We start from the raw sequence: 72089 nt of genomic DNA, 5'->3' as shown, positions 1-72089 counted from the left end.
ACATTTTAGCACGTCGTTTAGCCGTCTGGAGTTCAATGGATTCGGACCACATCGGTTTCTCTGTCCCAATTTTGACTCTTCTTGTAGGAACCGCTTTCGATTCGGCAGCTTTCAGAGCGTGGTTAACTTGATGATAGTAAGTGTTGAGTTCAATAGAGGCTGCCATGTTGGAAGGACCAGTACAGAGTAGATGAAACGGAACTTTTATGCAAACAAGGACCGAAGCAACAGTGGCAATATATAGGGCAATATTATACTTCCGCCAGTTTTGCTTGTAGACCCACCTTCTGGAACAGGCGTTATTAGTGCTCTGTGCTGAATACAGGTGGAACGAAATTCCGGCATGGTCACTAATCGGATCGTCAGTACACACTGTAACTGGGAGGCCAGGGATGGATGTGGACGAAAGTACATGGTCAATATTTGACGTATGACCACTAGTATGGGGGTACGTAAAATCCAGGGACTTCGGCCAGATATTGTAAGAGGCTGGGAGGCAGTTTAGAAAGATATTAGACAGGATATGGTCCTTGGTAGGGTCTCAGTTGAGGTCCCCAGCTATTAGCCACTTACTCCCACTACGCTCAAGAGACTCCAAATGTCGTCCAAGGGCATCTGCTGCTTTTGAGGATTTCGTTAGAGAGACAGCATTGTTGTAGTTAGTGGGCATGTATACATTGATGAACTTGATTCCCTCAGCAGAGATACATAATAGATTACTGCTTCTAATCGACGGCTTAGCCGATAGTTCCCTCCTTGCGTATATTGCCAGGCCTCTGGAGGGACGCCCTGCTGTAGATGTATGAAGACATCTACGGACTTGTGGGTTGTATGAAGACATCGTGAGACTGGGATCTGTTTAGGAAGTTTGTATTCAGTCCAGAAAGCATATGCTCCTGGATGAACATTACGTCATAAATCTGGAGAAGATCGTCTATGGCCTTTTCTTTATTGCAACAACCATTGGTACTCAGACTAATAGCTTTAAGAGACCTGTTCATTGTTTATTCTTCTTTTTCAGAATTTCTCTTACTTAAGGGCATGCTAGGCTGAAGCAGACATGAGATTCTTCGTAAGAAACGCATTTGGTGTCTTCGTTCCATGGCGCGTCTTTGTTACTAGTGTGAGATCCAGCACATCTAGAGCATCTGGGACTGCTCTTGCAGTTTTCAATGGGATGGTCGTAGCTTTGACATCTGAAACATCTTCTTGGGGCTCCTTGTACTTCTTTACCCTAAAAAAGTCGTATCCAAGCTCGATTCCGTTAGACATGGCAAAGTTCATGGTCAGTTTATTTTTGAAAGTCAGTCTGACCGTTTCCCTTTGTCCGAAACGGAGAGCTTCCTCTACAAGGCCTGGATTATACTTTACCAGTTCATTAGCATCCACATCAATGGAAAGTCCTCTTATTATGCCAGACGATTTTTCTTCCCTCAGTTTGCACTTTATGCTGTTTTGGCTGCCACTTGGCAATTTTGTGGAAAGGACACTAGGGGCATCACTACAAAAAGCTTTGGCTTTTACAACGTCACTGAATTTGACTTGAAGCTTATTATTTCTCAGTTGCCTGACCCCTTGTATGCCATCTTCAGACTACAGTTGACCAAATGTTTGTAGTCTAGTCAGGGGTCCATACATGGAGCGTCTTCGGCGATAACAGTACAAATCGGTTGCTCGTTGTTTGCTGCTGCTGTAGCGCCAGTGTCTGGGGAGGCAGTCAATTTAACACCAGTCGTATACTGCTTGACTACGGACATAGTGTTCTTCAGATCCCGTATTTCTCCTAGCAGGATAGAGAAATTGTTCTCGGGGACCTGTGGGACTTGGGAAGGATGAGTGATGACTAACGTTGTAAGTTAGATGTTGTTCCGGTGCCATTAAGCTAGGAAATCCAGGATTTCTGATGTCGCTGAATCTTTTGTTCGGCTTTTCGTAGCTTGAGAGGCTCTTGCAGGGAATGTTATCTGAATGAGCTCCAATTTAGCGTCACGTAATGCTGTTAACTCGAAGAAACCACAAGTCATTTTCGACAGCAATGCTAGATCCAGCCTTCTGTTTGACTGGAGAAAGTTCAGGATTGGGTTGAGATGTAAATTCGTCTGTGTCATATTCAGCGCCGATAAGGAAGGGAAGCGTAGGTTTTTGCTACCTATTCCCCGCAGTTTAAGGGAGACCCCACTCCCGGCAGGTACGACGGCACTTGCAACAAGAACCCCCCCCCCCTCTTCTGCTTGCTTATTCGGGAAATCGGCACTGTCGTCTTTTTTTTTGGGCTTTGGACTTTTGTACATTCACTACAGCACTTGGCAACACCGCATTGTAAAATTTGGGCACACCTTCAAAAGTTCAAGAATCACTCTCTGACAACACTGCTCAGCGGAGTAGCCATTTTGTTTGAAATGAAAAATCCAGGAATGAGACGAGATGGAGGTTTGCAGTCGGGATTTTTATCACAGTCGATTCACTGAATTTTAGGGAGTCGATTGATATATGATTAACCCGAAATCGGAAGCTTTTGCCGTTGAAACAAAATTATTTCACAACGAATAGCTCTTAGACGTGATCGCACTAGCGTTGCCAAAATATATATTTGTTTATTGTTGAGTGTATAAATCCACACATGAGTTATTCTCACTATGGATCATTAATTTGATAGTTTTGAGAAAATATTTTTTTATCGCACTATATTAACTTATGCTGTTTTTTTCTGAAGCACGGTCGAATAATGTTGAGCTAAAACATTTCTTACACTAATTATAAAAAAAAATAAAAAGAGTGAATTCAACGGAAAATTTCTGTAAAAAATTCAAACTTACTGCGGGGGAGGCTGAGTGAGCCTGGAGGTCTTCCATCGTCCTCTGTGAATGCCAATCCTAGGGCTGCCAAACTCTACCTTTTAAACCTGACGATGCCTGATTATTGCGTGACTTCTTTTTTCGAAGCCTTAAAGAGATTTTGTAAAACAAGTAGTATTAACATAAAGTATGGCTTGTAACCAAGATATGGGAATTTATGATTTTATTCTGAGTTAAACTTTATTCATGGATGTTTTGCAGCCATTTCTTAATCGGACCATGTCATTTGTAGAAATTGTGTCAGAAAAGTTCAATCAGAAATTATGTCGCTTGTGTCAGAAAAGTTTTTTCGTTTGGAATGTATGCATTCTGTGAAATTTTGGTATATAGTTTGGTATTAGGTCAAGTTTGTTTTCTCACATCTTATTTGATTCTCAAGAAGCCTACAAGTTTCAATTTTTTTCCAAACGATGCTATAGACTCTTCTTTTACTCGCAGGAGTAGTTAAGAAATGATGCTTTAGATCAGTTTTTTTTTGCCGTATCTTGAGTGCCTTGAAAAACTCTTGTACAAAGAGCATTCCTTGATCAAACAGTTCGTGGTAACGAACTGTAAGCATTGAGCAACCCGGCTCAATTGTAACCGAAACTCTAAAAAACAGAATTTTGATGCAACAGATACATAAAAAGAATCAGATTTTTATGCTGTTTTCAAATATATAAGTTTCATCAAGTTTAGTATTATCCATCAACACTTACGCGCCTGAGACAATTTGCCTTATTTTCAGAAAAAGGGGAAAATACCCCCTAAAATTCATAGAACCTAAATGAAAACTACACCATCAGATTCAGCGTATCAGAGAACCCTACTGTAGAGGTTTCAAGCTTCTATCTGCAAAAATGTGGAATTCAGTATTTTTTGCCAGAAGAAACATCACGGATGCGTGTTTTTTTTCAGAAATGATTGTATCGAACCAGTGGTCCTAGAATATCACGGGAGGGCTCATTCGAACGGAAATTAAAAGTTCTAGTGCCCTTTTTAAGTGACCAAAAATGAAGGGCAACTAGGCCCCCTCCCACGCTCACTATTTTCCCAAAGTCACACGACCAAAATTTTGAGATACCCATTTTGTTCAGCATGGTCGAAAAATATAATAACTATGTCTTTGAGGATGGGTTAATTCCCCACAGTCCCCGGGGGAAGGGCTGCAAGTTATGAGCTTTGTCCAATGTTTACATATAGTATTGGTTATTAGGAAGTATACAGACGTTTTCAGGGGGGATTTTTTCTGGTAGTGGGAGGACGGGTCGGGGTTACGTGGGATGATCTATCCATGGAGGAACTTTTCATGGGGGAAGGGACATTGCTATGAAGGGGGCACCCGATTTCCCAGCATTATTTAAAAAAACGATCAGAAATTAAATAAAAAAAATCAAGTTTTCAACTGAAAAACTTTTCAGCTGAAAACTTTTCGACATCAAAACTTAAAACGAACAGAAACTATTACGTATATGATTGGGTTCGCTCCCTAGTCAATACCTCGCTCTTTACGCGAAAGTTATCATAGTAATTTCATAAGAGCTATTTATTGTAATTAACGGCCTTTGTGATTAAGGTATCATTCTTAAAGAATTGGAAAAAACTCGAACTTTAGCGTAAAGAGCGAGGCATGGACTAGGGGGCGAACCTCTTAATATACGTAATAAAAACATATGAATATAGAAATTCGTTACGCAAGTTAATTCGTAAGGTACGTATATTTATTACTAATAAAAACGTTCGTAAATAAAATTAAACAACTTTCGAGAAAGCTATTTAACCAAAAAAAGCAAAATTAATATGCAAATTTCCTTTTAATTGTTCATGTATGGTTAGCAAAAATCAAAACCTGCATTAGTTTAAAAACGTTCAGAAATTAAATAAAAAAACAATTTTTTTAGTGAAAGTAAGGAGCAACATTCAAACTTAAAACGAACAGAAATTATTCCGTATATAAAAGGGGCTGTCCCCTTCTCAACGCCTTGCTCTTTGCGCTAAAATTCGACCCTATCTCACTACTCCGTTTTTTAAAACAATAAAAACTTTTGCGTATAGAGCGAGACGTTGAGAAGGGGGCAGGGGGCAACCCCTTCCATACACGGAATAATTTCCGCTCGTTTTAAGGTTTAATGTCGCTCTTTACTTTCAGTTAAAAAAAAACTTGTTTTTCTATTTAATAAGAGAAAAAAACAGCTTTTTCAACTTTTTACTCTTGTAAAATTTATGCTGTGTAACATAGCGCCTTTCGAAGCATTAGATGTGACCAGAGCCTTCAAATGGGTGATATATCCTGTTACTTTCAAAATTTGGTATTTTTGCTGGTTTTTTTTTTTTTTTTTTTTTGCTATTTAGATTTTAGTTTTGCTCTTTCAAGGACTTTCATATTTATTATTTAGTACAATTTTTACAGTTGTACAAATTCACAGGAATGTATGGGGGACTATATTTTTCTCAATCGAGGGGGGAGGTCAATTTTATTGCTTTTTAAATTTTTTCAACGAAAATATAACAAAAACATTTTTCACAAAATTTCATTTTTTAATGAAAATGCCAAGAAAAATATTTTTAAGAAACTGTCAGGACAGGGGATTTGGAGGGGGATCTCGGGGCAAATGGCTCTGTATCCCCCTGATGTTCTTTTTCATTTAACTTTTTCATGCTTTTCCTCTCATAGAAATCCTCTTATGAATATAAAAAAAAATGTTTCAGACGGTTTGTGAATGTTGGACGGACATACATAATAAATTATTATTTATTAACCTTGCCCTTTTTTTTCTAATTTCACTTATTTGTTTGTTCAAGTCCTACATTATTCTTTCTAGCCTTGAGCCATTTAACCTTGTTTTTGTTTATTGGGGGGGGGTATCTTGGCCTGTTGATATTACACCGATGCTCTGTTTGTACCATCCCTCATGTACCTTCCCTTTCTTAAGCTTCCAGAGTAGTCGCTAATCTAGAGTTAATTTCCGTATGAACTTTTTTTTTTTGCTTGGAAAATTCGTATAGTGTTTCAAGTAAAAAATGCGCAAAATTAAACTGCCTTAAACTAAGGTGGACTTGGCTGCTTCTGGCAGTTGACAAACCCGTGTAAACGCTAATAGAAACTGGACAAGAACAAGCTACACTTGAGCCAGGGGTTCGTTCGATAAACACCTAGTCCTCCACGATCCACTATTGTTCTGTATAGTAGTCCTCTGCAGCTTAAATACTCGCCAAATAGGAAATAACACCTTTCAATGTAAGAGTTTCAGTTTACAAAATTAAAGCAATTTTCATGGTCGAAAGAAGGCATTTAAAATGACTAACAACAGGCTTTTTTTGTTGAAGCATGAAATATATTCTCAGGATTTCTCAAAAGTTTTTCTCATTGTGTATTTAAGGTTTTCTATGACTTTTTGTGGTTGCAAGAGAAAACTGAATTTGTTTGTAAATAAAAAAAAAAAAAAAAAAAAAAAAAAAAAAAAAAAAAAAAGTTTAGGCTAATTAGCAAACCAAAATTTAATATTTAATTTGCTGACCTTGTCCATTTGATTGATTACCACCATTGCCGGTGATTTTGATCACCTAGTGCTAGAATGGAAACCGGAAACTGAGGTAGTAACTATTGCCTAGGCACTGAAGGTCTATGGGTGAAATTTATTGTACCAGTATCCTATAAAGGAGCGTAATTTGTTGTGCATCAGTGTCATTTCTAGTCATTTGGGTGACTAAAGATACTGAAAAGCAGATGCAAAATCACGGCTACGTAGCTTTCAAAAAGGCACAGTGGCTCTATGAGTGCGATTTATTACTCCAAGCATCAGATAACGTAGTGCAATTTGCTGCAGCAGGAAAATTACAATCGTATCCAACTCTGTCTTTGCCCCCATCGTCTACCTAAGACTTATCAAATTCAACTTCAACCAGAATCCGCAAAGTGGAGACTAGAACATGGTATATCCGATATTTTTGCTTATCTATTTTTCTGGAAGTTGGAGAGAAAACGAGATTTTATACCGTAATTATATTTTTCTAAAATTTAGTTTATAGTACTCAGTAAGGTATTCAATTAAATTAAAATTATTCCTCGCATTTTAAGGATTTAAAAATTGATGCCTTATTTAACAAGAGAAATATAACAACATGCCGCACTAGGCACCGCAAGGGATTTGTATACTTCGTGGATACATATCCTTCACGATCTACACCACTATACAAACTATGTCCTTGTGCGAGAACCTGAAATTTTTGTGTATGTAATTAAATAAAAAAACAAGTTTTTGAAACTGAAAGTAAGGAGTGACATTAAAACTTAAAACGAACAGAAATTATTCCGTATATGAAAGGGGATGTCCGCTCCTCAACGCCTCGCTCTTTACGCTAAAGTTTGACTCTGTCTCACAACTTTATTTTTTGAAACAATAAAAAACTGTAGCGTAAAGAGCGAAGCGTTGAGGAGGGGACATCCCCTTTCATATACGGAATAATTTCTGTTCGTTTTAAGTTTTAATGTCACTCCTTACTTTCAGTTTAAAAAACTTGTTTTTTTTATTTAATTTCTGATCGTTTTTTAATTAATGCAGTTTTTATTTTGGCTCACCGTCATTAAAGGATTAAAACAAAATTTGTATATTAATTTTGCATTTCTTTTGCTAAATGGCTTTTCTAAATTTGGTTCTGGAAAAATTTACAAATTAAATTACGTAATGAATTTATATATTCGAATATCTTTATTACGTAAATTATGCGGTTCGCCCCCTAGTCAATACTTCGCTCTTTAGGTTAAATTCAAATCGTGTTCCAATTCTTTAAGAACGACTCCTTAATCACAAAGGCCGTTAATTATAATAAATATCTCTGATGAAAGAACAAAAAAATTTGTTCCCTTGTGAATCAGACGAAATTGGGAAAAAGGGGGCGTGGGAGGGGGCCAAGTTACCCTCCAGCATTTTTGGTCTCTGAAAGGGGCACTATAACTTTTAATTTTCGTTTGAATGAGCTCTCTTTTGATGTTGTAGGACCACGGGGTCGGTACGATTACCCCTTAAAAAAAAAAAAAATTATAAACACGCATCCGTGATCTCTTCTGGTAAAAAATACAAAGTTCCACATTTTTGAGATATGAGCTTGAAACCAATGTAAAAGGGTTTTCTGATACGCTGAATCTGACGGTGTGATTTTCATTAAAATTCTTTCATTGTAGGGGAGCCCTTGATGAGTAATACTAAACTTAATAAAATTTATATATTTAGAATCAGCAATATAAGCCCATTCTTTTGGTACATTTATTGACATGAAAATTCCGTTTTTTAAAGATTCGATTACTATTGAGCCGTATAGCTTTTTTTATGTTTTTTGATTACGTATATGTTTTTACGTATACGTATATGAGAGGGCTCTCCCCTTAGTCAATACCACGCTCTTTACGCTAAAGTTAAAATTTTGTTTAAATAACAAACCCCTGAATCACAAAGGCCGTTTAGCTAGAATAGATAGCTCTTTTCAAATCACTAAAAAAAACTGTAGCGTAAAGAGACTTGGGGGCGTATTGACTTGGGAGCGAACCCCCTCATATACGCAATAACTTCTGTTCGTTTCAAGTTCTAATGTTGCTTCTTACTTTCAGTTGAAAAAACTTGTTTTTTTTTAATTTAATTTCTGATTGTTTTTTAAATAATGCTGGGAAATCCGGTGCCCCCTTCATAGAAATGTCCTTTACCCCAAGGAAACATCCTCCACGGAAAGTTCATAAATTTCAGCCCTCCCCCCGGGGGCTTCTAGGGATTAAGTCATCCTAAAAGACATAGTTAAAATACTTTCGACCATGTGGAACAAAATGGCTATCTCAAAATTTTGATCCGGTGATTTTGAGAAAAATGAGCGTGGGAGGGGGCCTAGTTGCCCTCCATTTTTTTGGTCACTTAAAAATGACACTAGAACTTTTAATTTCCGTTCCAATGAGCCCTCCCACGATATTCTAGTACCACTGGGTCGATACGATCACCCCTGGTAAAAAAAAACAAAAAAACAAATAAACACGCATCCGTGATCTATCTTCTGGCAAAAAATGCAAAATTCCACATTTTTGTAGATAGGTGCTTGAAACATCTAAAGTAGGGTTCTCTTATTCTTTGAATATGATGGTGTGATTTTCATTAAGGTTCTATATTTTTTAGGGGGTCTTTCCTCTTTTTTTTCAAATCAGCCAAATTTTCTCAGGCGCGTAACATTCGATGGGTAAGATTAGATTTAATGAAACTTATATTTTTGAAATCAGAATTAAAACCTGATTCTTTTGATGTATCTATTGGTATCAAAATTCCGTATTTTAGAGTTTCGGTTACCATTGAGCCGGGTCGCTCCTTACTTACAGTTCGTTACCACGAACTGTTTGATTAAAATACATACAGTTAATCTAATATGGACTTTGAATGAATCAGTATTGTCCAATAAGTGTAATTTTCCAGAGTAATTGTGTAAAGTGTAATTGATCCAGAGCATGAGGGAGAGGTTCAATGCTCTGTAATATATTATATGAAAATTGGGGTCTTTTCCCATTCCAATCAAAAGGGTTAGATATGATCCTGGATTTCGTCAGGAAAATTTTAAAGAAAAAATACAATTATTTCAAAATCCGACTACCTTCCAAAAAATCTTCTAATGCTTCTGATCCTTAGGGCTCAACCCATGCTAGCAAATAGGAGCAGTTGAAAAATAGGGACCTAAAAATGTGTTTGGCTATGGAACTACTTGTCTTTCTAAGGCAGGGGCGAATCCAGGATTTTTTTAGGGGGGGGGGGGCGAAAAATAGGTTGATCCAATAAACTTGCTTTAGGAGTAAGTTCAACTAACGCAAGCTTGCGTTAATTAAGTAAATTACACTACTTTAGACTACGTTAGGGGGGGCGCCCCCCTCTGGATCCGCCACTGTTTAGAGGGCGGGTAAACCTGTTCACTCATTCCATTCCCCGTTCCGCCCTTCTTCATGAATATAGCCTTTTGAAACTAGAATTATGCAATCTAATACATTTTTTCTTTTCTTTGCCTATCGGAGTTTAATTTTTTTGTCTCACCCTGTTGAAAACACAGTATAAAGATATAGCAGTAAGTTTACCGCAGATAATTTCTGGCTCTTCATTCTCGGTGCGAACAAACAGCTCCTCCCACTTATTCTTGCATTAGCGCGTACAAACAGCTCCTCTCATTTGATATACCATCAGCGGTCTAATTACCCTGGAACACGTAATTTGGCAGAAACTTTCTCAAAATGCCTGTAAAACCAACTTGAGACTTCGAAACCTACTTTTAATTCCTAAAAACATCTAATAATAACATCGCACTACTAATTACCGATTTTCATATATGTGTTGGAATAAATTAATTTAAGATTAGTTTCTTCAAAATTTAGTGTTCCAACGTTGAAGCCAAGTTTCACGTTCAAGAGAAATCTGACTTGTCTACCCCTGAAAAGTTCTAATGTCGCCACGTTCTATGGAGCACTCGCACCTCGGTCCGGGTTATATTAATGGCTGAGATAGGGAAAGATCATACTGCCTATAATTTATATACTGTGGTTGAAAGCAACCCTTATCAATCCAGTCTTAAATTTCTAATATGAAAAAAATCTAGTAGGCTAGTCTTCTATCCTCTCATGAGCTTGAAAAAGTACGAAAACGTACATTTTAACGCTTGAAAAAGTACATTTTGGACAATCTCAAACTTTCGCCAAATTGTGCGTTAATTACTAAGCTAAAAAATATATGAAATAGTTAACCTGTACAATCGAATTAAGCAGCTGTTGTTTAAAGAGAGTAGTAGAAATCTATGCAAACCGTAATCAAAGCATAAAACACTTAACAAAACATTGTTCTGACATGTGAAGACATAGAAAAATGACAGGTCAAGTGATGTTTTCCCACGTTAAACAATCCCGTTATCATTATATTCATAAATGTTGGAATCAACAATAGTTTATTGAACCCAAACAGCATTAAGTTAAGTATAGGACGCTGAAAAATCAGACCATTACTTAAATTTTTTTTTAGATATACAAATTATTAGCTACTGATGCTGGCAATGCGTCTACTTGCTTTTTTGCTTCATTCACACGAATATATTTGGATGTAGAGGTACAATCGGAAGACACGTTGGAGTATTTAAGATTGCGTTACAAAAACTCTTTTTATGCCACATACTCATTTTTATGGGCGTAGATAGGGTTGGAAAAGGCCAGGAGGGGAGGGGTTGAAGTCCCCCAAAATGTACTGTCGTTCCAAATAATGTCTTCAAGAGCGAGTGTATTTCTTATTTTCATAAGAATATGATGAATTTGACCCCTAACCCCCTTTTCTAGTTGGCCAATCCTTCACTACGTTAGGATAAAAGTTGGTTCCTATCTTCACTCGTGAATCTTTTTAACTCGTTTAATGTCGAGAACGGTTATGTCGGTTAAATTTCAGTTTCTTTTTCGCAAAAGTCTCTGAACATACAACACGCAAAAAATAACCTCCATAAGGTCCGTTTTGAGCCCAAACATGACTGAATGACCTAAAAATAATCATTTTCAGGCGGTTTACCTTAATGTGATAAATTTTCATATTGAAATGTCACTCGCATCTAACTTGGTCAATCCAACGAAATTGATTGTACTACTTCGTAATGTCCTTTACTCCTTTACTAATGTCTACCACTCCTTTTTTTTCTCATTCGATTTCACCAGCTTTGCCAGTCAGCTTTGTCAGTTTTATGCAAGGTTTAATGGTGAACGGCTAGGTTAAGCTAGGTTTTTATCCCATTTCTGAGAATTAAAACCTAATTTAACCTAACCAAACTTTAACTTTTACCATCAAACCTTGTAAAGACTGACAAAGCTGACTGGCACTGAATCTAATCAGAGAAAAATGAATTTTTCGACATTTACAGACTTCGTTCTTTCCCCGTAACATATATACATCGAAATTTATGTATAGTGTTCAGCATGGAGAAACCATGACACTAATTAAAAGGATTAAATTTTAAGCGAAGTACAAATGTTAAATTTAGGCTTAGTTAAAAACTAGGTTGAAAAGAATGACCTCTTATATTTCTGCCAAGACCTTTATCCATACTACCTTATTTTTATGTAGTATCTTCTGTTCTTCATTGGTGAGTATTGATTTCATTCTTTTTTCTAGGTTCACACTGAATATAATGTTTGCTTCTCTTCTGTCTTCTGTTTCGTCAACTTTCTCAGCACTTCGAATATACCCTGGTAACATACCTTCTGAAAGATTATCATTATACCCTGGGCTTACTAGTAAGAAATCAAACTTTGCAACAAAATTGCGCGTCCATGGTCGTCGCAGTGATATAGTCCCAGAAATTGTGCCACTAAAGCTCAGTGATAGCCTGGTGTCTCAAGGCTTGCCAAACAGTAGCATAAAGAGAGTTGGATTAGGGTCAAAAGTAACGTATCTTAAAAGTAGAACCCCTGGAACAAAAATAAATATTGAGAGAGAAAATGATATTAGATCAAACTATATTGACGATTCTAAGACAAGTGAATATCAGGTCTTAGAAAAGAACGTAAACACCAATAAAATGAAGGAAAAAGACGGGGAATCTTATGCTGCAGAAAGTACTCATAAAACACAGAAAAGTGAGAAGCAGAAGAAGACGTCGACAGCGTTGTCAAAGCTGCCAAACTCCCCAATATTTTACATCCGTCTTCCGCCAAACCCTTACAATTTTGTTCCGGGTCTTGGATATATTAGAACTCCAAGTGTTGATAAGAATGTTCTTCCAGTTGATTTTAATGCAAACGGACGTCCTTCCAGCTTGTTCTCGCTTCGTCGTCCTGCTGACGGTTTTCTAAAGCCCAGTGCAACTGTATTGCCTCCTTTAAGTGCTGAAACTGAATCAGATATAGAAACTACAACTGAATTTGCTGCCATTGTCACAGAACCACAACCGACTACTACCACGACTACAAAGCCACCAATGAAGGTCTTAACGAACTCAAAAATAACTTATATCAAAGGGAATTTCTTGTTTAACGGACGTCCAAATGCAATGTTCACAGTTCATTCACCTTATAAGCCTGATTACTTTCAAATACTTCATAATTTCTTTTATCCTGGTAGAAAAATGCCGCAAAAAAATAGCTAATCCTGCTGCTGTCATAAAGTTCCTTAATTAAAAGTGAATATTCTGCTGTTTCATGATTAATTATTCATATGTAATTAGTACTCATCCGTATTGTAGTATAAAAGAGTTTTTGTTTGTTTAGCATGTATGAATGTGTGCCATTTTTAGTAATTGTTGAGCAGGAATTTGCAGTTCACTTAGTAGAAAATTTCCCATGATGCAATATTTTTATAATAACTATAGTGAATAGTTAAGCTAGCAGTGTACGGAGGCCTTCATAACTGCAATTTCGAGGCTGTAAAACTTAACTGAAAAGAGATTTTGAAAACATCACAGGCTTATCATCATTAAACATTTAGTTCTTTCCTTTCAAACATTTCAAAGTTCTATAGAATTCTATTTGTTACTTGAAGAGAAACCTGTGCATGAAGATTGTTTGAAGTAATTATGGTTACTAGTGTTTTATTCGGCATCATAAGCACATATTAGTGGGAAGTTAGCTCTAATCGCTTGGCTTGATATACTCTCTGAAAAAGTCACTGCAGTCCGTAGGACACCTTGCAACTCAGCATCATATCAGGGGTATGAATCAAATAGATGAAATGTTTCTCAAAACAAATATCTTTTATTATTTTTAAGAAATTCAGATGCATTAAGAAAAAGTTGCTGCCGTAAAATATATCTTTCTAACTTTTTTGTGATTGTTTAATCTTGTATAGTTCAACCGTAAGAACATGAGGTTTTCCAAAGTTTTACTGGATGTCAAATGTGATCCAAATGTCTCATTTACGTAACCTCCCGCTCTTACTATGTTTGATAAGTGCTCTTGCGCACTAAGAAAATTTTATAAACTGCACCGAAAGTCCCAACATTCGAACCAATGGTACCATGAATTTTTTTTTTTGTAAATAAAAATACTTTTTCTTACTTTTCTCTTCAAGATATTTGTAGATTGTGTATGTCATGTTACAGATAAAATGAAAGTATCGATTTTCACATATGTACAAAGTTTGACTATAGGTTGCCTCCCCCCTCTCCCCTGATGTATCTAAAAAAAAATTGCCAGAATCCAGGGCAAAAATATACGAAGACGGAATCAAACACAAGCCACCCGCGTGACATGCAAGAATATTACCATTGAATTAGAAATAGTGCAGCGTGAAATGTTTGTAATTGTATAGTATAGAAGCAATTGAATTTGTCCTAGATTTTGTTATTCTGGTTGTTTTTTGGTCCATCACAGGGAAGGGGGAACTATAGACAAAATTTGTTTATCTATGAAAAGCCATGCCTTCATTTTATCTGAAACCTGACATCCACAACATATAAAGAACTTCAAGAGAAAAGTAAGAAAAAGTATATTCATTTAATAGAATATAATGTTAGGGAGATACCTTGAGGAATCTCCCTAACAGTTTAAAAGCATTATAACATTCACTTGCAATTAAAGTTATCGCAATTATATATAATGTACATATAATTATATATAATGAATATATTTATGAACCAATAAGTGTTCTTGCAAGGCTGGACTCCATAGCATTAAAGAATATAACTTTAGTTTATAGTTGCCTCCCAGGAAGACTTCATTAACATACATTCTCCTATTTTACTGTCCTAGAGTTGTTGCCCCAATTAAAATATATCTTATTGTATTCGACAGTGCAATAAGTTTTAATAGGTTATTAAACTGATACAAAGTTTTGTTAATTTTTCTCATTACTTATTACTAGATGTTGCTATGGACTAGCTCGATTTCAGCTACTCAAAAGATATATTATACAACACAATTTAAAATGTTGCTGAAAAAAAATTCTTTGGAGTTTTCAACCTCTTTTAGGAGCCAGTTGTTTTCAAAAAGAGTGTTCGCTTAGGCATCCACATTACGGTAAAGTAATTTTGGTACCAAAAACTCAATTTCACTCCCATAAGAAAGCGAAAAGAAGAGAAATGCACTTGGGAAAATTTATTCTTCCAACACAAAGCGTACCAAAATAAGTTCCTCTTTAGCACACCATATATTTTGTTTTCTTTTTATTGCCAGGAGTGTACATATTACGATTTTGTGTTAATTTTGCTTGTGTGTTAGCCTATTCTGTGCAATTTTAAGACATACCCTTTTTAAAGGGTATGTTTAAGTATTTTTACAGCTTGTACATATCTAGACGTAAATTTTTCATTTGCTTGATAATTATTTTTTAAGTGTACATTAATTTTATAGTACATTTTTGTGCTTATTAAGTGAATAGGGAAATCCAAATCAGTCAAAAAAGTGTAAGAGCAATCATTAAAATGAATAAACCAGTTAAATCTTTGAAAATGTCAAAGGGTAACAAAGCGAGGTGTTTTGAAGTTTTTAATGCTAGAAAATTGTAAAAAATTATCACTGGAAAATACTAATTTTGTTGCATTCCTTGGTCTATAGGAACTGCTTTTAATTTTCTGGAAGATTCTGTGGATCATTCTCTTTTCTCTTATAAAGTGTAGCTATGTAGCATTTAAAACAAAGAGGGTACTGTAATTTACATTCAATTATTGACTGAAAGTGTATTTTGTAGGAAAACGTGAACGCAATCTTTAGCAAAAAAAGTAAAAATAAAAACACGCCAAAACTCCTAAGCAGATTGATTTTCTGTAAGTTTCGCCTTTTCTCGTTTTTATCACACGCTACAAAACCTTCATTTTTATTTTAAGTGAAAAAAAGATCAATTTGTATGTAAATTATCTATTTTTTCGTTATTAATAGCGGAGTGTCAACTTTTTTCTTAAAATGCTGCTATTATGGATCATTATGACATGAAGTTGTATTGCTATCGCTTAGCGTCGACTATGAAATCGCAACTTATGTATTTTAATAAGAACAAGCATTTATTATGAACAAAATATTCTTGACCTATTTCCACTTGGCTTTAGTCACTAATATTTAGGTATTTGATAACAGCCTGATAGTTTTCTAGTAAGATAACATCAACTACGAGATCCTTTAGGAAGTACTTTAGAATAATGTCTTTTGTAATTTGAATTCTCTGAACATTGATTTAGAATTTTTTTCGTGACATTACTGTCAGTGAATGTGACTCTACGTATTTCTGTAGCTTAACCCAGCAAACTACAATTCGATTAGTAGAAGTGGCTTAGCCAGAACGAGGGGGGGGGGGGTTTAAGGTTTACATTATCCTGCCCAGTTGAAAAGTCTCCCTACACTTCTGAATAGCCACCTTACCGGGGTAAATATCAAGTTTGGTCGGCGGTAAAAGTTTCTTGCCTCACACCATCGGTTTTGAAGCCTGCCCCCACCTTTGTCTAGAATAAGTGTTGTTTCACTGGCCAATGTTTATTCTATGAAAAATTACTGTCCCTATTAAATCACTTTAAGGTGTATGATCTAATGACCAGGGTTGCAAACGGGTTGAAGTAAATTGTACCAGTTTTCCGAGTAAATTTGTATTGCGACAGAATAATTTGTACCATCTGAGCAGCAGGTTAAAAATATTCCTTAACAAGAAGAAAGTTTTCGACAGACTAAAACTTGAAAAGATATCAAAGTGAGAAAGGAGCAAGCAAGCCCAAATGTACAGAAAAATATGTACTGTACCAAAAATCCTGGAATTCACCGTATTGTACCAGGATCTCAAAATTGTACCAAAAACGGCACGACTGTATCGCGTTGGCAACGGTGCTAATGACATATACATCAGGGAATTATGTGACTGTCTAGACTTGCAGTATTTTGCCAAGTAATTGATGGCACATCGAATCTTGCCATAAAAATTGTTAGCCAAATTGTCTTTTCTGCTTCTGGTTTGTTTAAAAAAATGGTTTTATATTTGCTTGTGCTTTTATACAATAGAAACGGTTTGAGCAGACATACTAAATACATTTTGTCGCCCACAATTAATTAGAAAAGAGAAATATGTTTGTGATAAGTCTATTATCCCTCACATTTTCTTAAAGCAATCAATGGATAAATGTTCTGCAAAACTAGTTCAACATAAAGACTTCAAAGAAACAATCCTAGATTTCTATCTATTTTACGTTAGCTTGTAACATAAAGTAGAAAATAGATATGAAAAGTCTTCGAGCGTCATCTATTTCCATAGTTTTTTCATATTTTGCACGGAGAAGACAAGATATTCATATCGATGGATTCCTTAGTTTTAGATATATCCATTCACTGAACCAGAGTAATGATAGAATTTAGATTTGTCCTTAGAAAATGATCTAAACTTGCCTGAAAATAGGGAAATGTTCCTTTTCCAATGATTTTCAACCAATTTTCAACATGTTGTTAAATGTCAACAAAACTTGTCTACAGAGTCTTAGATATGAGTTATCGTTGTTCTTGTCACAGATTGATCTAAAAATCCTTCAATTGTCTAAAAAATTTAAATTACTCATCTGACATTGAAACTATTGCTTTGCATATCAGATGTAGAATGAACAGATTGTTAAATTCAAAGAAGCACATTTCTTAGATCATACTCAGATGGTAATTTAGGATAACTTAAGCTTGAAAATTTTGTTTTTGTTTCTAACCTTGAGTACTGCTTATCCTTGTTTCTCCTAGATGTCAAATACAATGATTGAAGTCAAACCGTTCCTAAGGTTGATAGTGCTCAAATCAAAATTAATTACAGCGCCTCTCCCGACCGAATCAAAGTGAAAAATTGGATGAGAGTCGGTAGTTCACTAGAACCCAAATCAACGGTGCCCTGGGCAACTACCCGAGTTTCGGCCCCCTTAGGAACAGCTCTGACTAGAGGTAGGTCTGCGAGTTAGGCTCAGTAGACTGTCTACATTTACTTGAATATTTCATTAGCTTTATGAAAAGTATTTTTGATGAATTGGCCTGAAACAAAGATTCTCAACCCACTCTTGATCATAGGAGAACAAGTAACTTAGAACGTGTCTGGAATCTCTGCATTCTTATTTTATCCTGGATGAGCTGTTGGATTTTCGTTGGAATTTTCATTCAGACTAGGATAATTGGTTGGGTAATCTGACGAATTTAGCTATTCAAAAATCGAGTGAAAGAATGGGATTCTGTGCTGGATTCTTAGAAGAAAAGAAATTATTTGATTAGCTTGTGACTTATAGTTTGATAATATTTACGACTATCTACAGCCAAGTTACAAATACCAAGGATCGCCATCTAGATTAACAAAAGAAACCACATCTCTTTTAATTTTCATCTATTATGGCAATTAAGGCATTCAAATTCAGATTAAGTCCTTTGTATTTAAATTGTTTTTTATTGACATATGTTTTTTATTGACAATTGTTTTTATTGGAAAATTTGTTAATGCTATATTAAATATCTCGTGAATATGTTTATATGATATGTGAACATGATTTGACCATGGGCATCGACTATTCCTTATGCCTTCTAGGAACAAGTGACCGTTTTATACACCCACACCGCACCAATTGAGTCTCTGTACTTTTGTTCAATTCTCTCTAAAATGCAAATTTGAATAAATGTGAAAGATAATGGAATTATATTACACTTTGTAATACTGTTTTCAAACGGCTATCACATTGTTCCAGAGTAGGCTACTTGAGTTATCTTGTTTCAGCCAAACTGACCCCTCCAGTGACACAAGTATGATTATAGGTGAATTTTTGAATCTATTGCCGTAACCAGTCTGAAAATATATGCTAAGTTAAATTACAGTATATTAAATAATTATGGCCTTGGATACTAAGGGAAATAATACACAGCCAAAATACGTATGTGGCAAACTTGTCACCTTTCCCCCAAAGAAAATTTGGTTTTGAAAATTTGGTTTACGTTGTAAAATGTAAAAACAACTACTGAGAGTATTTTTGTATCCCTTAAATCAGTAAAGGGTGAGGGCTCCATCCCTGTACTCCCTTGCTAATGCGATCAGAATCATTAATTGCAATGATTTTGGGCTATGTTTTTATCTGTAATTAAAAGTAATTGTACATACTTGTACCCTTAGGAGAGTTTATATCATCTAAAAGGAAATTGCCACTTTGCTTTGAGCCTCCCCTAAAATGTACCGCCAAAATTTGGGACTTGCTGTTTCCGATTCTCTCTTGATCTTGTTTGAATTTTGATGAATGTGTGGTTTATATATAAGATGTAGAATCTATGAAATGATTTTTTCTTTTTTACATTTAAAACATATTTTTACCTTACTAAAAATAGACTTTAGATATTTTAAGTCATTTATATTTATTTTTTTCTTTTTTTACGCAATGAATTTGCTCAGTATGGATATTTATTCTCATGCTCAGTATGATATTATGGATATTTATTGTTAAACTTCTGTCGCATATCTAGGTTTTCTTACTGTTTTTCTTTTTTTTTTTTTTTTACTTTTATCGAGCTCTGTGAGTATTTTTGAAAAATAAATCATTATTGAATTAAATATTTCTAACCTTTCCTTATTTGATTTATCAGAGGCAGCGCTCTAGCGTTGTATATAGTAAAGAACTATAGGGCTTCAATTGATTATTTATTATTTTTTGTTTTTTATTTTTATTTCCAGAGCCGCTTCATACGGAAGGAGTGGTCATAAAAACTTCGGAGGGGACTCATTTGGTTTAAAAGTGAAAATTCTAGTGTACTTTTTAAGAGTCAACGTACTCTGTGGGTGACCAGACCCCCTCTTCCCACCCTGTTACCATAGACATTACGGGCTCAATTATCATTTAGATGTTTTACAGAATTTCTGATCTCAGAAGCAGTAGGCAGTCGCCATTAGAGGTTGGAAGCCACCTCAGTCGTGGTAGCCATGGCTGCTTGAATCAGGTGAGGGTCTGATTGTGCGACTGCCTCAATATTAGAAGCTTTAAAAAGTGGCTGCTTCTGGCATGCTATCCTCACCAGACAGAATTTGGCTCACAGTGGAAGGCTTCCCTTCAGTTAGGTAACAGAGGTGTTTGTATTGTGAGTAGGTGTCCCCCTTCCTAGCAGCATCTTCAGAATCACTGGCTTTCCTGTCAACAAAGGTCTTTCTATTTCCCTGCAGTAGACTATTGCACGTGCCATTGACACTTTTGTAATCTGAACTGTTGTTTGCTGGGTGGACCTTACGAAACAGGTCGATCACGTAGGGTCCTAAGGGATATCAACTGTTTTTTCTTGTGTCTTGCTCGACTAGTAGTACTGCCAACAGCGTTGAGTAAATTTTCTTTGGGGGAGTTCCATGCAGCATCAGAGTCATCCAGGTCTTGATGGCAGCTAAACCAGTTTTGCCACATCTTAGTTGCTGTCAGACTACTTAGATCCAATTTGAGGGGCCACCCGTCTTGCCACTGTGCTCTAAGGCGTGGTCATAGCGTGGTGATCACCATCCTATGATCTGTCTTTCTAAGTTCGTTAGACATATACGTCCGGCAGCTAGTTTCTAAAGAGCGCCAGTTTTCTAAAATAATGATATAATCGATGAGCTTTTTTGTCTATATATCGTTATTATAACAAGTGTGTTTATGTATTTCACGTTTCTGAAAGAGTCATTTAAATATGAATAGATTATACGTGCTGTAGAGCTGGATGAGTCCCTATCCTTTTCCAATCAACGGGCCTGAAGCTAGAGGGCCAAGAAAATTTCTCCACACATCCTCCCTGTCAGTATATGTCGCGTTAAGGTCTCCCAGTAGAGTGATAATGTCGTGCAATAAGACTCTAAACAGGGTTATTGAGAGCTTTGTATAGAACGGTCCTTCCCCTCTGCAGTGGGAGCATAGCACACAATAATTGTCCACTTTTCACGCTTGTGAGAAAAAAGACATCTCTTTGTCGTGGAGTTTAGCACAAGGCCTACGTCGTTTATCTTTGTTTTTGAGTCACCAGAACCAATCAGGTGATATCTTCTGTGCTGAAATCCTCGGATCCCTTCCGACGAGGTGTGTTTCTGTGAGTCCAGCTACAGCTACACCGAAGCGTTTTAGCGCAAGAGCAAACATCGGTTTCACTCCAGGAAACTTAAGTGTAGCTGCGTTCCAAGTGGCAACGCGTAGTTCACCTTGGTTAAGAAGGTTTATTCGATGTTCTTAAATCAGTCCAGAGAAACGCTGAGATCCACTAACAATGTCATTTTGGGTGTCTCGATTGATTTCTATGTGCCCAAGGGAAGAGATCTCTGTCCAGCCTTGGAAATACCAAAAGTTCAAAATTTTGTTTGCAATTTTTCATGCATTTGAAATAATTTGCCAGTATAGATTTGCATGCCATAGAGGAGAGAGGAATTCTGCTATCTTGTTTCATAACTTAGCTTTGTACTCGCTTCTACTGTATTTTCATAGGGGTTTTGGAGTTTTATGGGGGGAGGCACTGGTCCCCCTATGCTCCTAGTTACTCCTTTGTTCCAGTTGGTGCTGAGCAGCAGAGCATGAGAGGAAGGATGTTTTACGGTTTTGTGAGATTGGAGATGTGTTTAGGTTGAGTTTTGGGATAGCTACGTTATTTGAGGGACCTTTCGAATAGCAAATTTGGAAACTCAATTTAGTGAAATCCTCATAAACGAAAACAAGAAAAAATTAAATGTGGTAATGGAAATGGAACAGATCCCTCGGTCCCAATTACTAGGAAGATTGACGAGAACAGAAAGGTAGTGTTATTTGAGTGAGAATTCAAATGATTCTGGAAAATGCCCTTATTTATGATCCAGCTTTTCTTTACTATTACAGAGCTGAAAGCGTTAAGAAATAGAAAGCTGGAAATAATTTCCCCGAGAAGGAAGAACTTTCATAAGCCGTGCTGAGTATAAGGAATAATACAAAGTGTACACAGAAAGACCAATTGTTCATGTCAAGAAAAGCCTTCATTTTGGAAGATTAAACAACAAAAAAATTATTCACCAGAAAGTAGAAGCAACATTCAAAATTAAAAGGAAAAGAATTTTTTAGGGGAGTTTCCTGTGGGAATTAGAGGATTTTCGAAGGAGAGAATTTTCTGTAGGGAGGAAAGTTTCCAGGGGAAATTTTAAACGGGAGGGGGGGAGGATTTCCTGGCATGCTTAAAACGACCAGAAATTAAATAAAGAACAAATTTTTTTTTCAATTGAAAGTTAGGAGCACCTTTAAAACTTAAAACAAACCTAAACTATTCCGTATTAAGAAAAGGGGAATGTTTTATCCTGAATGCGTTCAAAAGAATAAGACCATTAAGGAAAAACTTAGGGAAATTTTGAGGGGCATGTTAAACTAGGTCAAAAGATACTATGTATATCCATAGTATCTTTATCCAGTTTATCAAAGAGTGGTTTCTGTAACATCTCAAGAACGGCTGAGTATATTAAGTTCAAACTTTCAAGGCATGTTTAGGAGAATGTTGAAAAGTGTTTCGAGGGTAAATAGTCCCCCACACCCTTTTTAGTGGCCCTTCTCTTAAAGACACCTGATCAAAATTTAGGAACGGCCGTCTTGATAAAGATAGTCGAAAAGCCAAATAACTATGCCTTTAGGGATGACACAGCCCCTGGGGCAAGTGTTGTAAGTTATATAAGTTGGCCCTTGTTTATATGTAAAGTTGGTTATTTAGAAAAAGGTGCATATTTAATCCTGAGTAAAATATGACAATAATATAAATTAAATGAATTGAAGTAAATATTATGGCTTATACATAAAAACATATATACATTTTACGTATTGGCTATATCGATCATGATATAATACTATATATCGCACACAGGAAAAAAAAACTTCGTCTTTTTCTTAGCTGGATATAGTAAAGAACAAACCACAATTGCACCCAGCATCATTATATAGTTTTACTATACCATCATGAACGGTTCTAAGCTACAATTATGAGGTCACTCGTCATCTTGTATACGAAGATGCAGTTTTTTTTACACAAAATGATCTTATTTGAAATATTTTGATTTTTACAATTAAAAAAGCGAGTAGAAATAGTAATTTCCTTTAAAATGGATGTTCCAGTTCCCGCTAGCAGCGGAGAAAAAGAAAGAAAAAAGAAGAAGGCACACCAGTGCTGTCCGTGCAAAGAAGTGATTTTCCTTGTTGTTCAAGCCATGGGACTGTAAGTTTCCTGTACGGGCTTTCGGCCATGGCGATCCCAATGGCGGGTTTTTCATTTCGATTCGGTGAATCTTTTTTTAGAGGTTTGGGGCTGTTTTTCAAAAGTCTCATAAATATGTTTTCGAAACAACATTTTACTATTACGAGTAATTTAGATAATAGCTATCATTCCTGAATCAGCTACAAATGGCAATTTTTTTGACTTGTCAGTTTTCTTAAATACATTTGTTAATATTTGGCTATTATCCCAATGGCGGGTTTTTCATTTCAATTCGGTGAATTTTTTAGAGGTTTGGGGCTGTTTTTCAAAAGTCTAATAAATATGTTTTCAAAATAACATTTTATTATTACGAACAATTTAGATAATAGCTATCATTTCTGAATCAGCTAGAAACGGGAATTTTTTCCCTTGTCAGTTTTTTTAAACCCTTTTGTTAATATTTGGCTATTATGGACTGTAGTTCGTTCCTTGCTAAGTTGCAGCTACCACTGCAACCACGAAACGTTAAGGGTATTAAGGAAAAACTCTTAGGAATCTTTGAGGGGAATGTCAAACATAATCAAAACCATATTGTGACTGCGACTACGAATATGACTACTCGTGAATGTGACTGCAACTGCTTGTGACTGCAACTATTTTTACTTGCAATTAGTGTCAGGGATATTTCAGGGGGATATTGAACACAATCAAAGCATACTATGTTTAAAATAACACCCAACATTTCTGACTACTTTCTGATATTTTGAGGGGGATATTGAACAAAATAAAAACAATTATTTGGATGCTGGTTGTCGAAAGGGCGAATTAGCAATATCTCAGCGACGACTTAGGGATTAAATTTAAACTTTCAGGGGATATTCAGGTGGTTGCTCTAAAATGATCGTTGGGCAGCCAGATCCTCCCTCACTTGCTCTATTTGGAAGCCCCCTCCCCAGCACTGATCAAAATTAAAAAAAAAACATTTGTTTAAAATAGTCAAAAGGTCTAATAACTATGCCACCAGGGATACCAAGCCCCACATAGCCTCCGGACTAAGGGTTGTAAATCGTGCAATTCGCCCAATGCTTATACACAGGATTTATCATTGTGAAAAGGTGAATATTTGATGGTGGTGGTACCTAAAAAAACTAAAGGTGTTAAGGCAAAATGTCAGGGAATTTTAAGGGGGATGCTGAGCTAAATAAAAACACTGTTTCTATCCAGGGGGATAACCAACAGGGGGAATCTCTAATATCTTAGGTACAGCTAAAGATATTATCTTCAAACTTTCAGGGCTATTACTACACCTAAAACTACTACTGCTGCTACTACTACTACTACTGCGGCTGAAAATGCGACTGGTTGTGACTGCGACTGTGGTTACTTTCAACTGCAACAACTTGCGGCTATTACTGTGACTGCTTGCAACTGTAACTACATCTACTTGTGACTGTGACTTTCAGGGAGTGTTGAGAGGGATGTTGAACAAAATCAAAACCCACTTTGTGCTTGTTGATTTCTAAAAAGGCACATCAGCAATAACTCAGGAGCAGCTGTGAGCATTAAGTTAAAGCTTTGGGACATGTTGAACAGCGCCTTGGAGGGCAAATTATTAAATAGCTATTTAGTTCAAAACTGACAAAAGGTCTAATACCTCTGGGGAATTCATGCCCCCTACAGTCCCTGGAGAAAGGTAGAACTTTAGGGAGTGCTGATGGGAATGTTAAACCAAATAAAAAGACAATATGAATATCCAGGTTATCAAAAAGGTATATCTGCAATACCTTAAGAGTGGCTAGGGATAATAACTTTACACATTCAGGGCCACTATTGCTATTACCAATGTGACTGCAACTGCAACTACTTGTGACTACGACTATTTCTGACTTGACGGACTGCTTGATACTACTTGCATGTTGCATATGTGACTAATTGAAATTTCGACCACCTCTACTTGAGACCAAAACTGCGACTGCTCTTCTCTATGTCTACTTGCGACGGCTACTGTAACTACTTGTGACTGCGACTACTTGTAACTGCGGCTATTTGTATCTGCTAATGCGATTACTTTTGAATTTACCTATTTTCGACTATGACTACATGTGACTGTGGCTAAAGCTACTTATGATTGCAACTTTGACTATATGCGACAACAACTACTTGTTTGTAACTGCGACTCTTTACGAATGTGACAACTTGCAACTATGACTACTTGCGACTACGACTATTTAAGCTTATGAATACTTTTGATTAAGACCACTTGTGATTGCGACAACTTTTGACTGCAACCCCAACTACTTGAGATTGTAAACACAAATATAACTCAATTACTGCTGTGGCTATTTGCAACTGTGACTACCTGCAGCTATAAGTGCAACAACTTGCGACCACGAGTACGACAACTCCGGTCGCGACTGCAACTGTAAATACAACTAACTTCTAACATTACAACTAAAACTATTAGACTTAATTAAAAGAGTTTAACTACCTCCTACTTGTCAACGTGGCACTGTGCATTCAGGTTGTCAAAAGAAATTATTTGCGACATCTCAAGAATGACTAAAGTTATAAAATTGCAAATTTCACTGAAAATTTGGGGGGGGGGGGTATTGCACTGAATCAAAAGACAGCAGGTGCACTCAAGCTGTCAAAAGAGCGTACCTGAACGTATCTATATTGATCTTCCATGGAATGCTAAAGACAATGTTAAACAAAATCAAAAGACACTATATTTGTCCAGGTTGTCAAAACAGCATGTGGTCAATATTTCAAGAACAGTTAGGGAAGGTTAAAAAATTCAAACATTCAGAGAATATTGAGGCAGATATTGAACTTAAAGACAGTATGTAGATCCAGTTGTTAATGGGCGCAGCTGCAATATCTCAGGAAATGCTAAGGTTAGTAAATTCAAATTTCAGGCTATTTCGAAAGGAAAATTGAAAACTAAATCAAAAGACACCATATACATTCTGGCTGTCAGAATGATATGTCTGCAATATCACAGGAATTCGTAAAGGTATATCAAGTTGAAACGTGGACAGTTGAGGGGGATGGTGAACCTAATCAGAATACAACTGTGTGTATCCAAGTTGCCATAAGTATGTATGTGCAATATTTGAGAACCGATCGGCTCACTTAGCCGGAATACTAAGGACGTTTTGAACTTTTAAGGGACGTTGAACTAAATTAAAACATACTATATACGCCCGACCTGTTAAAATGGTGGATGCAATATATCAAGAACAATTAAGGATATTAAGTTGGAAATTTCAGAGGATGTGTTTTTTTCGGGGGGAGGGGGGATATTTAGCTTAATCAAAAGGTATTACATGAATTCCGGTTGTCAGGAGGATGTATCTGCAATATCTTAGAAATGCCTAATGGCAATTAGTTGAAACTTCCAGGGAATGTTGAGGGGGATGTTGAAATAAGTCAAAAGACATTAATTAGAACTAATAAAAAAGAACACGACAATTTGATTCTCAAGAAAGAGACGTGAAAAACTGGAGAATTATTCATTATATTAATAAACAACAAAACTTTGGCAATCAAAAACGAACAGAAACCAATTGAAAAAAAAACTTTCCAAAAAAGTAGTTTTTCAAAGAAAAGTAGACAGCTTATTAATCTTAAGCCCAGCAGAAATAAATTCTTATAATAATTCAAACTAAAAACGAACAGAAATTATTCTTGCAGAATAAATAAAACACAAAACCAGCAGAAATAAAAATGAAGGATCATAGCAAACATAAAGACAATAAGTACTAATATAGACGAATAAATAAATCTGAAAACAAGCAAAAATTAAATTTAATATTCAAGTCAAATTTAAACGAGCAAAAATTACTAATAAGAGGAGTTGGCCACCACTACCCCATTTCCCCTCCCCTAACCACAAGAATCTAAAGCATATTGTATCATTTGCGCTATATTGAAAACGAACTATATTAAAAATATATTTTTACAAAGATTTTTTGTGAATTTCTATCCCTGTTATAATCATCACTGTCTATTAAAAGGGTTTTATCCCTATTTGAACTTTTATTTATATTTTTACAACATTGAAAATGAAAATTATAGTGAAATAAAATCTTGAGTTGCCTAGTTTCAAGGAACTAATAGTACTATGTACTAAATACTCGGTTGTTACAGTGATTTATTTTTTATTTGTCGTTGATGTTTTGAAAAACAAAAGCACAAACTATATGTTCGAGATACATATAGTTTAAAAAAAAAAAAAAATGAAGCAATAGACTTTATACTTTTACGGTTAAAGAAGGGGTAAGAAGCCAATCTAATATTTGCTGTAATTTTTATTTGTTTGAAGTTTGAATTGAATTGTTCATTAAATTTTTACTCGTTTTAAGATTTATTAATCTTAAACTTTAAAATCTTAAAACTTTTAATTTATTCAACCCTTAAAATATGAGATGTTTAATTCTTAACGAAGTATTTTGACAAGGTGTGGAAAATTCGGCCGAGTTGAAACCACGCAGCGAGAGATTTCCCTCATATTAAACGATTTTTTCCTACCCTACGAATTTATTTCTGCTGGTCTTAAGATTAGTATGGCTACTTAACTTCTTTGAAAAACCTCTTTTTTGAAAAGTTTTTTTTAAATTAATCAGCGTAAAAAGCCAATTCTTTTGATGCATTAATTGCTATCAAAATTCTGTTTTTTAGAGGTTTGGTTACTATTTGGCCGAGTCACTCCTTGCTCACAGTTCGTTGCCACAAACTATTTTAAACGATAAATGTGAAAATCAAAAACTATTTATTGAAGGTTCTTCTTTGTTAGAAAATAAAATTTGGCTTTGCCATCATGGCTTGCTGCAAATTTTGAATATTTTTCCAGAGCTGAAACCTTCATCTTTATAAAACATAACAGCTTTCTAATCAACCAGATAGTATATTATATCATTAAAAAACAGTCTAACTGAACGGATCTTTGCCTTTATTGTAATGGATCCTTTGACGTCAGAAGACCCGTTGATTTTTAAATTAAAATTAACTTAGTGGAAGTGATGAAAAACTTGCGAGCCATGGCTAATTAGAGTAAAGCCAAGGCAGATAGTCTCTGTGAGCAGGGTCGTTACTAGCCAAATTTTTGGGAGAGGGGGGGGAGCAAGAGATTTTGCCAACTGGCTGGTACTTTTACCGACTGTTTTTGTCAAAAATTAGCATAATGTCCATTTCGAATGCAATATGTAAAATTACTGCACGTGTCGGTAAAACCGCTGCATTTACCAACCAAGATGCAGATTTCGGTACATATCATGTCAATATTTTAATGCTGTTTATTTGACCAAATGAAAAGTTGTGGCATCATCTGTAAAATCACGACAGGAATCGGTAAACCTGCTGTGTTTACCAACCAAGTTCGAAATTTCTGTAGATGACATGTCGGTATTTTCGTGGTCTTTGTTGAACCGAACAAATAATTTTAGCGGCGTCGGAAAAATCGTGGCGTGAAGCGCCAAGATTTTACTGACTTTTTTTTACTGAATGACCAAAAATATTGGGGGGAAGTCTCCCCCCCCCAGACGTGAAGACCCTGTCTGTGAGAGACAAATCTGGCATAACTTTTATCAAATTGTATAAAAATTATTCATTTCACTTGTTGATGGATAGTCTATCATGGATCCTAGGGCAATACTAAGATAGATAGGCATAGAGTAGAAATAATTCAAATAGTTTATCAGTTCTGTGATCCATTTGAAGGAAATTTGAGACCCCAAATAAAAGATTTTCAAAGATTTATGACTGACCATATCCACAGGACTTGCAGGCAATTGGAAAATTAAGATTGTTCATATTATAGGAGCTTTGCCTACTGGGAAAACTCACTGGAATTGCAATGGGGATGACCGAGGTTTTTGGGCTGACTCATGACGGACAATGTCCGCTGGACTTGTAGGCAAAACCGGAAACTAAAGTCGCCTGAACTTGCAGGCGAACAAGCGACCTAAGCCTAATATTGATATTTTTTATTAGAAGGATATTTTGTCAGAAGACTAATCCACTTATTGTGAATTTTGAACGATTGAGCTCTGAGATATATTTACAAAATATTTTGATGCCAGGTTTTATGATTTTGCTACTCCCGAATTTTCTTCTGACCGACCACCCTGGCCAAACTATATGGCAGGACGATTTTTATTGGGGCAAACATAAACATAAACAACATTCGAAAGTGTCTAGGTCTTCAAAAAATGTATTTAATAGGCAAATAAATATATACACGTATTGACATAAATTAATTATAAATAAAAGATCAAGGACAACAAATTAAGAAAATATCATTAAGCCTTATAAGCTAAATATCCCACGACCATTCCCCCGAACAATTTTTTACTGCACTTTTAGTACCTAAAATATTTTCCATAAAATTTAGGCTTGAATTTGTTCGGTATAAAGTAAATACTCGAAGCTTTGCCATTATTATAAAACTGTTTTCTCAAAAGGGCCCTCTTTTTTTCTTCATAGGCTGGTCTTCTGACTTCTGCTATATTTGTTACTGATGTTGATTCAGTTGTTGTTGTTGTTGTTGTTGTCGATTCTGCAGTAATCAACTTATGTTTCTTCTTAGTGATCATCTCAAAAGGTAATGGTGTTGTTTTTAAGAGTGGGAGGTTCCAGTGGTATACTTGCTTCGGTTTCCCATTTGACGAAAAGCTCAAACCTATTTTATTTAACCTTCTTCTATTGGTGTATCTGGAATCAAATTCATTGAAATCATCATAAAAATAGGGCTGCGGGGGAAGCCTTATATAATAAATGGCTGATTCACCTTCTTTCTTAGTCTGACTTATTTGAGGTCGCTGATCACCAATGTGACGCCCAACACTCATTCGCTGGAGAATCTGACCTCCTTTTATATACTTTTTCTTTTTCAATGCCGCATCACAGCCAAAGGCACTAAGTAGGAATGCAACGGTGAGTATTCTCTTCACTGGAATCCTAGAACGAGAAAAACTCTATGAAAACGTTTGCAGTAACGAAATTTAAGTAAGGAGTGACTTGTGCTACTAGTACTCAAACCAAAAAGCTATAATTACAATATACACATGAAAAGAACTCGGTCTTTGTGGTTATTAAAAAAAGATTTGTTTTTAAAATGTTATTAAAAATTATTAAAATGTTATTATGATGTTATTAAATGTTATTAAAATGTTATTAAAAAAGATTTGTTTTTAAAAATGGTTATTAAAAAAGAAAAGGTTTAAAATTACCTACCAAAAGTTAAAAGCCTAACTGAGAATATTTGCATAATTTTCGAAGAAGGTGTACAAATAAAGCTATAACCACGGATTATCTATTGAGTTTCACCAGATAGCTCACTTCAACATTATTGGAAACCTCAAGAGCCATCCGATCCGATGATTTGCCTTCCTAAAGGTTGACGATATCGAATGGCATGGCACGGGTGGAGTATTATCCAATCCAAGTGCAGGCGCGGTGTCCAATTCAATGATATTGCGCTAAATTGCCCGGGCGGGCGAGTTTTGTTAGATAGGCAATGAAATTGAGGATCCCTTCGGCCCATGTGTATTGCTGGGAGTGATAAACCTGTGCAAGCATCAACAATGTGTGTTGCGAAGGAGAGCAATCTTGATGAACATTGTGCCATCAAAGTCAGAATATTAGAGGACCCTGTCGCTGATGTTTTAAGCCTATATCAATAAAATTGTGAAATCTGTATTTTTCTGAAAAATATGATCACTAATACCTGTTTATGTAAAAAAAATTCTAGGAGTGATCGTACCAAATCAATAATGCTATAACATCGGGAAAGCACTCATTATATCCAGGGGCGTCGTTTTGGGGAGGCAAGGGGGGCAGTTGCCCCCCCCCATAATAATGTGGAGAAAAAAATATTATACATCCCATGCTCTTTGACTATCCAGATTATGACCCCTCTTGCCCCCCCCCCCCAATAAAAATGCTGCAGATTCGCCCCTGATTATATCTAAGATTCAAAGTTATTATATCCTTTTAAGTAGCAAAAGAAATGCTGGATAATAATTTTTTACTAAAGGTCGTAAAGTGAAAAAGTGTGCTCTCACGTTTCTAAACTGTTATTGAAGACTAGTTTTCAGCTAGGCTCAGTAATCTTGTCAATTAAGACAAGTTAAAACAGTTTTATCATATTATTTTACTTAAACAATTTTACCATATTATTTTAAAAGGACTCCATTATCAGGATCTGATCATGTGCAAAACTCCTTCAGATGGCCGAATTCCTAAAAAAAAAGAAAAAAAAACAAGTAGCCGAGATTTCTCAATCTAATCCCAAAACGTTTATTTTGAAATATTTTTCGTTTTCGTTTCTAACGGTTTGTTGGATTTCACTATACGTATTTCTACTTGTATTTTTTAAAATGACTCATTTTATTTGAAAGAAAAGAAGAAGAAGAAGAAGAGGAGGAAGAAGAAGAAGAAGAAGAAGAAAAAGAAGAAGAAGAAGAAGAAGAAGAAGCAGAAGAAGAAGAAGAAGAAGAAGCAGAATAAGAAGAAGAAGAAAGGTCAAAGTTCTGCAGATGCGTAAATGTTAATTCTTAGCATTTTGACATATTCGACCGCTGAAATTTGAGAGGGAGGGTGTCATAGAGTGTTTTTTTTAAATGGGTGTTGCATGCCTAGATGTTCTCGACGAGGGTTCTTTGGGTAAATCTCTAGGGGAACTCCCCCAATCGGGATCTGGTCAAGTTCGAAATGAAAGTGCCTGTGCTCTTATAAAAAAAAACGAACGAAAATATAAACAAAATCAAGCTCCAAGTTTTTTCAACCTAGTCTCAAAAGGTTTGAAAAGCTTTGTGCATAAAGAAATGACATATTTTATTATTAGACCTATATTACTAACCGCAAAATTTCAACCGACCACTAAATGTTGGTGGTTATAATGGAATTTGTGCAATGCATCATTTTTGACTGCGAACAAACATTAAAGAGACATTAAAGGATATTATTTGTATTTTTTGTACTTTGACCGCATTACCAAATGTTTTCGTAAAACTTACCTAATGTAATTTCATCGTTCAAACAGAAGAGAAAAAGCTGTTATAATCGGAAAAGGTTTTTAGGAATAGTTGCAAAAAGAAAATTATTGAAATCCCGACATACTTATTTAATATTGTACACATACAGAATTAGTATTTCAGCGCAAATCCTGAATTCTAATTCAGCAGAATTCTAATGGTATGAGATTGAGAAGGGTACAAACTCAGAAGAATGTATAGGTGACAATAATAAATTAAAAGTAAGAAATTACGGTGATTTTGAACAGGGACAAAATTAAACATTAACAAAAGAAATATATGAGAAATGAGAGTCGTTCACGGATTTTTCTTCTTATGTATTTGATTCGGCCGTATAGTAGCGTTCAGTTTACATCAATTTCAGTATTGTTAGTCAGATTCTTTAACATGTTAAAGTGAGACCTTAAATTATTAATATTTACAGCGGGTTTAGGATGGCAATGACTCCCTCTCATATAAGGCCGTTTTCACCATTGGTAGATCCACATTTTTTTTAAGGGAAAGAGGCTGCCTAGGATTTTGCCGATGTTTTTATTTTGCTCAACAGGTTTCTATGCGAGAGTTTCAAGGGGTTTCTTTTTTTTTTGCTCGATAGATTAAAATGTGAATTAATGTAAAAAACTGGACAAAACTAAACTATACCTAAACCAACATTGACACCCTCTCTTCCCTCCTGAACCAATACTAATTTGAAATTGGGTAAATTTTTAACCTAATTCTTTTCAACTATTATAAAACCACTCTGTTTTTAAAAGCTTTTACTGGTTTTTCATGCATGAATTATGTATTAAGAGGTTCAAGGACGGCAAGTGAGAAAAACTTAGGAGCAGCGAATAAGACTTGTTAATGATCTTAACTTTTCCAAAACATACATTTTGGGAAACAAGTTAATTTTACTAATTATAAAAAGGCACTATATACAATATACATATGTCAAGATTATCTTTCCCAAATTTTCATGACTATTGATTCAATGTGGTGTATAATCTAACCTAACCTTCCATCATCACACCTTGCATTAAATTGAAAAATTGTCTGGCAACGGTGACTAAATCCAAGGAGAAAAAAAGGGATTTCGGACATTCACCGGTGAATGTCGACATCAACCAATGTGCGGACATTCACCCAACCTTGCATAGAAACCATGTCCGAAATACCTTTTTCTCTCCTTGGATTTAGTCAGCGTTGCCAGTCAACTTTTTCAGTCTTATGCAAGTATGCAGGGTTTGATGGTGACAGGTTACGCTAGGTTGGGTTAGGTTTTTAACCCATTTCTGAGATTTATAACATAATTTAACCTAACTTTTACCATCAAAGCTTGCACAAGACTGAAAAAGCCGATTCGCAAAGCTAATTGAATCCAAGCTAAGGAAAAGGAATTTCGGACATTCACCGATGATTGTCGACATTAACCAGATTTCGGACATTCAAAGCAGCATATATTATATATTACAGGATGATTTTGGTTCTCTTAATTTTACGAATGTGTGTCCAAAAATATACATAATTTCATAAGGTTTTCCTGTTTTTGCTCTTCTGATAATGTTTCCCCCGGATGCCCCTCTCCCGAGAAAAACCCTACGCATGTTTTTAGGGCCATTGAACTATTGAGCACGGAGTTCTTAGATCTGGCGAGTTCGACGATATAAATATTGTAATCGATTTTTTTTTAAGGGTGGCAAAATCTCCTATTCAATATAATACGCGTTTTCTTGTGCGAATTACTTCACTTGGATAGCTGTAATCTCGAAAAGTTACTTGCTTGAGTTCGGCGAAGAAGCTTTAATCGTTTATTCTATTACCTCCCAAAAACCTAAACTTGGGTTACTACAAGACAAGTTTCACTTTTAGGCATTATCTTCAGCAAAGTACATGAAGAAGTTTTTATTCATAGTCCAGAAAACCTTTTTTCCCGTCGATATTCAAATCAAACTCATTGCTTTAAAATCTCTGCGCCTTTTATTCCAGCAGTATAACTCCTCCAGAGCTAACATTAAATTACTCTGAATAATACTCATTAATGATCATCAATATCTATTTTTTGTTCACATACAACCTGTAAATGCCACTCAAAATAATAGAAAACAGACAGCCGAGCGCAATCCGTTAATTTAGTTTTAGGCAAGGCCGTTAAAGCCGGGTGTGGGAAGGTTGCATCTTTTTCAGCCAAAACTGACCCAAATAACCAAATTTTCTCATAATAAATTTGAACAGGAAATGCTATACAATTAAGGATTTTTGCTTCTTTTAAAATGGAGCACAATTTTTATTTCAAAGAATAGTCTATGTTTTATCTTTTTTAGCGACAATTTAGTAAAGAGATAAGTAAATAAAACTAGAAACTAATATAATGACAGGATAAAATCTAGAGCAAAGGGATCTCAATCTACCTCCAGGTCCGTATATCCTGCTCCTTTGTATCTAATAAAACTCCGTTTTAATTCGTGTAATAACGGTCGTAAGGAACGCAAGGAGAGGTCGTAAGGAGTTCGGAAATCCATAAAAGCATTATAGTCCCCATGTAAGTCGCCAAAATCAATATAAACTAACTATTCAAAAATGTGGAATAAATTAAATTAAGGCTCTGATCAAGCGTACAAGGAATTCTAGGAAACGCTTAAAAATTCATTTACAAAATTTATTAATTGCTCATCTAGACACTTCATTCTCAATATATTGACTTTTCCGTAATTTGGCATCAACTGACTGCTACTACTACTGACAATTCACTGCAGCACCGAGCCACCAAAGGCCAACACAGCTACGCACGCTCTTACTCCATCCCATTCTATCTAAGGCCTCCCTCTTTACACCCTCCAAAGAAGTTCCCATTTCCTTTAAATCCTTCTTTACGACCTCCTCTCACCCAATTTGGTGACGACTTTCTTTTCGTTTGGCCCTAGATACTTGACCGTAAAGAATGATCTCTGGTAATCTGTCATTCTTCACACGCCGAACGTGTCCTAGCCATTTCAACCTTTCTTTCACTGTAGCCCTAGAAAGTGGAATATAACCATATTTTCGCACAGCTAACTGTTTGAAATTTGGTCAGTCAGACAGGTCCCAAGTAGAAAATTCCTATGGAAACCATCTAATAGATCCTCCTCCGTCTTTTGGAGTGTCCGCATTTCAGAACTATACTTGTCATCACTGCAGCTTCCAGTGTTCTAATCTTCGTTTGCCAAGTTTTCCTCGTATTCTGTCAGACTCTTTTCAGCTATGAAAAAACACCACAGACCTTACCTATTCTAATATTTTAATTCACACACCCCTGAATCACAAAGGCCGTTTAATTAGAATAGATAGCTTTTTTGAAAGCACTAAAAAAACTCTAGCGTAAAGAGCGAGGTATTGACTTGGGGGAGAACCCTCTCATATACGTAATAATTTCTGTTCATTTTAATTTCTAATGTTGCTTCTTACTTTCAGTTGAAAACACTTTTTTTTTATTTAATTTAATTTCTGATCGTTTTTTAAATAATGCTTGGAAATCCAGCGCCCCCTTCATAGAAATGTCCCTTACCCCAAAGAAACATCCTCCACGGAAAGATTATTCCGAGTAACCCCCTCCTCAAGCCCTCCTCCCCCCCCACCACCAAAAAAATTCTTCCTGAAAATGTTTGTATACTTCCCAATAACCAATACAATATGCAAGCAATGGGCAAAGTTCATAACTTGCAGCCCTTCCCCTGGGAACTGTGGGGGATTAAGTCATCGTAAAAGACATATTTATTAGATTTTCGACTATGCTAAACAAAATGGCTATCTCAAAATTTTAATTGGGTGACTTTGAGAAAAAAATGAGCGTGGGAGGGGGCCTAGTTGCCCTCAATTTTTTTTGGTCACTTGAAAAGGGCACTAAAACTTTTAATTTCCGTTCCAATGAGCCCTCTTACGATATTCTAGGACCACTGGGTCAATACGATTACCCCTGGGGAAAAAAAAACAAAAAAAAACAGACAAACAAACAAATAAACACGCACACGTGATCTGTCTTCTGGCAAAATATTCAAAATTCCATACTTTTGTAGATAGGAGCTTGAAACCTCTACAGTAGTATTTTCTGATATGCTGAATATGATGGAGTGATTTTCATTGAAGTTCTACACATTTTAGGGGTCTTTCCTCTTTTTTCGAAAATCAGCCGATATTATCGGGCTCGTAACTTTTGATGGGTAAAATTAAATTTGGTAATACCTAAATATTTGAAATCAGAATTAAAATTTGATTCTTTTGATGTATCTATTGGTACCAAAATTCCGATTTTTAGAGTTTCGATTACCATTGAGCCGGGTCGCTCCTTACTTACAGTTCGTTACCACGAACTGTTTGAAAACACCCAAAACTATATTACCCAAGTTTAGGGGGAGGCAAAAAATCTAGGAGGGCAAAATAAAAATTGCCCCCTTGGATTCCAATTGACACCGCTGAGATCTAAGCTCAACTAATTAATTTCTTATTTCATTGAGCATCTTTCCTTTGCCATTTAAAAGTTGACCCAGCCAACAAATACTAAGAAATTAGTATCGTGCAAATAATTACTATAGCCCACCAAAGGTCCTAATAATTAGTCACTACCGTTTTAATTATAATACAACATTAACCATTGTATAAGATTGCAGAGGATATGGACATGTATTGATTTAGATGAAGTTGGGTCATGCAACTTTGGAATTTATTGCCATGCAATGTGTGAGGGTTGTCATATAAATATTAAAACAATTATAAATAGTGTAAAGGGAAAATCTTCTGGTTGATTTAATTGGATGAATAACTTGAGTTGTTTATTTAATTCACTTACTAAACAGTTTCTTAGGTCTCACACATGGACAGGGGCACATGGAATTAGTTCAAAAATAGAACAGGGGGACTCTTGTGCAACAGACATGCTAATGCGTGTCTTCTTTTCTTGGGGGAACAGACAATTCGGTCGTAGCATATTCGAAAAGGTTAATATGTTAAATTGTATGGAAAATGACAGAATTTAAATGAGCTTTGAGAAATATCAGGGGGAGGGGTGTATACAAGATTTTCGTTTCACGTAGGGGAATATATAAGAAGGGGTGTACTTCCCATGAACTCTTTCTAACGGTCTCGAATAATTTTTTTTTTACCTGAATTTTTAAGACCAAATTATGAGTCGGAGACAAATTTGTTAGCAATAAGGAGACTATCGGCATTTTTACTACCAGTATAAGAGGCAGACAAAAATTTCAGGAGGGAGGAGGCCCCAAAAGTGTATCCCTCCCCTTGGATACGGCCCTATAGGCCAATCGGAACTATTAACTTTTCTATGAAAAAATTTTTACAGGAAAAAATTGCAAAATTCAAGCCTTTTTTTGTTCAACAGAACGTTCACATTACTGAACATTCAAAGAAGACCTAAGTAAACGATAAAATCAAGTCTATAATCTCAAAAGTTATAACAATTAATTCAGGAAAGTTTATATAAAAGTCCATATAACTCACATTACTTGACCCCCAAATAAAAATCTCAGCAAAATATAACAAAAGTATATTTTCTCAGAAGTTGAGAATGTAGATTCAGGAAATTATTATAAACCAACAAAGACTTAAACCCCCCCCCGCCCCAAAAAAAGAAAAGAAAAATAAACTATTCGCGACCTTTCAAGCTAAAACAGCCCAGTTTATTCAGCTTTCGATAATATATTCCTTTTAACTATGTAGTATGCGCTTACACACAAGTTTATTTGGAGAAGGATGCATCCATGGGTGCCATATTGGAAGAAAACTTCATTAAGAACATAACTATATGGTACATACAAGAAAGTTTATGTGAAATAATACAAATTCAAGGGGTTAAGCGCGAAGGTCCCTCTGGTTAAGCGTCTGTGCTTCATTCTTTAGATTAGTTTTATAATTAGTGGGCTTGAAAGCCCAATAAAAAAATCTCAAGACTTCAATGTTTTGTTTTTTTCGATTATGACTTCAACAATAAATTATATACTCTAGCTTTTCAATTTTTGTTTTATTGATTTAACACAATACTTCCCAGTATTTTTTAAGTTTCTTCCCAGAAGAAAGAACTTTAGTGTATGTCATCTTTGATGGCTCCCCTTTTTTACTTCGCTTTTTGAAGCTTGCTTATTTTTCGTTCTACGAGGATTTATTAGCTTAAACCCCAGAAATTTTAACTATTCAAAATGTTCACTTCACTCAGAGGTTTGCAGTGTCTACAGCACTCATGAAGGCCCTCATTGTGTATTTTGTGCCTCAACTGAAGATAGAAAAAAAAACTATGATCATATTTTTAGATCTTGTTAAATAATTAAATAAAAAAACAAGTTTTTTTAACTGAAAGTAAGGAACGACGTTAAAACTTAAAACGAACAGAAATTATTCCGTATATGAAGGGGGCTGTCCCCTCCTCAACGCCTCGCTCTTTACGCTAAAGTTTTTTTATTGTTTAAAAAAATAGAGTTGTGAGAAAGTCAAACTTTAGCGTAAAGAGCGAGGCGTTGAGGAGGGGACAGCCCCTTCATATACGGAATAATTTCTGTTCGTTTTAAGTTTTAACGTCGTTCCTTACTTTCAGTTAAAAAAACTTGTTTTTTTTATTTAATTTTTGAACGTTTTTGAATTAATTCAGGTTTTGATTTTTGCTCACCGTACATGAATAATTAAAAAAAAAATTTCATATTATATTTGGTTAAATGGCTTTCTCGAAATTTGTTTAATTTTATTTACGAACGTTTTTATTAGTAATAAATATACGTAACTTAGAATTAACTTACGTAACGAACTTGTATATTCATAAATTTTTAACACGTATATTAGGGGATTCGCCCCCTAGTCAATACCCTGCTCTTTAAACTATAGTTCGAATTTTTTTCCAGTTCTTTAAAAATGACCTCTTAATCACAATCAGTTGATCAGTTGAAAAACTTGTTTTTTTTATTTAATTCCTGATCTTTTTTTTAATAATGCTGGGAAATCCGGCGCCCCCTTCATAGCAATGTCCCTTCCCCCATGAAAACTTCCTTCATGTAAAGATCCTTCCATATAGCCCCCCACCATCTCCTTCCCCCACCTACAATAAAAATTAAAATCTGAAAAAGTATGTATAATTCCCAAAAAACAATACTAAATTTTAACATTTAGTAAAGTTCATAACTTTAAGCCCTCCCCCTGGGGACTTTGTGGGATCAAGTCATCCTAAAAGACATATTTATCATATTTTCGACCATGCTGAACAAAACGGCTATCTCAAAATTTTGATCGGGTGACTTTGGGAAAAATATGAGCGTGGGAGGGGGCCTAGTTGCCATCCATTTTGTTTGGTAAATTAAAAAGGGCAATAGAACTTTTAATTTCATTTCAAATGAGTCCTCCCACTATATTCTAGCAACACTGGATCGATAAGATAAACTCTGGGAAAAAAAAAAAAACAAAAAAAAAAAAACAACAAATGAAAACGCATCCGTGATCTTTCTTCTGGCAAAAAATTAAAAATTCCAAATTTTTGTAGATAGGAGCTTGAAACCTCTACAATAGGGTTTTCTGATACGCTGAATATGATGGTGTGACTTTCATTAAGGTTCTATGACTTTTAGGGGGTATTTTCCCCCTTTTTTCGAAAAATCAGCCAAATTTTCTCAGGCACGTAACTTTTGATGGGTAAGATTAAACTTAATGAAAATTATATATTTGAAATCAGAATTAAAATCTGATTCTTTTGATGTATCTATTGGTATCAAAATCCCGTTTTTTAGAGTTTAGGTTACCATTGAGACTGGTCGCTCCTTACTTACAGTTCGTTACCACGAACTGTTTGATTAGATGCTTCAGTTCGAGAATCTTACCAAAATATGTAGGCTACTAAAAAAATCACATAATGAGGCTATTCGACCTAAAGCCATTTTATTGATGAGCAGTAAATAATGGTAGCTACACGATTTTAATAATGGTAGCTACACGATTTTTAAAATATCAATACGGAATATAGCATTATGTGAAATTTACAACTTTATGGTCTTGGTATCATACCAAACTTCTCGGCGATCAAACAGTTCGTGATAAAGAATGGTAAGTAAAAAGAGGCGACTGTTAGCAGTAAACCAAATCTCTAAAAACAGAAGCTAATAATGTACACAAATCAAAAGAACTGGCTGTATATGCTGATTCTGAATATATACAAAAGGTTTTCTTTTGCAAGAGGTAATTGTGTCAAATCATTTGTCAAATATCACGAGAAGATTTGTTCAATCAAACTGACATTTAATGTAAAAAAAAGGAAACGATCAAAAATGGGGTTTTTAAGCGTAAACGAGAATACTGAATAAACAAGCAAAGCGAATATTTTGAGAGGACAGCCACCTCTCTTTTTTAGCGCGAAACGAAATAATATATTCAAAGAAAAAGCCGAAGAAAAACCAACAAAACAAACGCGGAAAGTCAATGGGAAAAAAAATGACGAAAAAAAAAACAAAAAATTTAAAAGATGAATAAAATTCAATAAAAGCCAAAAAATATAAGGATTAAAACCAAATACCTAACAACCATAAAGCATGTCATTCGCCAATATCCTTGATTTGCACAAAACCCAAAAAATATGATAAATGGGGTTTTTAAGCGTAAACGAGAATACTGATTAAACAAGCAAAGCGAATATTTTGAGCAACCCGGTTTTTAACTATCTATAACTATAACTTAATTAATGACATCCTAATTTCAGAGGCCATGCAGCCACGTGATGGCACACTTTCTCGTTTAACAAATTTGCAGTTAAAATAAAAAATGAACAATTATGATAAACTATTATTTTGTATTTGACTGGTTGGATTCATTTCATATTTCATCCTTTCGTGCGCGATAATACATAGTTATGCACCAGCTAACCTAGAGTTTCATCAGTGATTGTCATTGAATATGTACGGGGGAGGGGTGTGCTAATCCCAAAAGGTGTACTTTAAGGCTCAAATTCTCCAATGCGATCCCTTTTACTCTGGAAGCATTTTGAAAAAAAACAACAAATCTTAGAATTAAGAGTGGAGGTGAACCGGCTATCTGCCCCACTAGTTTGGGATTAATTTTTAAAAACAGCTTTTGTGATGGAGGCAAACAGCGAAGTTAAAACGAACAAAAATTATTGCTTCAAAGCCTCTGCAAAATATATCTATATAAGTGACTCAGATAAAGTGACTCATGATATTCCCTGTATTTGTAGAATTTTGAAAAAACAGCACTTTACTGTAAAGACAAAAGAATATACGATTTTCGTACTGCAGATCATAAGGCCTTTAAGATATTTTTGCAGTAAAAAAGTATCTGGAATTCACTTAATTTGGTATGGCTTAAAAATTTTAAGTCAGGGTATAAATTACAAGCCGGGTGAGAGCGTTAAGACTTATTTCCAAGAGGCTAGCTTAGGACTATTTTGCTCCTTAAACGTCCTTTTGTTCTTTTGGGGATCGGTTTTGTGTGCTTTCTTTTAAAGCACTGATTTTCTAATTTTATTTTAATTCACAATAGACCTGATCAAAGGATTTTTGTCTAGGTTGGGGATGATACAAAAAGGCTCAACGTGAGTCTTTGTTAGAATTGATCGTTAAGTATTATTTTACTTCCAGCATTTCACTAGATTTCCCAAGAAATCATATGAAACTTTTTCATAAGAATAATTGCCTTAAGGGGTATATTACCCCTTGTATCTTTGATAAGGCGCAGATTGAAAATTCAGTTATATAATAGAGCTTCCAGGAATTGATTTACAACACAATTAAAGCCCAAGAAGCGATTTGAGCCTCTTGCCTCTGCTAAGTCTTTATTTACAAAGTTTAAACGAATTCAGAAAAATGTTTCTAATTAAGAAAAATCCTAGTCTGGCCCAAAATCCTGCTTAAATCATTGGAACTATGTTTTCCAAACATAAAGTTAAAGATAAATATCCTCAAATCAAAATGGAGGAGTAACAGACCTTTCTGTCTACCATGCAATTCTACCCCCTAGAAAATCGGAAAGATTGGAGATGGGAGACTAAAATTTTTGTGCCATAATCCATGCTCTGAAATCATTCCCGAAAATTGAATTCTCCTTAATCAAATACTTCTCCAAGGCTGTATTCAGATGGGGAGGGGCGGATTTACTGGGTTTTAAAACTCCCCTAAAATTCGTCTGACTCGTAAAAAAGTAACAAAATGCATTCAAGCGAATTTTAGATGCGTTTTGTAAAGTTTATTTCAGTAGACTACCCTTCCCCAAACAAAAAATGCTCCCCCCCCCAACACAAATAAAGGATACAGCCTTAACTTCTCTGGACCAAAAAAACTCAGTATTTAGAATTATACGGATTTAAATCCCTAATGTATCTAAAATCAGTTCAGGTTGACCTTTAAAGCAATTAGATGGAAAAAAGCAAGTTTTTCAACTGAAAGTAAAGAGTAACATTAATACATAAAACAAACAGAAATTATTCCACATATGACGAGGGCTGTCCCTTCCTCAGCCCTCGCTCTTTACGCTAGCGAGGAGTTTGCTTCTTCTTCCTTTCTAGGACCCACACCAAAGATACCCACGTAAATTTTCAAGGGGAAGTGGACCGAGCAATTTTTTTTACAAAAGAAAGTTTTAAAAAATGATGTCTTAGAAACAGCGCTAATATTTTCTGATATTTCAAAAGTTAGCAGACTTTGTTTATCTTTAGCCTCTCAGGGAGAGCTTGAGAGGGAGGAGGGGGGGATGGCAAACCCACCTACGCTTTTCCTCCCTCTCAGTGTTTTTGCTACCCAGTGAAGGAGTATGCTTAATGGCCTAGTGGTGGAGGATGTCTTTAGGCCTTCCACTGATGTTGTATTATATTTTTCAAAAAAATTGCTTAGCTTTATCACTGTTTCGTTAGACTATTTGAGAAATACCTGATAATTTTCAAGACTCACAATTTTTTACAGTTGAGCCGTGGTTATCCAAGGTAATGTGGAGCGAACTTACCTCGGATAAACAAAACTCGGACAACACGGACTCTATAAGCAATCAAGAAGGAAACATATGGTAAAATGAACAAAACTCGACCAAAGCTCTTAGACAAGCGTCGATTTTTGAATTTGCAATGAAAAATGACAAACCGTAGTAATGTAATTTGATCACGAATGGTAGCGATCTCGCACTGCGAAGTCCATGTTAATCTTAAAATTAAAGTATATGGAACTAGAAAATGCAAAAAAATCTAGACAATTGTTCGACTTCATCAGTACTCTTTGGAGAAGGAAAGAATGGAGGTACACGCTTCAGATGACAGAAGCGTTGGCTGAGGGTTTTTTTAAGCTTATTCAGGAGGAAAAATTAGGTCATACTTAAAGTCTCTAAACATACATGAAGTCCATAAAAAATAACGTTATTATAGACCGTTTCAAACAGTTCGTGTTAATGAACTGTAAGTAAGGAGCGACGCAATTAAATAGTAACCGAAACTCTAAAAAAACAAATTTTGATACCAATGGATATATCAAAGGAATCGGATTATTAGGCTGATTAAAAATATATAAATTTCATTAAGTTTAGTGTTACCCATCAAAGATTATGAACCTGAAAATAATTGCCTGATTTTCAAAAAAGGAGGGAAACACCCCCTAAAGTCAAAGAATCTTAATGAAAATCACACCATCAGATTGAACGTATCAGAGAACCTTACTGTAGAGGTTTCATGCTCCTATCTTTAAAAATATGGAATTTTGTATTTTTTTGCCAGAAGAAGGATCGCGAATGCGTGTTTGTTTGTTTTTCTTGTTTACCCCAGGTGATCGTATCGACCCAGAGGTCCTAGTATATTGGAAGAGGGCTCATTCGAACGGAAATCAGAAGTTCTAGTGCCCTTTTCAAGTGACCAAAAAGATTGGAGGATAACTAGGCCCTTTCACACGTCTCTTTTTTCCCCAAATCGTTTGATGAAAATTTTGAGATAGCCATTTTGTTCAGCATAGTTTAAAGATCTAATAACTATGCCTTTGGAGATAACATGACTCCCACTGCCTCTGGTGAAAAATCTTTAAGTTATAAAAATTTGCCCATTGTCTACGCATAGTATTTGTTATAGGGAAGTATGCATTCATTTCTTTGGATAGGGGGGACAAATTTTCTGCTGGGAGGATTTTCCACGGGGATAATTTTCTATGAGGAGTAAAATTTCAAGGGGCTGAACTTTTTAGGGGAAATTTTTCACTGGGGGAATTTGCCAGAATTCCTATACCAAATTCTATTTATGTCTTGCTTTCTCTTTGCTGACTCAATTTTACGCATAGAGATGTTAAGGGTAATTGTCCAGGATAAATTTTAACCGGGACTGAATTGTCTAGAAAATATTTCCGTGGGATGGGTATTTTTCTGTGGGCCTGGAGCCAGATTTCCTGACATTATTTAAAAATGGATCAGAAACTAGATTAAAAAAAAAGTTTTATCAACTGAGAGTAAGGAAAAGCATTAAAACTTAAAAAGAACAGAAATTATTACGTATATGAGAGGTGTTGCCCCCTCCTCAACACCACGCTCTTTACGCTAAGGTTTGAATTTTGTCCCAATTCCTTAAGAACGACTCCTGAAACAAAAGGGTCGTTTAATTTGAACAATAAGGAGCGTTTTTAAAAATACTAAAACACTTTAGTGTGAAGAGCGAGGTGTTGAGGAAGGGCGAAACGATTCATATACGTAATAATCTCTGTTCGTTTAAAGTTTTAATTTTGCACCTTACTTTCAGGTGAAAAAACTTGTTTTTTATTAAAATTTCCAATATAACTAACGGTTTTAGAGTATCGCAAAGCTCTACACTATCTATTAGGGTGTTAGCCTATGAATTCTTTTATCAAACAGTTCGTGGTAACAAACTGTAAGAAAAGAGCTACCCGGCTCAATCGTACCCAAAACTCAAGAAAACGGGATTTTGATCCTAATAGATACTTAAAAAGAATTATATTTTAATGTTGATTTCAAATATATAAGTTTCATCAAGTTTATTCCTACCCATCAAAAGTTACGCGCCTGGGAAAATTTAGCTGATTTTCCAAAAAAGAGGAAAGAACCCCTAAAATTTATAGAACCTTAATGAAAATCACACCATCGTATTCAGCGTATTGGAGAACCCTACTGTAGAGGTTTCAAGCTCCTATCTACAAAAATGTGGTGTTTTGCATTTTTTACCAGAAGAAAGATCACGGATGCCTGTTTGTTTGTTTTTTTTTCCCCCAGGGGTGATCGTACCGACCTAGTGGTCCTAGAATATCGTGAGAGGGCTCATGGGAATGGAAATTAAAAGTTCTAGTGCCCTTTTTAAGTGCAAAAAATGGTGGGCAACTAGGCCCCCTCCCACGCTAATTTTTTTCCCAAAGTCACCCGATCAAAATTTTTGAGAAAGCCATTTTATTCAGCGTTGTCGAAAATATAATTACTATGTCTTTTAGGATGACTTAATCCCCCGAAGTCCCCGGGGAGAGGGCTGAAAGTTATGAACTTTACCCAATGTTAACATATAGTATTGGTTATTGGGAAGTATACAGACGTTTTCAGGGGGGATTTTTTCTTGAAAAGGGGGGGGGGGGTGGGTGGGTTGAGGTTTATGTGTGAGGATCTTTCCATGAAGGAAATTTTCATGGGGGAAGGTACATTGCTATTATGGGAGCAATGGGGCGCTGGATTTCCCAGCATTATTCCAAAAAAAGATAAGAAATTAAACATAAAAAAACAAGTTTTACAACTGAAAGTAAGGAGTAACATCAAAACTTAAAATGAACAGAAAATATTACGGATAAGATTGGGTTCACCCCCTAGTCGATGCCTCGCTTTTTAAGCCAAAGATTTTTTAGTAATTTAATAAGAGTTATTTATTCTAAGTAACGGCCTTTGTGATTAAGGGGTAATTTTTAAAGAATTGGGACAAAATTCAAACTTTAGCTTAAAGAGTGAGGTATTGACTAGGGGGCGAATCCCCTAATATATGTATTAAGAATATATGAATATGGAAGTTCGTTACGTAAGTTAATTCGTAAGTTACGTATATTTATTACTAATAAAAACGTTCGTAAATAAAATTAAACAAGTTTCGAAAAAGCCATTTAACCAAATAAAAGTAAAATTAATATGCAAATTTTGTTTTAATTATTCATGTACGGTGAACCAAAATCCAAACCTGCATTAATTCAAAAACATTCAAAAATTAAATAAAAAAAACAAGTTTTTTTTTTTAACTGAAAGTAAGGAACGACGTCAAAACTTAAAACGAACAGAAATTATTCTGTATATAAAAGGGGCTGCTCCCTCCTTAACGCCTCGCTCTTTATGCTAAAGTTTGACTTTCTCACAACTCTTTTTTTTTTTAACAATAAAAACTTTAGCGTGAAGAGCGAGGCGTTGAGGAGGGGACAACCCCTTTCATATACGGAATAATTTCTGTTCGTTTTCAATTTTAACGTCGTTCCTTACTTTCAGTTAATTTTTTTTTTTATTATTTAATATTGGGACACAGGAACCAACACCTCGAAAAAGTATTTTAGGCTCGCTTTCTCAAACTCTATGAGAGATACTTCAGATGTAATGAATGAATATTAAGATGATTATATGTATATATATATATATATATATATATATATATATATATATATATATATATATATATATATATATATATATATATATATATATATATATATATATATATATATATATATATATATATATATATATATATATATATATATATATATATACATATATACACATATATATATATATATACAAAAAAACACACACATATATATATATATATATATATATATATATATATATATATATATATATATATATATATATATATATATATATATATATATATATATATATATATATATATATATATATATATATATATATATATATAAAAAAAATATATATATATATATATATATATATATATAGGACAAAACATGCAGCTTGGGGGCTGAGGGAGGAATTTCCCCTTTTAATACGGATATGGTACCGGTATTTTATTTTTGGAAAATTATACTGTATTTTGGAAAGTAAATACACCAATCAAGCTCTTTTTCTTGAAGCATTATTCTGAAAAGTTTAAAATTCGGTGTAAAGAGTGGGTTTTTTGGGGTGGTGGGTGCTCTCATGTTTACGGTAACCTTCAGTATGGTATAGAAACGGAATAAAAAGTAATTTTTCAAATGCCATTAGAAATAGGTTACTTTTTATTCCTTTTAAATTCCAGCGTTGCTGTTTGCTTTCAAATGAAAAAACCTTTTTTAAAAACTTTAGGTTTCAAACCGTTTTGAAACCTTTTTACAGGCAAGTGTCAAATATTTCTTTCCATAATATCAAACTGTATTTTTGCTATTCAAATTGTTGTTATTTCGATTATTGCTATGATTAGAATTTATTTTTATTTCTATGTTGCTTATTCATAAAACCAAACATGTAGAAACCTAAGAAATAGGACACCAAAAAGACAGGGGCCCAGAAATTCACCAAAGACTTTTTTGCTGATTAGTTGTACTTCGAGCAGGCTCTTACACATCGTTCACTATGCCAGAATTCTTGGTGTCCCCAAGAGTATACGCTGGAAACAACACGTTTACCCGAGTAAATGAAAATACACTGTGAAACAGATTTTCAATTTCAAACCATTTATAATGACTTGGGAGTAGCTTAGGTAATCGAACTTAAGGGAGTATTGAACAGGGGGGAGGGGTGAATTTGACTATGAACTAAATTTCGGCTTAGGACGTGAAAAAATAAAAGAAATAATAAACCAAAAAAGACAAAGAGAATTTGCGGTACTTATGTGTTATATAATACACACTCGAGAACTTGTATCGTGAACATGAGACAATACCCGCTCTTCCCGTTGTTTATACCAGACAATTAGCTTCGGCTCTGTGGGAAACTATATTATAGCTATATTTTAATTAAACATTTAGTTGGTATTTTGGTTAGGTTATGTTACTGTAGGTTACGTATTTAATATAATGCGCTATGGCCCCCTACAATAATTATTGTAGTAGTTTTCATAATTTTGTTACTAAAGCATTGTTTTTTCATCATATTTTGTTTTGTTTCATTAGCATTCACCAAAATTGACTTCTCGAGTGTGTATAACACATAAGTACCGAATCTGCACTCAAATACAATCAAGGAGTGTTGCATGTGCAATTCCTCTGCAATTTCTACATTGGATTGTTGCATGAGGAATTGCGGCGCAATTCCTCAAGAATGACAAACCAAATTTTTTTTAACGCAACAATTAAATTTTTAACAAAAAGAAGTGTTGAAAGAAGTGAACAAACTCCTTATAACTCATAGATAAATAAAGTTATACGTGAATAAAGTAATGGGTAAAAAAAAAACTCTACTAAGACATTAATAATTTATTCCTTGTTGAGTTTAGTGAGTCAGGCTATGTCCAGCTTACAAGAAGGAATTATATGGTCGACCAATTAAATTGAAATTTTTTTGGCATAAACTTTGAAATTAGAAAATAGAAGAGGAAGGAAGGAAAATTAAAAATTTATTCCTACGCTGTAGCGTTGGAATTAAGAAGGTTGGAATTAAGTTTTTCCAGGATTGGTGTGATGGATTCCCCAGGAATATTATGAAGAATTGGTCAAAAATATATTTTTGGCAGCTCCAGTTGCTCCGCATTATCCCCACTATTCTGATGCTCAAACAATTGTTAGGCTGCTAAATAATAACCAAAAACAGGGTTGTCATTCACTTTAGGGTTTATTTCTTAAAAATGTATGAATGCATTTTTTACCGAAGATCCGATACTCAGTACTTAGATCAAGGCCGTATTTAGTGGAGGGGGGGTACCTGGTTTGAACCCACCCAAAATTTTTGCCGACTTGTAAAAACGTAACAAAAATGTATACAAACAATTATTTGATCTGTATTTTAAAGTTTTTTTGCGTTGTGTAACAATAACCAAAATCTGCGTTGTAACACATTTTATAGTTCATTTCTGAAAAACTAAACCCAATCTACTGGGGAATTACCTCTTACTTATTCCTACATGTGTGTACGGTTTTCAGACATTTGCTGCTACTTTTTATGTGCTATAAACGGCTTCCTCCCACCACTGCACTTCTTTCCCCATTTCAAGAAGATGAATTTGATGATTATTATAATTAACTTCTACTCTTGGATACTTGTCAAGTTGAGAAGGTAGATAAATGTGGTAAGACAGCACCATAGCAAATTTTAAGTTTTAAATTATTAGGTTCGTTTAAACCCTAAATCTTTGAATTCTAAAATATTTCAAAGTGCTTTTTGTAGAAAACTGATCTAATGCTATAAGTGTCTTTAAAGTATAAAACTTGAAATTCCACCTTTAATTTGAGAGATTATGCAATTAAAATTTTGGCAAAAAGTTAAGCATAATATAATTTGAGGTTAGATGTAAGCGAGGATGTTTTCAATTGGTTGACCGGTAATTTTCTATATATTATGGAATGGCTATCTCGCATATTTAATTTTTGCTACATTCAGGTGAAGCGGCTTTAGCCGTTATATAGTGAATAATTTCTAAAGCAAATCTTTAAATGCTTGTAAAGATTAAAAACTATTTTATTATATTAATGACAGCAATTGCTATGGAAAGAGGGGGGTATGCACTTAAGCAAAATAAGGACTATAAAAAATGTTTATAAAGTTTAAAAAGAGTTGGTGTTTCTATTACAACAAAACGTCCTTTAACCTAACCACCAAGAGGTTAGAATATTATTTTTCTTTTATGTACCCTTTTAATTTATCAAACAGTTCGTGGTAACGAACTGTAAGTAAGGAGCGACCCGGCTCAATGGTAACCGAAACTGTAGAAAAGCGGGAATTTGATATCAATAGATACATCAAAAGAATCAGATTTTAATTCTGATTTCAAATATATAAGTTTCATCAAGTTTAGTCAACGCATCAAAAGCTACGCGCCTGAGAAAATTTGGCTGATTTTTGAAAAAAGGGGAAAAGACCCCCTAAAAGTTATAGAACCTCAATGAAAATCCCACCATCATATTCAGCGTATCAGAGAACCCTACTGTAGACGTTTCAAGCTCCTATCTACAAAAATGTGAAATTTTGGCAATTTTTGCCAGAAGAAAGATCACGGATGCGTGTTTATTTGTTTTTTTTCCCAGGGTGATCGTATCGACCCAGTGGTCCTAGAATATCGTAGGAGGGCTCGTTGGATCGGAAATTAAGTGTTCTAGTGCCCTTTTTAAGTGACCAAAAAAAATGAAGGGCAACAAGGCCCCCTCCCACACTCATTTTTTCCCAAAGTCACCCGATCAAAATTTTGAGATAGCCATTTTGTTCAGCATGGTCGAAAATACGATAACTATGTCTTTTAGGGTGACTTAATCCCCCGAAGTCCTCAGGGGGAGGGCTGAAAGTTATTAACTTTACCCAATGTCAACATATAGTATTGGTTATTGGGAAGTATACAGACGTTTTCAGGGTTTTTTTTTCTGGTAGTGTGGGTGGGTCGGGAGTTATGTGGGAGGATCTTTCCATGAAGGAAATTTTCATGGGGGAAGGAACATTGCTATGAAAGGACGCCGGTTTTCCCAGAATTATTTTACAAAAAAAGATCAGAAATTAAATTAAAAAAACAAGTTTTGCAACTGAAAGTAAGCAGCAACATCAAAACTTAAAACGAACAGAAAATGTTACGTATATGATTGGGTTCACCCACTAGTCAATACCTCGCTCTTTAAGCCCAAGATTTTTTAGTACTTTCATAAGAGCTATTTATTCTAATTAACGGCCTTTTTGATTAAGCGGTCATTTTTAAAGAATTGAGACAAAATTCGAACTTTAGCTTAAAGAGCAAGGTATTGACTAGAGGCGAACCCCCTAATATACGTATTAAAAATTTCTGAATATAGAAGTTCGTTACGTATTTTGATTCGTAAGCTACATATATTTATTACGTATATTATAATGAAAACGTTCTTAAATAGACTGAAACAAGTTTCAAGAAAGCTATTTAATCAAATAAAATTAAAATGAATATGCAATTTTTGTTTTAATTATTCATGTACGGTGAGCTAAAATCAAAACCTGCATCAATTCAAAAACGTTCAAAAATCAAATAAAAAAACAAGTTTTGTTTTAACTGAAAGTAAGGAACGACGTTAAAAGTTAAAACGAACAGAAATTATTCCGTATATGAAAGAGCTTGTCCCCTCCTCAACACCTCGCTCTTTACGATAAAGTTTGACTTTCTCAGAACTGTATTTTTAAAAAATAAAAACCTTTAGCGTAAAGAGCGAGGAGTTGAGGAGGGGACAGCCCCTTTAATATACGGAATAATTTCTGTTCGTTTTAAGTTTTAACGCCGTTCCTTACTTTCAGTTTTAAAAAAAAAACTTTTTTTTTTATTTAATTTTTCATTTTAAACGAAGAAGTACTTAAGGGCTCAATAACAAGATAGAATTTCGGGAGTTACTAGAATTTCACGACGCCATAAAATCAAATCTAGCTAAATCAGTTGCAGAAAAAAAAGAAAAAAAAAAGACGAAACAGTATGAATTGATAACGTTTGCAGTTTCAGTTTCAAGCGATACTTCACTGAGAGCAAAATTTTCTTCTTACTAGGAAACTGGAAGTTATAATACACCGTATGTAGCTTCTCCGTCTAACCATATCCAGCCATTTTGAATTCTATTTATTAGGCTTATGGTTGAATCTTTGCCCCTGCCTTATCTCTGGACATTAAAGATCCATTTCAGTTGAATATCTATAAAATCGTACCGCAGAAACATCAAATTCTAGTAGTGGCCCATTGGTTGCACCAGAAGTGTTTCTAATTTGATTTTCTAATCTGTATGGTTTACCCTCCTTTTAAGAAGGGTAGCGTGATAGAGTATGGCTATCCATTTGATTTACTTCAAAATTATTTATAAATTCACGTCCATGCATATGTAAGTTTGGATCCAAATATTGGATTCCGTCGGAAACGAAAGCTGTGTTGCAACAAAAATATTGACAGCTAGGTTAATCTATTAACACAATTTAAATCAGGAAGAGACTTTACACATAAATCAATCGCCACGTCTTCATGCACCAAAAATTGGATTGGGTGAAGGCAAAAAATCTTTTTCCTAGCATTTTAGCACACTATGTTTTGGTTTCCAAGGGGAGACTGGCTGAACCTCTATTACTCTTCCCCTTTCAAGACTTTTGGTTGCTTTATTACACAGAAAATTTTGGACAGTTCTGGATTTAAATTCCCTTTTCTACTCTTCTAAAAAGCTATGGAAAAGCCACGGACTTTCATTATGTAAAGAAAAAAAATATGGGACTGTTAAAACACTTAAAGGTCAATATTTAAGAGAGAGGTAAGTACTATATCAAATAGAGTGTTTATTTAGCCAAGTTCAGAAAGAGCAACCCCTCTGTAAAAAAAAAAAAAAAAAAAAAAAAAAAAAAAAAAAAAAGCGCGTCAATGACCGGATGCGGTCGCAGAAAAATCAGCAAAAATGTTTCTTGCTTGCTATCTTTCGATAGATAACCAAGTTGAAATAGAACCCTTCAAACTCATTGAACTCCGCATAGTTGCAATCATAATAGAAATTAATGTTTTTGTTAAATTTAGGCTAATGCTATCAGTTTTATTTTTAGAGTTTCGGTCTCCATTGCGACGGATCCCTCTTTACTAATAGTTCATTACCACAAACGGTTAACAAAAAGGGTAGTTCTTTTCGCGTAATAGTCATTAAACATCGTATTATTGCATCACATGTACGAGAATCTCTTGCCCTTAGGATTTTCAGAAGCTGGAGTCTTTTTTCTCACACTCTATCTGACCTTCAGCTGGAGTTGTGGATTGTTATTACTAGACTAAATGACTCAAAGATTATTAATTTCAACAATGCTCTCCTCGAATGGGAAAATTAGCCATTTTGATTAACGACATACTAATGTCAGAAAAAATTCTATTCTATAAAAGTAGCCAGTGGACGAACGCTTTGATTAAAGGTACAGTTCAATGTACGACATGATGTAGATGTTTACGATGTCTTGAAATTAAAGAAAAAAAGAAGAAAATCCTGATTCAAGTTTGAAGCGTGAGAATATTCTTAAATCCTAAAATTGCTGATAATATCAATGTTACAGTTAAATATAGCTTATTTTAAGTTGCATTTGGAGAGCTCACGATAAAAAGTAAATCACATGGAGCTTCCAGCGGCAATGTGGCCCAGAGGCACGGGGTTCCTTCGATCTCAAACTGAAAGCTCCAGTTTTGCTTTTAATCCTAAAAAAATGATTGGAGGACAATCATTGCTCCAGTCCAATTTATGAATGATGTCCAATTTGTGGCCAATTTGTGAATGAAGTCTGCACACAGCATAACGGGATTTTTGAGAGTGACTATTAAGCCTAATTTTGATGGGAAGTTCGCGATAAGGTACCCATTGTCACTCGTCGAAGATGAAATGGTTTAAGCCCAGTGAATATGCGTTTCACGAGTGTCATAGGTAGCTTCAAAATATCCTTAGGATATAACAAACCCTATTCCTGGAATTATTTTGCTATGGATTATGATAGAGAGATGGGGAAGCATGAACACCGGATACCCCAAGTGGTATCAATTAGGGTAGGGACCCGATTGCTCTCCTAAGGTTCTTTGCCTACCCCTCCCCTAAATTTTGAAAACACCCTTTTTAGTATTTTCATTTAAAGAATCAAGAAAATAACAAAATCGGCTCTTTTCGATTTTGAAAAATGTATTTTTTGGATCTTCATCAAAATAAAATCGAAAAAAACTCCCCCCGACCACTATATTTTCCTGATTAAGTACATTTGCTTGCCCCAGATTCAGCTGAGATTGGATCACGAACAATAATTTAAAGTCTTTGGAGTTTCCTGGAAAGTAAACAAACTTGGTTCGCAAGGTAGGCTGTCTATTTTTCTTGCAGATTTTTAATTTTAGTCTAAGGCATAGTACCAAAGCTTTGCGTGCCATTTCTAACCTGTCTTCGCCCAAGAACCAATTAAAAACTTGATCGACGGAGCCCAGAAATTGCGTTATATTTATAGCCCTGCAGTCAACACTGTAAGAAAAAAACTAACGCATATTTCTCTAAACGAATACTTGTTCAACTATATCTGCTTATATTTAAAATTCCCAACTATAAAATTAAAAGGAAATAAAAGAAACATCTTTATAGCAGCAAAAATTAGCCGGGGTTGTATTTTTTTAAATTTATGAGATGAAACACCTTAAACGTATTGTCTTTGTTATTAGACCGTAGCCATGTTTACAGGTTGCTACAAAGAGAATAGTTTCTGGTTAACAATAAGACATTCCTTTCTTTAAAGCAAAAAATACATACCAAAGTTATTGTTTTCGAACAGATTTACTTGAAACTAACTTTAAATAAGATAAATGATTTTTTTGGAGGGAGGGGAGGCGAGAGTTGGAAAATCCGACATATTAGGAAAAAACAAGATTTTAGCTAAATTACAAGCAATTTTATAGAGTAGTAAACATCATTATATTTTCTAGAGGATCCTTTTGAAGTCGCCCTTGGGTATTTGCTCGAGTTGAATGAAACAAAGTTTTTGAGTTAATGAATAGCTGCAGCATCACAGCTTATGTTAAGAGACAGTTTTTGAAAACAGGCAAAGATGGTGCTTTTTGAAGTTTCTAATGACAGGAAAGATAGCAATTTCAAAGTGTATGAAAGTTGCAAGTGGTGGTGACATGATAAAATGAAACCCCACTCATTATAAAATGAAACCCCAAAACGTTTAAAATGCTTTTCTCTGCCTATGGAGGAGGCTTCTCAACGAGGGTGCATTTGGGGACCTTATTTTTCTCAGCTTTAATCTCAATTAAAAAATTTTCTCTTATTTTTATTCTCTCAAACACTTTTTTTTTTAACTGCCAACAGAAAGTACTAGGGTATAATACTTACGATTGTTGTTTCCCTCTAAACTAAGATTCACTAACCGATCTCAAATTTATCAGAACCATTCTCTGGTTCGCGTTACCATGTAGAATTACTTTCCGCTTATTCTGGCTGGCGTCCTCTATAACGACTCTCTGGGAATTTTTTGATGAGCCCTTATTTTCAAGCCGTTCAGTGAATTTGCCTTCGAAAAACTACCCGAGCCTATCAAAATGCGCTTACTTAGCCATTCTAAAGCTAAAAAGTTTTTTTCTTCTTTCTCAACGAGTAACTTCTCCCAACCAGTCCAACAAGCACTATTACACAGCTCTGCACCTCAATCAATTCTTGGGACAAGTAGGCTATATTTCAGTTTTAGGCTTGAGTCCTTTCTAGAAACTTCTTCAGTCTCAATACATTTTACTATCACAAAGGGTCTCGAAGTCTCTCCCACAGTAATTAATTTGATTCCAGACTTGTTTAAAATAATTATCGTACAGAGGCTTATCTTTTTTCTGCACTGTACTACCAACACACCATATCGCTCTACAACGCCAATCTCAGTGATCTGGCTTTGGGTATATCTGAATTAAAATTTCGTTGAAATTAGCCCTTTCTGAGGAGCCGATTCATTTTGATTCGTCTCTTAGTATGTTAGAAAATTTCATTCCAGAAAATTACAGCAAAAGGCTGTTCGGATCTCTTAGCTTTCCCCGTGCAGATTTGTTCTGATCAAGTTTCGTGGACACATGTCTCAACTGTGCCCTGTCAGTGCCTATCAGGCTTTAGATTTCAACCTCAAAAAAAGAAAAAAAAGAAGTAGTCGATGCATGAAATGCGACGAGTAGTTTTTTATCGTTTATTCAAAATAATAAAAGTCCAGAAGTTATTGCATCCATTATACCCTACCCACTATAACTCGTCTTGTCTCTAGTCCGCAAAGAGAAGCTTTTCCTTAAAAATGGGTCCCTGACTTCAGGTGCTTACGAACTAATTTATCGGAGGATGTTTTTGGAAGAGGGATAAAAAAAACACCAACAGATGAAAGAACTACAAGGAAATTGAAAATGGTATTGGAGTGTTATACCCAGTAAATCCCTGTCTAGGGATATTCCCTTAAATTGGTTGTTTCCATCGTCCTTAATAACTTATGCTTTTCTTCCCACCATGGCAACTACTCCCAACTCATTTCTAAGGCCCTCCTTACCCCACTACTATAAAACCCTTTGCCTCAGCCTCCCAACAAAGTCACGTCAGTAATATTTATAAGCAGCTAATGTACATCTTGTCAATACCATCTATCTCTCATTAAGGATTAACCAACAACACTAACTCTTTTCGGTACTTGTTAAGAATCCAGTAGTCACGCGAGAATTGTATTGTGAAGATTAGATAGGCATTACCCGGAAATTCATATGAGATGCTATATAAACAAAGGATTTTTCACTCCGGGAACTATATTCAAACTTTAGTTTTTGGGGGGTTTAGGGGGACTAAAAGGTACCTAGGTTGGGTTAGGATACGTATTTAATATATGCTATTCTTTACCACCCCCCCCCCCCCTCCCCCAACCCCTAATGTGCAAATATATAGCCCAACTATGTTTCTGAACTATTATATTTTTATCCTATTTTGTTTTATTTCATTAGCATTAACGAAACTTTACTTATCGCGTGACTACTGGATTCTTAACAAGTACCCTCTTTTCTTGTACCCTGGAAGCCAAGTAAACCAGAAACCCCATCCATTGGGTCTTTCTTCGCACTCTCAAAAATTGAGGTGGCTTTTAGTATCGCTAGTATGCTTCAACAGAACATTTGTTTTGATGTACAAATTTAAGCACAATTTATACATTAAGCATTACACTCGTAAAATCAAATCACAACAAGGTCGTAATTCAATAGCCACAAAAATATGACGATATTCCATTTTTATTCCGATACCCCTCCAGGTGGTTTTGAAGTACTTTATTCTCTGCCTGACTTCAAAATTGCAGGCTAAACGGGCACGAAGGTATATTAAAATCCGGTAATATGACCCTTTAATTTGCAATAATTTATGCCTGTAATTACCAATACATTCAGATACTACCACTTTTAACCCATTCTATATCAACTTTATCACTTGCGTAATTGTCGTTTAACATACGGTTATAAGCAAAAAAAAGTTATAACATTTCCTGTTGTGAACTGTACCGCAAATATTCCGGCAGTAACGGCAAAGGTCAAAAAGTCCAAACATTGTTATGTTATATGAAAGTAATTTGAAAATAAGCTGTCTTTTGAGTTATAAAATAATCTAGCTTAAAACACCGATTTCTAGATATTTCATGTGAATCAGATGAAATATTCATTCAACATCCAGAAGAAATGGTAACTTGTTACTTCTGGGACAAAAGAGGACGAGGTTCGTACAAAGTTAGTGGACATGTTCGAGAGAGTTTTACTTTGGTTTGGTGCTATCTCTTGCCCTAAATGTTTCTAAATCTAGTTTCTTTATTTCTTTTTCGTATATCTCAGACTCGCCCTCAGTTATCTGGAATTCATCTATCTGAAGGCTTTATTAGCATACCAATGCATGGCCATTTCCGTTTCCAAGGTATTCTCCTAGACGAAAATTTATCTTTTAAACAGCATATTGACTTGATTAAAATGAAGGTACGCAGAAACCTTGGTATTCTAAGAAAAATCAAACATATTTTTCCTGGGCCAATTCTGAGAATCGTCCCTCGCAGCTTTCATGTATTTTTATTGTCCAGTTATATGGATATCCACATTTCTCTTTTTTTTCAAACCGCTTTCGAACACTTACAATAAAGCTATAAATCTTATCCAGGAGTTAAATTGTTCAGCGACTAGACTTTTACTCGATGTAGTAAAACTTTATATTCTTTCCTGTGCATCTTTCGCTTTTTTTGCCTCACGGTGATATTCCCAGTTCTCTTTGGTTTACTTCATCTTTTGTATCTGATTGGTCAAATTATCAGCTTCGTAATTCTCAGAACATTCAAATTCCGCATACATATATAAACAATGAGATCTGATTTTAATCTTCTCGTTGCGTGTCACTTCATATGAATTAAATAAAAAAAAACAAGTTTTTTTTAACTGAAAGTAAGGAGCGACATTAAAACTTAAAACGAACAGAAATTATTCCGTATATGAAAGAGGCTGTCCCCTCCTCAACGCCTCGCTCTTTACGCTAAAGTTTTTCATTGTTAAAAAAAAATAGAGTTGTGAGAAAGTCAAACTTTAGCGTAAAGAGCGAGGCGTTAAGGAGGGGACAGCCTCTTTCATATACAGGATAATTTCTGTTCGTTTTAAGTTTTAATGTCGCTCCTTACTTTCAGTTAAAAAAACTTGTTTTTTTTATTTAATTTTTGAACGTTTTTGAAAAAATGCTGGTTTTGATCTTGGCTCACCGTGCATGAATAATTAAAAAAAAATTTGTATATTAATTTACTTTTATTTGGTTAAATGGCTTTCTCAAAACTTGTTTAATTTTATTTACGAACGTTTTTATTAGTGATAAATATACGTAACTTACGAATTAACTTACGTATCGAACTTCTATATTCATATATTTTTAATACGTATACTAGGGGGTTCGCGCCCTAGTTAATACCTTACTCTTCAAGCGAAAGTTCGAATTTTGTTCCAATTTTTAAAAATTGCCGCTTAATCACAAAGGCCGTTAATTAGAATAAATAGCTCTTATGAAAGTACTAAAAAATCTTTGGCTTAAAGAGCGAGGTATTGACTAGGGGGGGAGCCCAATCATATATGTAATATTTTCGTTTCGTTTAAAGTTCTGAGGTTGCTACTGTTGCAGTTGAAAAACTTGTTTTTTTATATCTAATTTCTTATCATTTTTAAAATAATTCTGGGAAATCCAGCGCCCCCTTCATAACAATGTCCCTTCCCCCATGAAAACTTGCTCCATGGTAATATCCTCCAGTGTGACCCCAGACCCACTCCTCCCCCACCTGCCAGAGAAAATCTCCCCTGAAAGCGTATGCGAATTTGCCAATAACCAATACGATACGTAAATAATGGGTAAAGTTTATAACTTTCAGCCCACCCCCTGGGGGCTTCAGGGGATTAAGTCATCCTAAAAGACATATTTATAACGTTTTAAATCATGCTGAACAAAATGGCTATCTAAAAATTTTGATCGGGTGACTTTGGGAAAAAAAATGAGCGTGGGAGTGGGCCTAGTTGCCCTCCATTTTTTGGTCACTTAAAAAGGGCGCTAAAACTTTTAATTTCCATTCCAATGAGCCCTTCCACAATATTCTAGGACCACTGGGTCGATACGATCACCCCTGGGAAAAAAAAAAAATAAAATAAACACGCAACCGTGATCTTTCTTCTGGCAAAAAATACAAAATTCCACATTTTTGTAGATATGAGCTTGAAACCTCTACAGTACGGTTCTCTGATACAAGGAATATGATGGTGTGATTTTCATTAAGGTTCTATAACTTTTAGGGGGTCTTTCCTCCTTTTTTGAAAATCAGCCAAATTTTCTCAGGTGCGTAATTTTTGATGGGACTAAACTTGATGAAATTTATATATTTGAAATCAACATTAAAATCTGATTCTTTTGGTGTATCTATTTGTATCAAAATACCGTTTTTTAGAGTTTCGGTTACCATGGAGCCGGGTCGCTCCTTACTTACAGTTCGTTACCACGAACTGTTTGAACACCCTTCCCGATCCGGCTCAAGAATGCCATTCGTTTGGCACCTTCAAAAGACTTGTAACAAACATTTTTTTTTGGTTTCCATATGATTAGTATTTCTTTAAGGTATATAGTGTTATCCAACTTTTTTTTTCATAGTTTGCTTACTGTTAGCATTAGTTACGTCTTTTAAACAGTTCATTACAACGAGCTGTATGTTGACGTTATCAAATCACCTTAATCTTGTTTTTATGTATTTATTATAGTTTTAAACCTTGGGATCTATTACAGTTGCCATAAAACTTACTTAATCAACTCTCATTTCTTATGTATTAGGAGTTTTGCTTCATAGTCCTCCTCCTCAGTGGCGTCGTTTGGGGATGGCAAGGGGGGAGAGGCAGTTGCCCCCCAAATAAATTGAAAAAAAAGCTATTATATAGCCCATGCCCCTTGACTCTCTGGATATGGAACTTTTTTGCCCCCTCAATAAAAATGCTGAAACCACGCCCCTGTCCCTCCTTACAAGCCATTGAGCCTTTGTGAGGTTTTGATATTGTACTATTGAATGTTTGTTTTTGTTTTTGTTTTTTTGTTGAAATATATTTTATCTGTTTTATCTTATCCAAAACCGATTTATATATCTCAAACTTATTTTGAAAATGAAATTCGGATGAAAACATCCTTTAAAATTATATTTTTCAGCTGTTTTAGAAGTATGGTACCAATCACAGATGTAAATCCAATAGAAGAGGTAAGACTGCGAAATACGAAGGTGTTTAGAGACAGGAAGGTTTTTTTCGGGGGCGCAATAATTAAAAGCACACTTTTTTTGAAAACTTGAATAAGAATTGGCCAGAAATTTGCAAAAATTTATAGTTTCTGGGGTGGGCCCGAGTCCCATATTCTGTGAACGTCCCTATTAGAGATATGAAACTAGGTTCCATTGCCTCGCCCTCATCTAATAAATAATTTGACCTTAATAATTTGTTTTATTAGTAGAGTAATTGTCTCATTAGTTATTACCTCTCGCATAACCTTTTCTAAATCTGAAAACTTGAATAAGAAATTTCAAAAATTCACAAAAATTTAGGGTTTTTGGGATGTGCCCGAGCCCCTACTCTGTGAACGTTCCTGATAGAGATATGAGAATAGCTTCCGTTACGTCGCCCTCCTTTTATAATAAATATTTTTGCTCTATTAGTAAAATAATTGTCTCACTAGTTATAGATTAAGGTATAACCTTTTTTAAGTTGAGATTTTGGCATTTACATTTTCATAGAATTATATTCATTAAGAAATGATCCAGTTTAACGGCAACCCCTCCCCCGGCTAATGCCCCTATATATACCAAGGTTAGATACAAAATTTTCTGAGTTTTCTTCTTCCTTTTTTTGAATTGACATTATGAACCAACTGTCCATTAGAAATAAGTACAACAGAAACTAACAACATTGCAAATTTTTGGATTAATCTTCAGGCTTCATCCACGCATCAGGAAGTGGGGGGAGGGTGGCTGAATGGAATAAATCTTTTATTATTATAGTGCTTCCCAAAGAGATTAGGGAACTTTACGTGCTGGATATGAAGATAAAGACTAAAACTACAAGCGCCCCTGACAATGTAGCGTCTGGTGACATTAGTAAAAATGCATTAAGCTTAATTGGAAATTTGACAGCTCAATCTACAATTAGATAAAATTAAATATTAATTTTCCCTGTATGGGATAATTGCTCAACATTTTGATTTCCGAGAGCTATATAAAGTTCACACCCAGTCTGCACAAAGTAGCCCTAGGCTAGCTTGGGAAAATTTTAGTTAAAGGTCTTGAATAACGGCTCTCCAGAAGGAAAAGCCGTTATTTAACCAGCCCCTTCTAATGGTTTCATATAGCCCTAGCTTACATAAGAAACTAACCGAAAAAAAATGATGGAATTCTTATTTTATAAAATGCCACAAGTGACGACGAACCATATTTCTTTGAATTAACCCATTTTTATCTGTTTTGAATCAATTCTTCGACTACGACTATTCGCTACCGTGACTACTTGAAACTATAACTACTTGCGACTGCGAATACTCAAGACTGTGAATACTTGCGACTGCAGCTACTTGTGAGTGCAGATACGAATGCAACTCAACTACTGTAGTGGTTAATTGGGACTATGTCTACTTGCAACAGCGACTGTGACTACTAGTGCCTGTGAGTTCGACAACTTGCCCGTTCCAATACGACAACTCACGACAGCAACTGCCACTATGCTACTACTTGTGACTCGTTCTATTAATACTGCCATTCCTACTGTGATTGTGACTAAAAATCAAAAGGGTAATACTGCCATTCCTACTGTGATTGTGACTAAAAATCAAAAGGCTTCTAAATCAAAAGGGTTTAACTGTATCCTCATCGTTAAAATGTCTCTCTTTTTGGTCAAGCATGTCTCCTTTTGAAAAGCCGCTGTTCTTTTGAAAGACCTTTGCCTAATCTTAGGATAGTTGACTTGATGGGCATTTAGGGCTAGTTTTTGCCCTTGGTAAACCAAGGGCAATTAGGCTAGTTAGCTTGAAGCTTGTAGACCAACTTGGGATATAATTCAGCTTTCATTACCCTCCCCTGCATTTTAAAGTATATGAAAATACAAATATGCACTGTTTTTGGGTGAAAGTCACCAAACGCTAGATGACAGCTTATTTTTCTTTTTGGGGTTTTTGTGATTGTTTCCACTTTTATAAGTTTCCAATATTCTTGGATGTATCCTTGAGAGGAGAAATCCTGTGGCGTGATTACCAAGATAATAATTTGTATTAGATTATCCCCAAAGCCCCCATTCCCCTGCATGACCCATATAGGTTTTAGAATATCATCTAAATGGAAAAAAAACTACCTGTAAGTCATTTCCTTTAATGTGCTTCTTTTGTTAACTTATTCACAACTGAACAAACAGGTAAAACAATCTCACGTAAGTGCAATCCTACGTCTCTCAGTAGCTCGCATGTATTTGATTATAATACCCGAAGTAAATTGTTTAATGGTATAGTACTTGCTACCTTAGCTTTCAAAACGTTTTAGTAAAAATGAAAATATGCCATTTCCTATAAAATAACTAGGCTGAAACGTACAATAGGAGCTTACGAACGGAAGGCCATCCTCGTTAAAGGAAAAGAAAACAACTGCTTTTTGTCATGATATTATTTTTTCGACAATGAATCATAGTCGAAGCACTAGCATTAACTTAGTAAAAAGCTATATATCTCTCATTGGTTTTTGCCTCTCCAGCCTATCATCTAGAACAGGGGGTCTCCAAATATTTTTGCCAAAGGGCTACATTAACTGTCAAACAGCTGTTTGGGGTCGACTACACACTAGAGGCGAATTAAAATCAAGCTGCCATCAAGCCAGGTTAGGTTAGGTTCATCATCAGACATGTAGGTTCTCAAATTGTTTTTCGTGTATTTCGTCCTTAAAAATAGCTGTTTGCTCAAGTTTGATGTTCAAATATTGAAAGGTACTGTCATGCAAAAGCTTTGACATTAGTAAAGTCTTCTTTGAGAAAAAAAAAACTATTCAACAGACTCACCGAGTCCGTTCATTTTTAAATTAAAATCAAGTTGCCATCAAGCCAGGTTAGGTTCATCGTCAGATAAGTTAGTTCTCAAATTGTTCTTCGCGTATTTCATCCTTAAAAATATATGTCTACTCAAGTTTGATGTTCAAAATATTAAGAGGTAATGTGATGCAAAAGCTTTGACATTACTAAAGTCTTCCTTGAGCAAGAACTATTAAAACTCAAAAGTCCTTCTTCGAACTTGTCCCTATGGAGAACATTTGCTTGCAACTCAGTGATCTCCGGCTTCAGTTCACCTAAGCAGCTAGCCACATTTGCTTCAGTTGGATTTTGAAATAGCCTCACTTCTTCTGCCTTTAAAGCCAAGTCAGAAAACCGCTCCCAAAACTGTACCTGGAGGTCTTTGATGATCTCAAATGCCAATGGTGTAGGGAGCTCCAAGGACGAAAATTTTCCAGGGGGGGGGGAGACCTCACAATAGCAGTGTTGTTTCGGTGACAGGGAATATATATTTCAGGATAAATTTTTCGTAGGAACAAGTTGGTTTTTAAATACTTTTAGGGAAAAACTCTCAAACAAAAAGAGCAATTAAATTGCATGCAAAATGAAACAAAAGCCAGTAAATTTTAAGCGACAAGTATTCCTGGCAAAAGGATTAATTTGTTTAATCAATAATATGTTTAATTACTATCCATTTAATCTTAAAAGAAAATCAAATTCAAACCAAAATTTACAGAAAGATTTATTGCTTCCGTAGATTATAACAGATGTAAACTTGTCCTTATGCAATATCCTCCGCCTTTGAATAGTTTGCAGAAGGAGTAGAGATATTAAAAATCATCCTGGTTACATAGATACCACGTTTTGATTTTATAACGGCCATGTAAAATGTATCTCTTTCATAATAGGACAATTATCCCCCTCGAACTTGAGTCCCTTATATATTAAGACATTAAAAAAAAAAATAGAATTGCGAAAGAAAAGCAAATTTAAACTTAACTATCCAGCTGTCAAATTGACCCTCTTTATTTTTATTTTTAATTGACCCTCTTGTCCTATTCAACTAAATAAAATGAACAGGCTCAAGAAAGTTTTCATCACAAGAGAATCTTATCAAATAGTTTGTGATAAGAAAAATGGAAGTAAAAAGTGACTTGGATCAATATTCACTAAAACTAAAAATGGAATTCTCATGACAATTGCTACACCATCAGTATTGGATTTTTACGCTGATTCTAAATATACAAAATTCTTTTAGTTTATTTTTACCCACCAAACACCAAAAATCTGAGAAAACATACCTGATTTTTGAACAAAGGAGAAACACCCCCAAAAGAGCAAGCGGTCTTATTGAAAATCTCTTTATTATATACATTATATCAGAGAACCCTGCCGTAGAGGTTTCAAGCTTCAATCTTAAAAATGTGGATTTTTTTTTTCAGACGAAACATCGTCGATGTATGTTTATTTGTTGTTTTTTTTCCAGGGGTAATTGTATCAAATAGAAGGTCCAAGATAATTGGGAGGAAGCTCATTCAAAAACAAATTTAAAGCTCTTTTTTTATTGACCACATAGATTGGACCATGGTAAAATCTTGTTTTCTGCCATTCTAGGGCTCAAACTACGACTTTACCAAGAAGAGAACGAATTTGCAATCAATTTAAAATTCTGAGAACCTAATTGATTTAAAAGTATCAATTACTATATTTTAGGCTTCCCAGTTGCAAAAGAAGTAGTGCCACACGGTGGCAGTACTGGATTCAACCTAGTTATTTCTAATGAGATTAGGCTACGCTGGGTGATCTGTAGTTGCGTATCAGATATCATGAGGAGGGGGGTGAGTCACTGTTTGGGTGGGGGTAGAGTAGATTCCTAAAAAGTACATTTTAATGGACAAACTGCCAACTCTTCATGAGCGTTAAGATAAATGTTGAAAGAGGTAGGGGGAGTAGGAATTAATTAAAATGTTTCTCTATACAGCTAAAATGTTACATTCCAATATCTACCAACACAGAAATGGAAAAGACAAGGAAATGTCTTTGGGGCGGCAAATGCTGCTAGGAACTTAGTTTTCGGCAATTTTAAATGGTAATATTTTTCTTTTTCTATTTATATGAAGTACTTCAACGTATTTAAACAAATGTATGTAATGTATTTATCATTAAGAAAATCATATTACAGAGGTTGTAATGGCTTCAGTTATGTAGAACAACAAAAGTCTCACAGACTTTCCATCAGAAGCAAAGCTATAGCGTTGTCTATAGTAAAGGCCAAACGGCTCCAATATTTTAGTATTTATTTATTTATTATTTTTTTCCCAGAGATACTTCATATGGAAGGGGTCGTCGTATAAACTTCAAAGGGGGCTCGTTCGATTGGAAATAAACAGTTCCATTGCCCTTTTTAAGGGTCAAAAGTGATTGGAAGGCAACTAACACTCCTTCTACGCCAACCATTTCCCCAAACACATCCAATCATAATTTTGAGATAGCCATTCTCTTCTACGTAGTTGATTTCCAGATAGAAATTATGTTTTCGAGGAGAATACTCCCCCCACAGCCCTCAGGGAAAGGGATGTAAGGTTTTTATAGAAAGCTTTGTCGTAGAAACTTCAAAAAGGGCTCATTCGATTGGAGATTCAAAGAGCTAGTGCCCTTTTTAATAGTCGAAAGTGATTGGAGGGCTACTAGCCCCCCTCTCACAACCACCTTTTCCCCAAACACATCCAGTCAACATTTTGAGATAGCCTTTTGTTCAACGTAGTCTTTGAGGATGACAACCCCCCACAGCCCTCAGGGCAAGGGTTTTAAGTTTTGTCCTGTGGGCATATAAGGTTTTTATAGAAGGCGTTGTCGTAGAAACTTCAAAAAGGGCTCATTCGATTGGAAATTTAAATGGCTAGTGCCCTTTTAATAGTCGAAAGTGATTGGAAGGTAACTAACACACCCTCCACGCCCACCATTTCCCCAAACACATCCAATCAAAATTTTGAGGTAGCTATTTTGTTCAACGTAGTTGAACAAAATTGAAACAAATTTGTTTCAAGGTAGATGAAACAAAGTTGAACAAAAGTTCTGGAAATTATATCTTTGAGTAGGGCACTCCCCCCACAGTCTTCAGGACAAGGGTTATAAGTTATGCCCTGGGTGCATATATGGTTCTTATGGAAAGATGCTCGCATAAACTAGCTTGGCCTCCCAATCGGTAACTCTCTAAAACCAACAAGAAAGCTCTTCATACGTTATTGCCAGTGCCGGACGTCCAGTGCCTACGGTAGAATAGTATCTAAGAAACTTCGTTTTAATCGCCGGTTACTAGCTAAATTGTATAACTCACCAAATTTTTTGTGCCTTGTACCGTTTTGGCGTTTATTTTCGGCAACAGAACTAAAGCAACTCCGGTGAATTTATTAGCGGTATACTAAATATCTCCTCGGTCTCTCCCATTGGGTAATTAATAATAATAATAATAATTTATTAATTACCCACAAATACACTACACAATTATTAAAATGTGGATTAAAAACAATTCAATACATATAAAAAACACAAAACATACAAAAAACGAAAAATATATAAATAGCAAAGAAGCTTGGTCTCACTTAGTATATTTATCACGAAAGACTGGCTGATACTAGGGGGGCTAAGCATGTTCTCAAACTGAAAAGCAATTCTGCTGAATGACCTAGAATATGTTGGCTGGAATAGAATTCCAAAAAAGGCTTGGAAACTGGTGAAGGCCAAAATTTTAGAGAAGTCAGGTTGGTAAAAATCTACGGACTGGCTGAGAAACTTTCCCGCATCGTGAGATGGTCATAGTGGCGTCAAAATGAAACAATACCTGCACCAATGTTTTAGTGTTTTACTTCATAATTCATTTGATCAAAACTGGTGTGTATTAAAGCGACCAAAATTTAACCACGGAAACCAATCTACCACGATTGGAAGTTTGCCAATTTGAGAAGGGAACTGACGTCTTACGAATTATATAACTAGATTGCAAGAAGTGCCAAGGATGTACTTGGATTAGAGTCAATAGTGTTTGTAATCAGAGTACGAGGGAATGCATTTGATAATTATATCACGATTGGCATTTTATTGCTTGACCGTCTTTCTGCCTTTTGCACAGACATCTAGTAAACTAGTTCAATGTACAGCGCTGCTCCTGCTACTACTAACAAGCTGCTGGAATATCACGACATCTGAAGCCAGCACTGCTGCCCACGATCCTCCTTCGTCAGAGTCACTCTTTACTCTCTCCTATGAAGTTCCGATTTCCTTTAAAATACTTTCTTATAGCCCCTTCCTACTCTGTTCGGGGACGAACTGTTGTTTTGGCCCTAGATGAATGGCCAAGAAGTGTAGTCTTTGGCAATCTGTCGTCCTTAGTCCGTAAAATGTGGCCTATACTTCTCAACCTTTCTTTCATTATTGTTACTAGGAAATCGCCACATTTTTTCACTACTTGTTTTTGACGTACGATCAGCCGAATGGGTACCTAAATATGTCCTTAGAAATCCCTCGGGAAATTTTCCTTGTAAATCTTCCTCTGACTCTCGAAGTGCCCACGTTTTAAAACCATACATCACTACTGTCATTACCTTGGTCTTTATTGTTGCTGTCATTACTATCATAATATTGAAATTTGGGTTCGCAGCCTTCCCAATAAATTCAAAACTTTTTTCAACTGCACAAAACATCTAGGACTTTGGCTATTCTTTTACATGTTCACTGTCACTATCTTTTACTATCTTTTACAAAGAAATAATTTAGAGACCATAAACGGGTCTATGGCCAGTTCTCTAAGGTTTTTTTGTTCACTGAATCAAACGCCTGCTAATCTTATTTTATTAAACTAACAGTTGTCGTATAAGGCCTATGCATATTTAGTTATTTTTCTGTAATTTATCTCGAAAATAGCACTACAATTTTTCCTGAAATTGGCAAACCATTTTCCGTTGTGGAAAATGACTTAGATAGGTGACAACTTTGGAAAAATTCTTTTAGGGCCTTAATTTTGAAAACAAAAATTGGACGAATAGCGTCACAAACACTTAGAATAGTTATTCTAAATTTTGCTGAAGATGAGTGTCTCTGCTAAATATTGAAAATAAGTACATTGCGGTTTATTTTAATTATCCATGGTATAGAATAATTTGTCGGTATAAATATGCAAAATATTTGACGAATAAAAAAAATAAAGTTATTTTTTTCGGAAGAGATTAGAAAAATTGTCTGTCTTTTCACCGAGCAAGGCTTCGTCCCCTGGTGCTTACCTTTTAAATCGAGAACTAAAGGAGTTTGATAGTGACACTTCTAAAATTATTCATCTAAGAGTGAAAATTTGGTCCACGCACTCTTTAAGCATCGAAACAACATTACTAAAAGTTTAAATTAGCTCAAAAATAAATTAGTTGAATGGTCAATTTCAGCCCGAGTCCTAGAATACAAATATATAGAATACAAATTTTATGTTGGCTGAATTTTTTGGGCGGGAGTTTGCTTATATGTTCTAAAACGTGTGACCGTACCTATTCTATTTATCAACTGATTATAAAATCTTAAATTGGAACGTTTTTCTTTCTTTTGTGTCAAGGCCCATTTCTATTATTTGTGGAAATTTATAATTTGTAATCCTTAATCATGACACTTCTGATAAAAGAAACGAGAATGTTGAAGATTTTTTTTTTTTTTTATCAAGAAACATCTGGTTCAAAGCCTTTGAAGTAAGCTCTTCAAAAAAAGAAAAAAATTAAGTAGCATCCCATAAGGCACTCTGTATAATTACGAAATATGTGGGAAACCATCAATCTATTTTGAAAAGCTTTTAACTAGTTTTTTAAACATGGCATTTGCGACAAAATTCCTTAGCACTTTTGTCTCGTTGCTTTAATTTTTAACAAACTACAATCATATGAATATGTTTATTTTTGAAACAATGGCAGCCACATGGCTCCATGATATAGGATTATTTTTTTTAACAAATCATACAATGGGTAATCAGTATAGGGCCTGTATACGTCAGTATAGAGCCGATACGTCTATTCTTTGTCCTTAATAAATCGCAAAACGTAAATTGACATGTCCTATGAAACTAACATTTATGCCACATAGACCTGGACAACTTATGTGCTTACTTACTTGTACTTGTAACACGTTCAAACCACATCAAGGCTCATCGTGGTGCCTTGCAGACGACGATATGTCTCTTACAAGAGCTTTTTCTAGAGGGTGGCAAGTTCTACCATCTCCAGCCACTGAAGATTCCAATGGCGGCCGTATTTTCTGAACCCTCCGATTGGCTTCAGATCAAACTTCATTGTCGTAAGCCACGCATTCTTTTGGCCTCCTGTTTTCTTCTTCCATTTGGTTGACATTTGAGGCATCTTTTGCTTATATGGTCATCTGGTCTGCATATTGTGTGGCCGAACCATCTCAGTATCTTCTGCTTGGAAGTATCATAGACAAGTGGGTGATCCCCACATCTTTTTCGGACTTCGTCGTTTGAGATTCTATTTGATAGGAAAATGCCCAGGATATAACATAGGTGTTTGTGGTTGAATGCATTCAAGATCAACGCTTCGTCTGCTTTCAGTGACCATTTCTCACATCCAAAGAGGAGAATAGAGAGAACAATAGCTTCATACACTTGAATCTTCGTCCGTATTTGAATTTCGCTCAGCTTCCAGAGAACCTTCCATAGTAGAAGGAAGACGTTCCAGGCTGACGATATACGGCTCCGGATCTCTTCTGATGATTCTCCAGCAGGGTTTACCATTGATCTGAAGTATCTGAACGACTTTACATCTTCGATCCGACTACGGTTTAGGGTCACAGGGGTTTTATCCATCCCAGCCGTTTGAATGCTTCCTGTTTTCGGTAGACTTATTTGGAGGCCAGTCGAGAGTGGCCACGTCATTGATCATATCCTGGGCTTCCGCAACAGATTCAACAATCATGTTCACGTCGTCAGCATAGTTCTGATCCGTAAAGGAGAAGAATGGGCTAATTGCAAAGCCTTTGCACTTGTCCAGTACCTTGAGGATCTAATCGATGACGAAGTTGAACAATGTTGGAGAGAGGACACAGCCTTAAAATACACCCTCCTTGATCAGGACCAGATCTGAAAGCTAGTCATTGACTCTGATTCGAGCCTTATTCCAGCATTGTATACCCTGAGCAGACTGATGATCTTCTTAGGTAAATCGTCCCCTCTCATTGCTTCCCATATATGCGTCACGGTAGACCGAATCAAAGGCAGTGATGAAGTCTACGAAAATTTCGATTGTTTCATGCTGGTGTTTAATCCGGTGTTCAAGGATCTGTCGTAGGCTAAGGATCGGGTAACAGCAACCCATGTCCGGCCTGAATCTTGCTTGATTTGGTCATGTTCGGCTGTTTCTGGCGTCTCTAAGTCCATTTAAAAGTATGATTGCGAACTGTTTGGCAACAATAGGGATAAGAGATATGCCTCAGCAGTTTTTACAATTCATTCGGTCTCTTTTTGACGATAGCGTCAATTATCAAGGTCTTCCACTCATCGGGGATCTAATCATCGTCCCAAACTTCAGTTACCAAACTATGAAGCTCATCCACCACCGGCTCAGGGAGAGCTTTCAGTAGCTTGGCAGAGATCCCATTTATTCCTGAGCTTTTATGGTACATCCTTGGAGGGTGGGTTCTTACATATATTTTCATACGCCTGTTGGTGTGGTGGGTTTTGAGGAGCTTTAGGTGGTTGATTTTGGTTATTAGTACCTTATGGTCTCAGTAGATCTTGGAAATGTACTCACCATCTCTCGACGCGCTTCTCACTCCTTGTGAGTATTTTCCCATCCTTCATCTTAAGCGAAGGGATGGTGGTTCAATTCTTCTTCCCCGTACCTCCTCCAAGCATTTGATAGACTTTTTGTGTACTGTTCCATGATGCGGCCCTTTTCATATTGCTCTCAATATAAGAACAGTAGGCCTTTTTGTCAGCGCTTGCCAAATTGTGAAATTCTTGTCGCAACATTTAATATATCAACCCCCCCCCCTAATATCCAGATATAAAGTCCAAATTTGTTTCTGAGGTATTATATTTTTATCTTAACTTTGTATATTTCATTAGGATTGAGCGTTAGAGAAATATATTAGAAGAATATTAGGTAGGAGGTATATCATATAAGTACCGGTCTTTGTTTTATTTTTTAGTCAACCTACTTTGTCAGATTTGCCAAGTCATTTTTTTGCTTGGGCTAGAGGTATCAGTTGTAAAGTAAACTCTCTTCTACACAAAGACCGTTTCTGCTGTTTGCAGCTTACATGTTGAGTTTACTCATGATGTCTCATCAGCTGAATTCAGCTGCTTCTTCGGTTCGCTTTAAAACATAAGGATACACTTTCAACGGTTTATGGAAGGGTTAGATTTTCAATTATATTTCAAATACCTTTCATAGCAAAAAACTTAAGTTAAATAGTAATTTTTAAAGTTGGAATAACCAATCTCTTTTAAAGACAAAGCCTAATTAATGGAAAATATTTCTTCTTTTAATTACTGAATAATTTAGTTAGTTTTTTTTTGTTCGGCGGTGTTTGGGTTTCAGAACACCGGGAGGCCATTCCAACACGAAAATTCCTCCGATATTCGGTATGAGCCGATCAAAATCTCGCAGCACATCTTCATAATATCTTTCTCATGCTCAACTACTCGGTCTTTTTGTACTAAAATCTGTCCAGTAAGAGCAGATATTCAAGGTAACCACAGGCGCAGCTGCTCTAAGGATCGTCTTCTTTCCTTTGGAGAAAATGAAGCTCACAGTTTCGCATCTGGTGAAACAGTGCAAAAACGCTATTGAATTCCCTAGAGACGGCGAGAGTCTATTTGCAAGTTCAGTGATCGAAATGAATTTGTTCCGCAAACAAACCAAAACATTAGGGGTGGCATGCGCTTTGCTTTTCAATAGTCTTAAAAGACTGAAGCCAAGATGACCACAATGTCT

General features: G+C 35.4%; 3 protein-coding genes across 3 annotated transcripts in view; 1 reads left to right on the top strand and 2 right to left on the bottom strand.

Annotated features, from left to right (window-relative positions):
• Positions 1–18708, top strand: part of LOC148954401 (uncharacterized) — a 100550-nt gene extending 81842 nt beyond the window's left edge. The window contains exon 2 of the mRNA XM_089086445.1: positions 11987–18708. Within this exon, the coding sequence (XP_088942571.1) occupies positions 11987–12959 (973 nt within the window). The 3' untranslated portion in view covers positions 12960–18708. The remainder of the gene's footprint in view (positions 1–11986) is intronic.
• A 10423-nt stretch (positions 18709–29131) lies between these two features.
• Positions 29132–62566, bottom strand: LOC148954400 (uncharacterized). The gene is made up of 2 exons (XM_089086442.1): positions 62428–62566; positions 29132–29889 (listed from the first exon to the last, which is right to left on the bottom strand). Exons 1-2 carry the CDS (start codon positions 62436–62438, stop codon positions 29292–29294), a joined length of 609 nt encoding a protein of 202 aa, XP_088942568.1. The 5' UTR covers positions 62439–62566; the 3' UTR covers positions 29132–29291.
• Positions 62567–69424: 6858 nt separating this feature from the next.
• Positions 69425–70027, bottom strand: LOC148954399 (uncharacterized). Its single transcript, XM_089086263.1, has one exon. It carries the CDS (start codon positions 70025–70027, stop codon positions 69425–69427), a length of 603 nt encoding a protein of 200 aa, XP_088942389.1.
• Positions 70028–72089: the final 2062 nt, after the last annotated feature.

The sequence above is a fragment of the Artemia sp. Qi Xiang Cuo genome, chromosome 3 (assembly GCF_049724085.1).
Source record: "Artemia sp. Qi Xiang Cuo chromosome 3, ASM4972408v1, whole genome shotgun sequence".
Taxonomy (NCBI): Eukaryota; Metazoa; Arthropoda; class Branchiopoda; order Anostraca; family Artemiidae; genus Artemia; species Artemia sp. Qi Xiang Cuo.
This window is presented reverse-complemented; position numbering and strand designations above follow the sequence as displayed.

Coding starts and splice junctions, on each gene's coding strand:
- LOC148954399 (XM_089086263.1), bottom strand. CDS start 70,027: ATGACGTGGCCACTCTCGACTGGCCTCCAAATAAGTCTACCGAAAACA.